The 72,089-nt window shown below is 40.6% G+C and overlaps 1 protein-coding gene across 2 annotated transcripts; it reads left to right on the top strand.

The window, feature by feature from the left end:
• The first annotated feature begins 13,445 nt into the window (after nucleotides 1–13,445).
• Nucleotides 13,446–65,698, top strand: LOC124285257 (single-minded homolog 2-like). 2 transcript variants are annotated; one of them, XM_046721455.1, is made up of 11 exons: nucleotides 13,446–13,496; nucleotides 19,606–19,671; nucleotides 23,345–23,529; nucleotides 51,752–51,831; nucleotides 54,932–55,021; nucleotides 55,449–55,557; nucleotides 58,952–59,037; nucleotides 60,010–60,209; nucleotides 60,459–60,565; nucleotides 62,717–62,864; nucleotides 63,752–65,698. In XM_046721455.1, the coding sequence occupies exons 3-11, from the start codon at nucleotides 23,355–23,357 to the stop codon at nucleotides 65,058–65,060; spliced, it is 2,304 nt and encodes a 767-aa protein (XP_046577411.1). In that variant the 5' UTR covers nucleotides 13,446–13,496; nucleotides 19,606–19,671; nucleotides 23,345–23,354; the 3' UTR covers nucleotides 65,061–65,698. The 2 variants fall into 2 exon arrangements, with proteins under 2 accessions (XP_046577411.1, XP_046577410.1); XM_046721454.1 differs by lacking the exon at nucleotides 13,446–13,496 and adding an exon at nucleotides 18,658–19,260.
• The last annotated feature ends 6,391 nt before the right edge of the window (nucleotides 65,699–72,089 follow it).

Raw genomic sequence — 72,089 nt, 5'->3', positions numbered from 1 at the left:
GAAACATATAAAGCATTATGGAATCGTGTAGTGTAGTAGGGCAACAAGTATTGTTGTAAGTGGGAAGAAACATATGAAGCATTATGGAAACATGTGGTGTAGTGGGACAACAAGTATTGCTGTAAGTGGGAAGAAACAAGTATTGTAGTTGGGGAACAAGTATTGTTGTAAGTGGGAAGAAACATATGAAGCATTATGGAATCATGTTGTGTAGTGGGGCAACAAGTATTGTTTGACGAACATGTTGGGTAGTGTAAGGAGTGTAATCTTGTTTTGGAATGTACTTTTACAGCTGAATACACAGTGTAATCTCCAGAAGTCTGTGTACACAGTGTAGTGTACAGTTGTCGAAATGCGGAATGTAATTTTATACGAGGATAACAGTTCTTAAAGCTGTCTTTTATACACAGTGTAATCTTTGCACAAAATGTAATTTTGAATGTGAATATGCCACTTTTTAGAGCTGCATATACAATGGAATCTTCCAAAAACTGTCTATATGCACATTACAAAACTTTGTCGAAGTATACGGGTTCTTATTGCTGCCTTTTCATTAACGAAGCTATAACACACATTTGACCCTTTTCAAATCAAAACATATTATTCGTATGTAACTAAGAATATAAATATATAGCCACAATTCTGATGACAGTATTTAAAAAATAATCTTTAAGTTATGTTGCTGTAAACTTGTTTATCTTCTCAGTATTTGTCAGTGACAAATTTGTGTCCAATCAAAAACTGAGCTTCATGGCAAATTAGTCCAGCCGCAAATAGAAAAAAATCTTATGTTGCGAATACCAACTGTGCCGTGCTTTATAGTGGCCGGCTCAATCAACACTCAATCAAACGAGAACCGAGACAATATTATTACAGGGTGCTCTTTTAATCATGGGTCGATATTTTATGGAAAGCAGAAAGAAATTTGTCTTGCCGGGACTGGTGCTGGTATTTAAACAAAGGGGAAATTATTTCGGAGCCCTTTTTGTATTTTCTGAGTGAGCTCGATCGACCGTTGGACGATCAAGCTACTAGCGTCTCATTCACAATCAATTCCTCACTATAACCCTCATATTTACATATTTTTCAAAATGTATATCTTATTGATTGTTTCGGGAAGTAAGTGTCGTAATTACGATTTAAAGCGAGAACATTTCCAGTTAGCATTTTCCACCTCAGCAAATGTTTGCGCATCTTTCTAGGGGCGATCTATGTAAATATATCATATCGTCAGGTTAATATGGCGGCTCGTACATGAACGAGTAAACAAGCCACACCAAAATATTTCTTTTAAAATAAACACTACGGATTTTTCAACGTTGTTCTGATAAACGCAATTATAGATGAACATCCTCAGCAAACAGTAAACGTTAGAGGCGCGTGATAAAACATTGCCTCAATTATATACATGGAAGAAGGAACTTGAATGCCAATTCTGCGAAGGCATTAGTTAAACGTGGGTGCCATCGGGTGTCACATCCACGGGGACAAACCATTTAATCAGCCCTGTGCTGTCGTATGAAGACTACGAAGCATACTACATTTGGCTAAATCTGATCGTGGTAAACAAGTGGGGCTTACAATGAGCACCCTGGCGCATCCTACACTTGTGTTCAAAGTGTGTTCAAGCGGGGTGGGTTATGGAAAAGGGGGAAAAGTGGAGGTGTGTGTGTGTGTTTGTGTCTGTCTGTGTCTGTCTGTACCAGAAGGTTGCGAAACTGATAGTAGTTCCTTCTTCACTGTCGTTCGCAGACCTTTTCAATACGTTAGTAAAGTTATGCGTTTCTTGGAATGTAATATATTCACAACCTGCTCTCAGACTGCTGTATTTGAGTGAGGCGGGGATGCCTCCTAAAGACCAAATGGGTCATTGCGAGACGGGCATAGTTAGCGGTCGATAGGACACTGATGAGGACTACATTTATATAACTCTCGTGTCTCGGCAAGCACACTGCAAGTTTGTATTGAAAACAGCGTTCACATCGGAGGACTAGAGAAGACACCGAAACGCTATTAATCATATAGTTGTAGTGCTGAGTGGACGGACAACTCACAAATAGCGCAATAATTGCTTTCCTTACCTGACAAAAATAACAGGCTGGTTAAAATTATTCATTTGTAAATTGATGTGTACATTTAAACCATGTACCCATCCGACTATACGTAATATTTCTCATGATAGCATATCAACAAATATATTAGTACTAATGAAAATACAGTAATGTACTGTAACATGAGTGAGTGAGTGAGTTAAAATGTTAAGTCACATCGGCAATATTTCAGCCATATCGTGACTAAACACTAACATGACGGAGAAACATATATTTAGTGCACCATGTATCATCAGTAACAAGTATGTCATACTAACGTAAGACAGGCAATAGACTTGTCTTTAAATCATCAGCCTTTCAACATTAATAGGTCACTATCCTTCACGTAGATTATACGTTATTCTAACGAAAAATAATATTCTCAGCTGAATATATAATACTATTGTCGATATAAGTGTTTAATTATAAAATAATTCTTAGAAAATGTACACCTGCTTCATCCGTTAGATGCAGTAAGACTGCTAAATATGCTAAATTATTACAGGTTTCATTTGATAAGGATCTAAATGTGTGCCATGCCAGAAAGACGATGTTTTCACATATCTTGACGTATTTGTGTCTGGGTGTTTGTGTCACACTTTTCTCGCCATTATTTCCACCCAAAATTATCCTTGCACATCAGCATTATAATCAAACAGTCAAGGCGGTTGAAGTAGAAGATCACCATATATACACCAATAGAAAGATAAAATACATTAAAGTTAACATGTTGGGTGTCTGATAGACTAATGCTTAGTCTCTTTACATATAATTTGATAGAAACAAATCATTTCATTTAAATTGAGAAGGAGCCACAGCGAGATAGGAGACTCGGGACCTGAGGAAAATATTATCTTACTTCATTGAGGGATTTAGCAGTTTTGCACATTGCAGAAAAGGTTGGGCGGAAGGGGAAATAACACATGGTTCAGTGGGCAATATCACATAATATAAAGTAATTTTGACAGCAAAGTTTCACCCGATTTAGGGCATATCACAGGAAAAAATTGTCACTTTTTCATTCAATTTAGTGTGAACGATCTAGCTAAAATATATTTTATAGAATACGTTTGTGGTAGGCCATATGAGTTACCTTACACACTTGAGATGGATAAAAAATAGCTCACTAATTCCTCCTATCCAGCACCGCGATCATCTAACGAGTAAATGAATATATACTAAAGGTTCTTCTTTGAAACATGTCCACTTATGAACATCATGACATGCTTAATATCTGGACTACTTTTGGAACAGCTGTGCATAATTCATAGGAACCAGTTTCAACAGATGAAGTTGACTGTTGGATGTTTAATATAGGCTTCCAAGCCAACCCTCTCCTAACTCGTGTACATTCCTCATAGAGACACAAGGGTCGTTGTTGGATGCTTCATCAAGCAATCGGCAACATCAAAGGAGAGTTAAGTTTATGTGTTAGGTAGATACTGTAACAAAGGCTCGTGCCCGAAACCCGGAACCGTAAATTCCAGCTACCCATCCTCCGCCTAATGTTCATTAAATGGAAAGATGGTTGACTTTGCTCTCGCCGGATTTAGACAAAGGTCAAATAAAACACTGGGCTACATTTTCAAATTATACTTGTAAAAGAGCGGCATAATGCGCGTTCCTCGGCCGGCGTGAGATACTGTTTCACCTGGCCGTGCTTCACCAACGTGGGCTAGCAATTATCTCAAATTGAAACTCATTTTCTTCGTCCACTATTTTCGACGAAAGATTGAGTGTTTCCTGTAGCGACCTCAGTTGGTTTTTGTCGGGTCCACTCCGGTTTTATATAGTTTTCTGTCAACAAATGAGCTCTGTTTTTACGGAACAAAGTCCGTGAGGAAAAATGGTTTGGAATATTTTTTTTGTTTTCATTACATGTCTCGTTTTTAAGAAAATATGTCTTGCTCCAAGCTTCATGAACCTGAAACAATATGATTGTTTTGGCGAAATGTATCTTTCTTACATAAGGTTTTTGTAGATACATTTGCGCTCAGTTTGCATATTTGTCTTCTTATGATACGAAAGCGTTAGTTTGAATGCACAATGATGTTACGTGCTATCGCCAATACAGCGCGACGTTATCAGCATCGTGTAGTAAGTAAATTATACCAACCTATACATACATTTTACAATAAAGTTCAATATGCTACACATAATTGTGGGACCATTTCCGCATATATGTTATCGTGCGATACATTGTTAACATGTATTTAGTGACGTGGCTAGTCTGTACAGTATCAACCAATTGTTCTGGGCCTAGTTGTCTTGCGTTCGAATATTGTATATTGACATATGATAATGTAATTTTCTAGCAATCATCTAAGGGTCTCGCAGCCGAAGGGAATCATATTTCGCTCTCCCGCTCGTCTAATCTCATGTCAAACAAAACTAACAGGCAGAAAATTAACTGAAAACTTAGAGAATGCTAGCGATTTGGACCGAAAAATGGAAATTCGATGGACTCACATGTCACTTACACCATGCACGATACATTATACAATGCTCGGGACCACGGCAGACGCTCGTGGTCACGTGATCTGTTAGCGTAATCTGTGAGCACTGGGGTTGCATTTGTCGGGTACTGGCGGCAAGTAATAAATCCGTGTCTTGAGTAGACGTTGTGATTAAGGCGATTCATGATACACGACTGGTATGAAGGTAGTTGTGGGCGATTCATGATACACAACTGGTATGAAGGTAGTTGTGGGCGATTTATGATACACGACTGGTATGAAGGTAGTTATGGGCGATTTATGATACACGACTGGTATGAAGGTAGTTAAAGGCGATACATGACACACGACTGGTATGAAGGTAGTTAGAGACGATTCATGATACACGACTGGTATGAAGGTAGTTGAAGGCGATTCATGATACACGACTGGTATAAAGGCAGTTGAAGGCGATTCATGATACACGACTGGTATGAAGGCAGTTGAAGGCGATTCATGATACACGACTGGTATGAAGGTAGTTGTGGGCTATTCATGATACACGACTGGTATGAAGGTAGTTGAAGGCGATTCATGATACACGACTGGTATGAAGATAGTTGAAGACGATTCATGATACACGACTGGTATGACGGTAGTTGAAGGCGATTCATGATACACGACTGGTATGAAGGTAGTTGAAGGCAATTCATGATACACGACTGGTATGAAGGTAGTTGAAGGCGATTCATGATACACGACTGGTATGAAGGTAGTTGAAGGCATGTCATGATACACTACTGGTATGAAAGTAGTTGAAGGCGATTCATGATACACGACTGGTATGAAGATAGTTGAAGGCGATTCATGATACACTACTGGTATGAAGGTAGTTGTGGGCTATTCATGATACACGACTGGTATGAAGGTAGTTGAAGGCGATTCATGATACACGACTGGTATGAAGGTAGTTGTGGGCGATTCATGATACACGACTGGTATGAAGGTAGTTGTGGGCGATTCATGATACACGACTGGTATGAAGGTAATTGTGGGCTATTCGTGATACACGACTGGTATGAAGGTAGTTGTGGGCAATTCATGATACACGACTGGTATGAAGGTAGTTAAAGGCGATTCATGATACACGACAGGTATGAAGGTAGTTGTTGGCGATTCATGATACACGACTGGTATGAAGGTAGTTAGAGGCGATTCGTGATACACGACTGGTATGAAAGTAGTTGTAGGCGATTCATGATACACGACTGGTATGAAGGTAATTGTGGGCGATTCCTGATACACGACTGGTATGAAGGTAGTTGTTGGCGATTCATGATACAAGACTGGTATTAAAAGGTAGTTGTGGGCGATTCGTGATACACGACTGGTATGAAGGTAATTGTGGGCTATTCGTGATACACGACTGGTATGAAGGTAGTTGTGGGCGATTCATGATACACGACTGGTATGAAGGTAAATGTGGGCTATTCATGATACACGACTGGTATGAAGGTAGTTGTTGGCGATTCATGATACAAGACTGGCATGAAGGTAGTTAGAGGCGATTCGTGATACACGACTGGTATGAAGGTAGTTGAAGGCGATTCATGATACACGACTGGTATGAAGGTAATTGTGGGCGATTCATGATACACGACTGGTATGAAGGCAGTTGAATGCGATTCATGATACACGGCAGGTATGAAGGCAGTTGAAGGCGATTCATGATACACGACTGGTATGCAGGTAGTTGTGGGCGATTCATGATACACGACTGGTATGAAGGTAGGTGCGGGCGATTCATGATACACGACTGGTATGAAGGTAGTTGAAGGCGATTCATGATACACGACTGGTATGAAGGTAATTGTGGGCGATTCGTGATACACGACTGGTATGAAGGTAGTTAGAGGCAATTCATGATACACGACTGGTATGAAGGTTATTGTTGACGATTCCTGATACACGACTGGTATGAAGGTAGTTGAAAGCGATTCATGATACACGACAGGTATGAAGGTAGTTGTGGACGATTCATGATACACGACTGGTATGAAGGTAGTTAGAGGCGATTCATGATACACGACTGGTATGAAGGTAGTTGAAGGCAATTCATGATACACGACTGGTATGAAGGTAGTTGAAGGCGATTCATGATACACGACTGGTATGAAGGTAGTTGAAGGCATGTCATGATACACTACTGGTATGAAAGTAGTTGAAGGCGATTCATGATACACGACTGGTATGAAGATAGTTGAAGGCGATTCATGATACACGACTGGTATGAAGGTAGTTGTGGGCGATTCATGATACACGACTGGTATGAACGTAGTTGTGGGCGATTCATGATACACGACTGGTATGAAGGTAGTTGTGGGTGATTCATGATACACGACTGGTATGAAGGTAGTTGTGGGCGATTCATGATACACGACTGGTATGAAGGTAGTTGTGGGCTATTCGTGATACACGACTGGTATGAAGGTAGTTGTGGGCGATTCATGATACACGACTGGTATGAAGGTAGTTAGAGGCGATTCGTGATACACGACTGGTATGAAGGTAGTTGTAGGCGATTCATGATACACGACTGGTATGAAGGTAGTTGTAGGCGATTCCTGATACACGACAGGTATCAAGGGAGTTGAAGGCGATTCATGATACACGGCAGGTATGAAGGCAGTTGAAGGCGATTCATGATACACGACTGGTATGAAGGTAGTTGTGGGCGATTCATGATACACGACTGGTATGAAGGTAGTTAAAGGCGATTCATGATACACGACTGGTATGAAGGTAATAGTGGGCGATTCATGATACACGACTGGTATGAAGGTAGTTAGAGGCGATTCATGATACACGACTGGTATGAAGGTAATTGTGGGCGATTCGTGATACACGACTGGTATGACGGTAGTTAGAGGCAATTCATGATACACGACTGGTATGAAGGTAGTTGTGGACGATTCATGATACACGACTGGTATGAAAGTAGTTAGAGGCGATTCATGATACACGACTGGTATGAAGGTAGTTGAAGGCGATTCATGATACACGACTGGTATGAAGGTAGTTAGAGGCGATTCATGATACACGACTGGTATGAAGGTAGTTGAAGGCGATTCATGATACACTACTGGTATGAAGGTAGTTGAAGGCATGTCATGATACACTACTGGTATGAAAGTAGTTGAAGGCGATTCATGATACACGACTGGTATGAAGATAGTTGAAGGCGATTCATGATACACGACTGGTATGAAGGTAGTTGTGGGCGATTCATGATACACGACTGGTATGAAGGTAGTTGAGGGCGATTCATGATACACGACTGGTATGAAGGTAGTTGAAGGCGATTCATGATACACGACTGGTATGAAGGTAGTTGTGGGCGATTCATGATACACGCCTGGTATGAAGGTTATTGTTGGCGATTCATGATACACGACAGGTATGAAGGTAGTTGAAGGCGATTCATGATACACGACTGGTATGAAGGTAGTTGAAGGCGATTCCTGATACACGACTGGTATGAAGGTAGTTGTGGGCGATTCATGATACACGACAGGTATGAAGGTAGTTAGAGGCGATTCATGATACACGACTGGTATGAGGGTTATTGTGGGCGATTCATGATACACGACAGGTATGAAGGTAGTTGTGGGTGATTCATGATACACGACTGGTATGAAGGTAGTTGTGGGCTATTCATGATACACGACTGGTATAAGGTAGTTGTGGACGATTCATGATACACGACTGGTATGAAGGTAGTTGAAGGCGATTCATGATACACGACTGGTATGAAGGTAGTTAGAGGCGATTCATGATACACGACTGGTATGAAGGTAGTTGAAGGCGATTCATGATACACGACTGGTATGAAGGTAGTTGTGGGCGATTCATGATACACGACTGGTATGAAGGTAGTTGAGGGCGATTCATGATACACGACTGGTATGAAGGTAGTTGAAGGCGATTCATGATACACGACTGGTATGAAGGTAGTTGTGGGTGATTCATGATACACGCCTGGTATGAAGGTTATTGTTGGCGATTCATGATACACGACAGGTATGAAGGTAGTTGAAGGCGATTCATGATACACGACTGGTATGAAGGTAGTTGAAGGCGATTCCTGATACACGACTGGTATGAAGGTAATTGTGGGCGATTCATGATACACGACTGGTATGAAGGTAGTTAGAGGCGATTCATGATACACGACTGGTATGAGGGTTATTGTGGGCGATTCATGATACACGACTGGTATGAAGGTAGTTGTGGGCGATTCATGATACACGACTGGTATGAAGGTAGTTGTGGGCTATTCATGATACACGACTGGTATAAGGTAGTTGTGGACGATTCATGATACACGACTGGTATGAAGGTAGTTGAAGGCGATTCCTGATACACGACTGGTATGAAAGTAGTTAGAGGCGATTCATGATACACGACTGGTATGAAGGTAGTTGAAGGCGATTCATGATACACGACTGGTATGAAGGTAGTTGAAGGCGATTCCTGATACACGACTAGTATGAAGGTAATTGTTGGCGATTCATGATACACGACAGGTATGAAGGTAGTTAGAGGCGATTCATGATACACGACTGGTATGGGGGTTATTGTGGGCGATTCATGATACACGACAGGTATGAAGGTAGTTGTGAGGCGATTCATGATACACGACTGGTATGAGGGTTATTGTGGGCGATTCATGATACACGACAGGTATGAAGGTAGTTGTGGGTGATTCATGATACACGACTGGTATGAAGGTAGTTGTGGGCTATTCATGATACACGACTGGTATAAGGTAGTTGTGGACGATTCATGATACACGACTGGTATGAAGGTAGTTGAAGGCGATTCATGATACACGACTGGTATGAAGGTAGTTGAAGGCGATTCCTGATACACGACTGGTATGAAAGTAGTTAGAGGCGATTCATGATACACGACTGGTATGAAGGTAGTTAGAGGCGATTCATGATACACTACTGGTATGAAGGTAGTTGTGGGCGATTCATGATACACGACTGGTATGAAGGTAGTTGAAGGCGATTCATGATACACGACTGGTATGAAGGTAATTGTGGGCTATTCATGATACACGACTGGTATGAAGGTAATTGTGGGCGATTCATGATACACAACTGGTATGAAGGTAGTTAGAGGCGACTCATGATACACGACTGGTATGAAGGTAGTTGAAGGCGATTCATGATACACGACTGGTATGAAGGTAGTTGAAGGCGATTCATGATACACGACTGGTATGAAGGTAGTTGTTGGCGATTCATGATACACGACTGGTATGAAGGTAGTTGTGGGCGATTCATGATACACGACTGGTATGAAGGTAGTTGTGGGCGATTCATGATACACGACTGGTATGAAGGTAGTTGAAGGCTATTCATGATACACGACAGGTATGAAGGTAGTTGTGGGTGATTCATGATACACGACTGGTATGAAGGTAGTTGTGGGCTATTCATGATACACGACTGGTATAAGGTAGTTGTGGACGATTCATGATACACGACTGGTATGAAGGTAGTTGAAGGCGATTCATGATACACGACTGGTATGAAAGTAGTTAGAGGCGATTCATGATACACGACTGGTATGAAGGTAGTTAGAGGCGATTTATGATACACTACTGGTATGAAGGTAGTTGTGGGCGATTCATGATACACGACTGGTATGAAGGTAGTTGAAGGCGATTCATGATACACGACTGGTATGAAGGTAATTGTGGGCTATTCATGATACACGACTGGTATGAAGGTAATTGTGGGCGATTCATGATACACAACTGGTATGAAGGTAGTTAGAGGCGACTCATGATACACGACTGGTATGAAGGTAGTTGAAGGCGATTCATGATACACGACTGGTATGAAGGTAGTTGAAGGCGATTCATGATACACGACTGGTATGAAGGTAGTTGTGGGCGATTCATGATACACGACTGGTATGAAGGTAGTTGAAGGCGATTCATGATACACGACTGGTATGAAGGTAGTTGTGGGCGATTCGTGATACACGACAGGTATGAAGGTAGTTGAAGGCGATTCCTGATACACGACAGGTATGAAGGTAGTTAGAGGCGATTCGTGATACACGACTGGTATGAAGGTAGTTGTTGGCGATTCATGATACACGACTGGTATGAAGGTAGTTGTGGGCGATTCATGATACACGACTGGTATGAAGGTAGTTGTGGGCGATTCATGATACACGACTGGTATGAAGGTAGTTGAAGGCTATTCATGATACACGACAGGTATGAAGGCAGTTGAAGGCGATTCATGATACACGACTGGTATGAAGGTAGTTGTGGGCTATTCATGATACACGACTGGTATGAAGGTTATTGTGGGCGATTCATGATACACGACTGGTATGAAGGTAGTGGTAGACAATACAGGTAAGGTAGGAAGTCAGTTTTCACAAGTGGTACGTATGTAAGCAGTTGTAAGTAATGCAAGATACACATCTATGAAGGCAGTTGTGGGCGATTCATGATATTTTACGGACAGAAAGGTGGATTATGACGATCCTACATAAATATGATTCTTTGGGACGGTTCTTTGCGACGTATCGTTTGTAATGTATCTGTGAGTAGCCGGTTCTAATTGATGCAGCCTAAACTACCCGTGGGAAGGTAGTTCTTGGTGATGCTGCATAAATCACCTTTAGGAAACTACTTACACTACTCTTGAAATTGCATAACCCGATTTTACATCAGAATTACCCGATATATAAACTGAAGGAAGTCAGAAGCTCATCAGTATTTATCACATGACGCATATGATCCATACACTGAGGGTAATTACGGTGCAACTTCTGTATCTATTGAAGTACAGTCTGTTTATAATAGTCAGCAGTAGTGCTTGATATTTGTCCTGACTTGCTTGAAATGGTCAGTGTACACTATGCGGTGGCCAGCTTGACGACAACTGACCAGTGAGAATGACACTCACGTACGACAAATGATTCTTGCAACATAGCAAACGCCACTCACTCAAAAATCTGCAAATGTTGGGCTTGCCAGGGGCAATTTTCCGCGGCCATTCGAGCCACAATAGTTTGTATAGTCAATAAAGCCATGTCAAAGTATTTACACAAGCTAGGGATCCTAGGCTAAAAGGTTTAAACAAAAATAAAAATTAAAAGACCCTTCGCGAATTTAAACTCAATATTTAAAAGAGGTCGAGAGTATTTGATCTGGGCTAAGTCGCCCATTACAAAAGGTGCAATAGCCTATTAATACTTGTGTAAATGTTGATAAACTGACAGTAATTATAATCTATCTACCACGTTGGTCTACATCAATCTGCATAACCCTTGGTGTCTAATGTCGTTCTTTCTGTATTTACTGATTCTCTGGTGTTTATGTTGGGTTTTTTTCCTTTTTGTAAGTACGTGTCCCCAGGTATGTATGTTCATCTTTCTGTATGTGTCGGTCCTTCGGTGTTTTGTTCATCCCGCTGTATTTGTTGGTCCTTCGGTGTTTTGTTCATCCCTCTGTTTTTGTTGGTCCTTCAGTGTTTTGTTCATCCCTCTGTATTTGTTGGTCCTTCAGTGTTTAGTTCATTCCTCTGTATGTGTTGGTCCTTCAGTGTTTAGTTCATCCCTCTGTATTTGTTGGTCCTTCAGTGTTTTGTTCATCTCTCTGTATTCGTTGGTCATTAAGTGTTCATGTTCATCCTTCCTATATCACGAACCTATATCAATGTTTGTATGCTTTGATAATTGTTTGGTGAGCTCATAGTGTCTGTGTTCCACATTTTGTATCCGGTATTGTTCTAGTTTATATAAGTATCTAAGCTGTATCTTCCGTGGTAACCGCGAGTCTCAAGAACAATTACCAGAGATTTTGTATGCACCCTGCTATCTGAATGAAACCACACTCTTACATACTGCTTACTTTGGCGGCTATTATGACTATATATGAACAGTTCGCCGTCGGTTGCTGTTGCCATAAAAAAAATGGTCTATTTGATATTTTCAGTTCTTCCATGGCCTTTTCACTTTCTGGAACTGAGATCTAGTAAAAGCTTCTTGGAATGCAAATAAATATAACAGTGGAGTTCAGATGTGAATGTTTTGTCTTAAAGTTCAAATTTACTTACTTTTTCAGTTCAGATCACTTTCATTTTGACTGGAATATATTTCCACACTGCCAACTAATGAATAAAACAGTTGGTGAATGTCAATGTCAATGTGTCAACAATATCGGAGTAGAAATAAGTAGTTATTCCACATGACAGTTATGTAAGTAACAAGCTTTAGGATACTGTGTTTAGTTAAGGCTACAACATCAAGGTGAAGACAAACCAGTCATCTACCTTTACATTTCGCCGTTTATGTACAAAGGGAAATATTGTCCAAGACAAAAGCTAAAGTCAAAATATACGCTAAACAACATGAATTTATTGCTTTCTTTACGTGTGAAAGCTGATTAGGGGTATGTTATTGATATGATTTCATATTAAATTGGAACATTAAAGCTTCAATTTCCGTGTTTTTGACACCGAATGTGTGCAGCTGTGCCGTATCTCCTTGTCGATCCTGGCCACACGAGAATGCATGAAATTATGAAAGTGTATTCCTTCCCAGCTCCGCATCAAATTGTGGGCGATCTTTGCTCCAGCCTCCCTGACTGAAGATGATCATGTGATGTCCTTACAATTTCCATTTATTTCACCCTCCATTTTGGGAAGTGACTTTGCACATTTTAAACTAATTTACAAATCTCATTAGTGGAAATGAGAAAACATTATACAGTATTTGGTCAACAAATTCATTAGATTTCCATAGCTATGCTAATAAGCTTGCTTGGCATTTGCGTGATAAGAGGTGAGGATTACGCGATGTCTTCCATTGGTTGTCAGTGAGGGGAAGCTATAGAAAGGGTAGGAAGTAGGGGACAGACAGGAAAGGGGGACTGGTGAGTGGCTACGTCAATGTGTGTCGGGCAGTTTGTTTTACATTCAGTTACGTATATTAAATGATTGCTCTACAACAGTGTAAATGTTATATGATATATTTCTAATCTCCTGAATGATCAACACATCATAAGGCCGTATAGATATTCTCTTGTGGCGGGACATGTGTATATATGATCTATGTAAGATATAAAGAGTGCTTTATTTTCATTAATGATACAAATACTATTCATTCAGGAATCGTACAAATGTTATGCACGTATAATTAGAATCAATATTTAAGATACATGAATGATACAAATATTCTACACAGTTGAATGATATCAACATTTGATATTCATGAATGGTTCCAATATTCTGCATAGTTGAATAGTGTCAATATTCGACATGATATAAAATACTGATATTCTACATCGGTGAATAATATTTTTTTTTTATCTGTATTCTACTCATTGGAATAATTCAAATATTCTGCATGCATGCAATGTACGAATGCTAAACATTAATTATGTGTTCTACGTTCAAGAATAGTACAGATCTGATAATTTCAACAATGACAACAAAACCAGTCACATTGTATTTTAGGAAAGTCGTTAATTTCAGGATTTTCACAGTAGAAAGGGGGGCCTATTTTTATTCACAACTGAAATTCGTTTGTACATTACAACTGATTTGCGTGGTTTTCTATTTGAATAGGCATTCCAGCAAAGCGCCTTAATAACGTGTTATTGTATGATCCAATGTATGTACCGTAGACAAACAATGACGCATGCTCATTTGGATGGTGTTTAGTCATTATGCGGTTTATTTCACGTGCATTCTCTTCATCGGTGCTGGTCACGTCTTCCGTCAAGTGTTTATGGTCCGTTCCTTTGATGCCCCCTTTTCTCCCTGCCAATCATAGAAAGAACAAATTGAACACTCCACTAATTCACCTAAGGTACGCCGAGTTGTAATATTTTTCCTCAGTGTGATCACAGAGATAAAAACAATAGAAGAAACATGTAGATGCAGATGTTTATGCAAGTTTACACTAAAGATTAAAGAAAACTGTATGGTACAATTTACCTGATCTGAATGTCGTATAGTTCAAATGACTGAGAGTGTAGCTGATATTCACTATCAAACTCGTTCAAATGATTTACTTTAGAAAAAGGCAACACATCTTATTGTTCCAGACTGCGACTTTCATCAAAATTAATGCCCGGTGACCGTCAGTTTTAAGACCTTTTGGGGAACGTGGATTAAGTAACGTTCATAGTGAGTATTTTAGTGGTGTAATCAACGCCGCCATACTCATACAGCCTAGTCGGGGAAACTAGGAATAGGCATATCAACTAAGACTTACAATGTCCTACGGTAGTAAAATGCAAATGTGTAACAAAATCATGTACATGGCATCAATGTGTCTCCTCTATCGTTATTGTACAGATGTCTCGCCGACATTGTTCGGTTCCTGGTATCGATATAGTGCAGACGTGTCTCCGGTTTCGATATTGTACCGATTTGTCTCTGCTATCGATATAGTGCAGACGTGTCTCCGGTTTCGATATTGTACCGATTTGTCTCTGCTATCGATATAGTGCAGATCTCTCCGGTTTCGATATTGTACCGATTTGTCTCTGCTATCGATATGGTGCAGATGTCTCCGGTTCCTGGATTTGTCTCTGCTATCGATATAGTGCAGATGTCTCCGGTTTCGATACTGTACCGATTTGTCTCTGCTATCGATATAGTGCAGATGTCTCCGGTTTCGATACTGTACCGATTTGTCTCTGCTATCGATATAGTGCAGATGTCTCCGGTTTCGATATTGTACCGATTTGTCTCTGCTATCGATATAGTGCAGATCTCTCCGGTTTCGATATTGTACCGATTTGTCTCTGCTATCGATATAGTGCAGATATAGTGCAGATCCGGTTTCGATATTGTACCGATTTGTCTCTGCTATCGATATAGTGCAGATCTCTCGGTTTCGAGTGCAGATGTGTCTCCGGTTTCGATATTGTACCGATTTGTCTCTGCTATCGATATAGTGCAGATGTGTCTCCGGTTTCGATATTGTACCGATTTGTCTCTGCTATCGATACAGTGCAGATGTGTCTCCGGTTTCGATATTGTACCGATTTGTCTCTGCTATCGATATAGTGCAGATGTGTCTCCGGTTTCGATATTGTACCGATTTGTCTCTGCTATCGATACAGTGCAGATGTGTCTCCGGTTTCGATATTGTACCGATTTGTCTCTGCTATCGATATAGTGCAGATGTCTCCGGTTTCGATATTCTGAAGACTGAACAAGCTTGGTTAATGTAATCATCCGGGCAAACACGACTTGTCCGTGGTATATTTTTGTGTATATTTTGAGTACGCAGTGGGTTGTTTTTATACAATGTAATGTGTACATATATATGAAACATACCCAGCAGACGTTCACTGGGAACAATATGTCAATATCTCGCTTGGGTGTACACATTTAGGTTAAATAACGTAATGGTAATCATTCAGCAACTTGAGATAAGACTGTCGACCAATGAATCACGTGACTGGTGTCCTATCGTAAAGCAAAAGTCAGAGTGAACAACAGGTAAAACTGACAATGTTCTCTAAATAACCGACAAGAAATACCGGCATTATCATTTCCCTGTTCGGGTACGAGGTGTCTACTTTATGGTATTTCTAATAAATCTGAGGAAACCGTGAGCCAAATAGTTCGCCTGGCCCAAGTAAACACACAGTCACACCTGCGCTCCGAGGCTTTCAATGACATGATTACCCCCGTCCGACTCCAACCTAGCAACCCTCGCGATCCCCTCCTGGGCTTTGTATTGCCCAGATCGCAGGTGGCTGCTCTCTCCTTTACTAGTGCACTGAATAACGACAGAGCCGCTCTACCGCTCGCTTCAACCTTCTACCCATCCAGCATGCGAGACCCCTTATGCTATCTCCCAGCAAACGGATTTGCCCAATTCGTTTCCATTCTCAAGAGACTGGTTGTATGTTTTGTAGGCTGCAGTTCTGGGTTATTTTTGGTTTGATTGTGTGTTTCTTGTTGTCTTTTTTGCTTTGTTGTTGCAAGGGCGATGTGGTGGGGGCCTGTTTTCTGTTTGGAACATACCCTTACAAAGTACATAAGTATAAAAATGGTGCTTTGAGAGTATGCAGAAAATAGTTACATATGTTTTGACACATTGAATAGTTTCACAAGAAGGAAAACAAATTAGTATATTATGTCCTTGGTGCTCTTGAATTGACGCACTGGCACCCTTGCGGTTAAACGAAGTTGTGTGTAACATCTAACGCTGGGCTTTCTTAAGTACGCCATAAACTATTGTCAATAACAGACTCTCGAATCTCCATTGTCAGATGGCACGGCAATACTGATCAACTTAACTGTCCCTCAGTAGGATTCCATAGATATAAAGGAATAGGGGTGGGATTAAGGTTTTCGGATAGATATTTGTTTTCTCTGACAAGGACCCAAAAAGAAAGCTTCGATAGCCATATACTACACCAAAGATGACGTGAGAAGGCGTTAATGGTGTTTAAGAGTTATGAAAGTAGCTGAAAGCGTTACCGAGAAAGCACTACCTCTAGATCCATAAAAATGAACAGGACTGTTGGACATTTTTATTTGCTAAGTTCCCAGCTATGTGCTGTGAAATTCAGCTCTTCTGTTGAGTTCGTGGGGAGGTTCCGTGGTCAATTTCATGACCAAAACAGGTGTCAGAAATCTATTTGATCAAGGGACTTTCGCAGTGATAAAATTCCCAGAATTAGGACAGGATTTGCTTAAGATAAAGCCTATCTTACAACAGGGGCCAAGTGTAATATCCAACTACACGGCCCTTCTAATCTGATTATCTTAATAGGCTGAAGGTTGGGAAATCCACCGGTTTGTCACTCTTTGGCGATACTGAAACGTTAGCAACAATAATGTGCAAGTCTCGGTTGGTTTACAACAATCTTTACTTGCACTAATTTGTAATAATAGCTTATTCGTTATATTTGTTGAGATGGCAGCTGATGACGTATGTCCCAGTGGGTGTGCTCTGAGGGAATCGTCAGTCTGCAAGAGGAAGTGATGGCCCTAAACAAGTCATAGCGGGGGCTGCAGACACTATGTTATATTATTGTTTTCATTCATTCAGCTTGTCAAAGGACAAAGCTATCGGTCTAAATTCTTATACGTATGAATTATACAAGTGAGGGATATAGTATATTCCTGTGGCACTTTCAACAACATTGCCCCCAACTGATGACGACAGGGGATTAAGCGACATATGACAGTGTGAAAAATGCATATCCACCAACGCGCGTAACGCCGGGTGGTTTCAGTGCTTAGTTTTACTGTGTTACTACCATTATCATCCATCCCCACAACAACAGTGTCATCTATAGGTGTTTTCTGCCCCATAACAACAGTGTCATCTGTAGGTGTTTTCTGCTTTGTAAGTGTGTCGCCGGGTGCAGTAGTATGATGACGGTCGTATGTGAGAGAGCTGGCACTTCAAAAAGAGCATAACGACATGTTGGAGTTAGCTAACACGCTTTGTAGGTGTGAAATGAGGCATGGGGTATATTCATTGACGCCATACAATGTGCAGAGGTATGGGTTAAGCCTTGCCAGTAACGATCAGCTTGGAGTAGATCTTGAGAACATCAGAAGTCATCACTCACTGTGTTTGTTAAATGACTCAAGAACAGGGGTCGCTATCAGCTATTGAATGAACGGGTAGAGCACTCAGCACACGGGATGCCCATTGACTCTGGTCTGCTCATAGCAAGTGATATTCAATAGTAACATAGGCACACAATTTGTGATAACGTCGGACGTACTGATCATCCTCTCCTATTTACATCTCCAGCCGACTCAGACAATGAGGGCAGCGCTTGTGTGATACGTCAGCCCCGCCCCTTTTATGCCTGCCTCTCAGCTAACGACCACAAGGCAATACGTAAACCAATGAGAACACTGGACGTGACTCCCACGTATGCAGATTGATCGATGATTTGTCAGCTATTGACACAAGATCAGCCTCCTGTCAGCGGCGAGTTGAGATTGACATTACCACTAGAGCGATAAGCAAACCTCCTCAAAAATTAGCAATACGAATTGGTAAAATATCATTTCAAGTCGACAGGTTTGAATTGATAAACCGAACACGTTTTGTGTATGCGTAGCTTTAGTAGGTGCTTCTGTGTCGGTTCTCTTCTGCTGGAAGTGATCACGTGCTCTCAACTTGACATCAACATAAGAATTAATTATTATAACAGTGGTGACTCCTCTCAGTGTCTGGCTGAGATCCCTAGCTTGTCGGTGACACACTGTCAGCCCTGGCTACTCTATCTCAAATGGCGAGGAGTGACCACTAGAAACCTCGATAACGTCACAGACACGGGAAAGGAAGCGCGTGGCTAGCAATGTAATGGCCTGGGAGGTGACACCTATGATACCATGTGGTCAGCATAGCAAGGATCTACTGTAACAGCTATCAGGACCTATTGAACTCAGTACTGTGGACCACACGTGTCCGCCTCACACAGCTCAAGACGACAACATCGAACCACACAACGTAGCTTGTCGGATACTCAGTTCCAGCAGTATTGAAACTGACAACTTTGAAAGTGGCTGTTGTCCTGTGTGCACGTAGCTGGCGTTGCTGCTGCACCTTTGTTGGTGTTGACATTTCACACGGAAATACTGTCTGCGTTTCCCCACGCCACGAGGAGCGAGTCTACCATGTAGGCAGTAGCTGTCACAAGTGTATGTTGTTTGTGTTGATATAGACAATATCCATGTTCTCAACAACTCTGTGCAATTGGTGTTGAAAGAACCAGATGTCCACGCAGCATCACCTAGTTTATTACAATTCATATCAATTCCAAAACATGAGTTTCACCACGACGCATAATGCTGATGTAAATCATTCGTAATTGTCTCATAACAATCTGTTTTCATTTTGTTGAAATTTCGCCGAAAATTCAATTTAGCAAATGCTCACGTACATAGTATTGACAATATTGTCCGTGGATTTTAAACAGTCATAACAGAGTATTTTGCAGGGTTAAAAATAAACATTGTAATATCTGTTTGTTGGTGATGTTTCAGATCAGGCAGCGGGGAGGGAGGTAGCGCCTCTAACGATTTAGAAGCGTGCACGGAAAAACATGAGAGGTAAGTGACGCTCACATAGACGCATATAAATAACTCCATTTTTTTTTTTTTTTTGTGTACTTAAATATTTCATCATTTTTATATTTAGGAAATATTGTGAAGACATGTGAATCAAACAGAGTGGACAGGTGCGCGCTATTTATGTTGCCATTAACCTTCGCGTATAGTAAATAAGAACCTTTCGAAGATTAGGTCAGACAGTTTGAAATGACTGGTCGGCGGTCTGACTGACGTCCGGAGGTATCGTGTCAATTCCCGCAATATACAAGAAAGCCACATGCATTTACATATTAGCCGCTGTCAGCTGTAGGTCGTGGTATTGTCCACCTCACTCAAGCTTTCGGTGACATGTGTAAACAGCAAATTGTTATTCACGGTTTTATTGTGCTGATATGTTGTTGATTTCTTTTCATTTCAAAATTGATAAATCAATTTTGTAATTTGCTGCACCATTCCTGAGAATTTCCTTCGTTGGTATTGTCCCAATTGAGCTGTAACTGCCTGTAACAGCAAGGAACAACGGTCTCGTGCACAAGATATAGCTGCTGAAGCGAGATTTTAAAGTATTACTTAAAAATGTCATGAAATCTTTTTTGAAAGTGGAAAGTGACAAGATTAAGCTTACAGTATGAACAGCCTGTTGGGGACATATTCATGTACGTAGAGTTGAGGCGGTCTGCGCTATCTACATACACCCGCCGCCGATAAACACATTCACATCCACAAAGCTGTCCACACCTTATACAAAACATGAAAGGGGCATATTTCACTGGAGTCTAAGACTTTATCACGAACAAATAAGTTTATCTTGAGACGATAGTTGAGGCCGACTGAAGCTGCGGAAGACACATGTAATCCGTATTTCAGTCTCCCAAATTGATCTTTTCAAGATGGCTTTTTGGAAGTGATTTCATCGTTCCAGCTTTATGTAACTGAGCACACAAAGCTTGTGTGATATTCTAGATAACAATACACCTACTATATAAGGGTGCCAAAATAATAAGCTTGGCAAACGTAAGGTTAACAGGCCAGTCGAGACATCAAAGAGAACCCCTAGTTAAAATTCAAGTCCCTTGTGTGCAAATTATCACTCTTGCAATTTACATGAGCTGGGATAATTGATTGCATCTCTCAGATAACGCCCGACCTTTTCCTCATATCTTATACCACAAGAAATACGTACTATCACGCATACGCTCTGTGAGAATCCAATCACATCGTTTGGCTATTCTCTGAAATCAGGATTTTGAATTATTTAGTGTTTAATTTTGTGCATCATAAACCTAATGATGTCATTTCAGTGGTGAATATTTAGTTTTCAAAAGTTCTTTGTTTTGAAATATACTGACTTACAACACGTCTAGACGGTGTTGGCAAATGCATTTAGATATTCATCTCGACATTTGAATACGAATAATGCTTTTTTCCCGAAACTTGCAACGTAAGTGTACGAGTAGTGGAGTTTGCCTCATTTCGGTGCATGTACTACTGACAAGAGTCCCCGTGTCGGGGAGGAGCGGGGATGGGCGCATAGGATGGCGTCCGTAACAGTGTATTGGCCGACGTATACACGGCGTCGCTACAGGTTAATGGTGAGCTTTGAAGCCCTACCGCAAATTGTGTTTTACACAGGCCAATTTGTGTGAACTGGGGACAAGAGATGTTTACATACGGAGATTGAGTATGTAGGAAGAGCAGTAGGAGACGGGGCGGGGGTGGGCACTGGGGACAGTGGGGGAGGTGCAGAAGAGAGACGAACAAGTACCATCAACACACAAAACCTCTCCATATAAATCTAAATATAAAAGTCCACAAGTCCCTAATTGAACTCAAGTCAATATTGCGCAATGCAGAATTATATTATATTATATTATATTATATTATATTATATTATATTATATTATATTATATTATATTATATTATATTATATTATATTATATTATATTATATTATATTATATTATTCTGAAACGACAATATATTTGCAATGCATACATACATGTGTGTATATGATATTACAAAGTGTCAATTCACAGACGGCGTGCGCTATCAAATCTATTCAGAATATTATGAAAATTACATAACAGATTCCCTTCAAATAGTTCCATTGATGTTCTTAAGTTATGGTGTATTTGAACCCCGAGGGTATTTCACTTGGAGGTTACGCACTTTTTCCATCACTTGTATTTTACCAGAGTTCGCCAAAATGTGTTCCTTGCAGTACTGGAAGACTGACTGCATGTGTTCCTCACATCACGCATAGACAATCTGACAATAATCATTAGTGCTATCCCAACACACATGTAGTGTGTGAGCTTCTGTTCTCACACACGCAGTGTGACATGTATGCAAAACGTGCGTTTGTATGTGCTGTACGAGCTTACTTAAAAATCACATAATCTAATCGTATATATAAAATGAAAACTGCAAGAGCGCTAACAGTTATTTTGTATTAATAAATCAAATATTAATCAGCGTAGGCTATCGTCACTTTGAATTTCATCTGGCGGATTACCGACGACATGCATTGCCCTTTAACTATCTGCTTTCCATTGTAACATTAGAATACGATCCTTACGCATTGATGAATTCCGGTAAATTCCACTATCCGAACTCGCATTTAACTAGTCTACCTATGCCACAATCTACCGAGGGCAATTGTATATTCGTGTGTCCCTGAACGGCAATCTGGGTAAATACACATGGAAACTGCAAGTCAAACGCTGCACCTACGTGAAAGCTATTGTTCCCGGGATTGAAAGTAATTAGATGCTCTTCACAATTCCATCTACCAGCTTGCTGACAGTATGTGTTTCCATACAACGAGAATAACTGAGATTTTTAAGGATGTGTTTTTGGAATGACTGGGATAGAGTATGATTGTGGTAAGGAATTGTGGATAGATAGTAAAAGAACACAGAAAAATGTAATCTATGAGATGAGAATATTACGAAAGAATGTTATGAGTAAGAACAAATCTTAATTAAAGAAAGAATCACGACTCCGAACGTGTGGAACAAATTATACCCACACGGCACCTCCCAAATATTGCGTTACTATGAACATCAGCGCCACACCGGGAATTATGCGCTCCATATCAATCACAGTTTTTTTTCTGGAATATACTTCATATCTAAGAAAATGTAATGTAGTCAGAATGCCTTAATTAGAAATGTTTTTACACATATAATCAAAGTTTCTAATCAAATATTTGTATGAATAAATAAATAAATAAATAAATAAATAAATAAAATAAATAAATAAATAAATAAATAAATAAATAAATAAATAAATAAATAAATAACCACGCCTTCTATTTTTCTATGTATTACTTCTGTTTCTTCCGTTATTCTGACTATGAAAATTGTAATTTCTGTTTGAAATATACATTTATAGCAAAGTTATAAACGATTGGCGTTATGTTTTTCTAAATAAGTTAAAGGTAAACTCGGCATCTCATTTTGTAACGAAATATATTGAGAGACGGGAAATGGAAGCACATCACAATGAAAGGAAGATAATTGAAGTTAGCTATAAAATGACGATTACAATCAAGTTTATTTTCCACCAGTGGTTAATATACGTTGTTTGAGGATATTTGTGTATAATATTGTATTATTTTAATGTCATTTTCTGTAATATATATTTAATATCATGTTCTACGTATTATCAGGGTTGAAGCGATGAAGGAAAAATCAAAGAATGCAGCACGCACGCGGCGCGAGAAGGAGAATGCGGAGTTTTACGAGTTGGCCAAGATGTTGCCACTCCCGTCCGCCATCACTAGCCAGCTGGACAAGGCGTCCATCATCAGACTGTCCACAAGCTACCTGAAGATGAGGACGGTGTTCCCAGATGGTAGGCCCAACATATATCTTAATACCCCTCTCTGTCACTTACCATATACTTGTGGAAACTTACACTGCACGATAGGCATACACTCGCCAGCCTCATACTTATACACGGGCAGCTTTTTATCTCACCATGAACGGTCACACTGGACCTTTGTCTTATATGCAATACCCTGTGATCTTAAATTAAACTGACTATATTAAATCATCAAAGCGCGTCGTCGCCTTGGACGCAAAATATGTAATTTTACGCTCTTTCTCATTACGGGTGTTGTTACAATGAACAATAGTCTTGTCTACTCTTCTGAAAATACAAATCGGTCGTCATGTTGCCCTCATCTCTCACAACTAATTCGTATGACTGCAGTCAACAGTGTTACCCTATTTGTTCTGAACGATGAATACATAAAATTAATATGTGACTGTGTCTTTAGTATATGAAACAGACGATATTCTTCGTTCCTACAAATAACATATCGATATGTATTTTTCGTTTTCGCCGGAAGTCCACAGATGGGAAACATTCCTAATAGCTAAACTAATCGGTTGATGAAAACCAACTGTCAGAATTCAAATACAGCATATTCTGTTGCATTTTTGTCAAGAACTTGGAGAGAATCGTACGACATATTACCGTGTTAAGTCCTATTTACTTGTTGATATTTGGTGTAATATTTCACTCATAAATCAATTTCCGATTAAGCATGTAGCGTGAAACTTGTTTCTTAGATAAACCGGAGTTGCACTTTATTGGATTGGCAATAAATGTGTTTAGTTTGACATAGAATAAATAAAGTAACAAATGTGTGAAATAATGTTTATTATCTGGCCCACTTGAGCCTGAAATTTATGATATTCAATTGTTGCTGGGACAATATGATTTATACATTATACCGCCAGCGGTTAGACACTACCACGCCTCAAGTGACATGAAATGCATCCATTGATACTCAAACTAGTTTTATTGAACAATAAAATGTCTCCAATATTTGTATGAATCCAGAAATTCCACAAATTGTACAGATTTAGTTACTGTGCGCAATTGCTTGTCTCTTATATAGAACTTAGTTATTGATATGGAACTGTAACGAAGGCGACTTCCCTTCGTTATTTGTGTGGCTGTGAATGGTGTTAATAATATTCCCATTAATCATTGTATGATAACCTCAAATTTGCAGGTGCAACATTTGGGTAAATTGTTCAAAATAATTGTTCAAGGTTAAAGTATTTTTTTAAAGTTTAAAACAAATGTCTGTTCATTAATCAGTCCAAATGATCAGTATGATGTCCAGTGTTTAATCATTGATCACGACAAATATATTTGGCTCTGTCTGTCGAGTACCAGGATAATCAGCCTCGTTTGCAATTTCTTTTTTCCGCCTCGCTCGCAACAAGTCCTACATGGCGGTGCGCGCGTGTCCAGCACAGCGGGGACCTGCCTGGAGTGTTATTATAATTGCTAAATGCTTGGGGGACAATTAATTTGAAGATGCTGCCATGCGGGAAAGGATAGGGCCTATGGCAAGATGTGGATCTTTTCTAGTACTGTAAGATCTGCCTATGCTCCCATGTTTTAGGCTAGCACAGTCCTGGTAACGTGTAGATAATATAAAAAAGCACCTCGACCAACTTCATAAATAGGCATTAACTTACACTATATAGTTTACATTTTTCTTTCAGATATAAATTTCAAAATTATTTCAGTGACACAGTGTTAGGCGTCTACCATGGATTTTTTTTATTTCCATGAAAACTATTTGGGGAATAATAATAACATGCTAGTAAATGATGAATTTGGAAAGCTTTTACTACTATTAATATCCCTGCAGAAAAGCTGAAACAAAAAAACTGATGTTATTTGTTTTTCCCAAGCGGTGTACTTTTATTTACTCAATATTGTCTTCAACTAAATGCTGACTTCCAATTATAGGCACTAAGTAATGGTTATTTCATGTGGACGCCGTCATCCTGATATCTCCAATTTAAATAGATTGGCGTTTTATTAGGCTACAGTCTTAAAACAACCACAAGCAGTACATTTCCTCTTTAATTCAGCAACAATAAATTTCACAATAACTTTTGAGATATCATCTCAGTTTGGCACCCAAGGCGCAACAACACGTGCTATCATCGCAGGGGTTAATTACTCAGCCTGTTAACCGCCATTTACAATGATGTACTGCTGCGCCGTGAACTATAGTGCCATTAAACAATCTCATCATTAGGCGAGAGTAACCAGTGCATCAACTGATACGCAAACGTAACTATCTTGACGTTGTTTCAAGAAATTTCACGATTGCCGAGAAAGGCGCTAGAGCGATGAATATTCTGTATACACAAACCCCTTGTTCTTTGTAGATTTGAGTATAATAAATAAGCATAAATGTACTGACACATTGACACATAGTCCAATACTTAGTTTTACATGTGTACATTGTTACATAAATACTGGTATCTGCCAGATTAGTATTTAGTTAGGAATGTCCCACGGTGCCGTAAAGTCAGACACATGTCCTACAGTGCCGTAAAGTCAGACACATGTCCTACAGTGCCGTAAAGTCAGACACATGTCCTACATTGCCGTAAAGTCAGACACATGTCCTACATTGCCGTAAAGTCAGACACATGTTCTACATTGCCGTAGAGTCAGACACATGTCCAACAGTGATGTAAATTCAGACCTCAGAGGTATTTAGTCGGACTATCGTCTACTAGTATTATGTAGACCGACTCATGTCCCGCAGAAGCATAGCATACAACCAGACGCATGTCCTACTGTAGCATGTATGAATACACTTAGTCCTACAGTGCCATGTTGTCAGACTCGTATCCTACAGTGATATACAGCCAAATATATGACTTGACGAAACAAACCAAGTCCTTTACTGTCAGTTTTGAACAATTCATCCAAATGCGCGTACGCAGCTTTGCACCAGGCCCTTTGTATACGAAGGTTGTAAAGAAAGCGGTATTGTATACGCAGACAAAAGGTTAATTTCTCCTCTGGCCACAGCCGGACATTAGAGTTTGTTACTATCGAATGCTAATTCTTTTTCACTTACTCTTGGTTTTCAGTGTGTCTTATTGGCAACAATGTCAATCGTTGTTTGGTTAAGGTTGAAATAATTTCTCGCTTTATTCCGTTCTCTAGCGATTATATCTGAGAATAGGAGTCATTACACACTAGAATCAAGTATGTTCTTGACCCCTACAGATATGTGCACCTGACTCTTCTGTTATGGGGGACCCTTAATTACCTCACACAGTAAAACAGAATTTGTGACTCTAGGATCAAAAGCACAGTTATCAAAGTCTCATAATCACTTACTGTCACAATTGGTGACTGTGACATTGTATCATCTGACTGTGCCATAAGTCTAGGAGTTACATTTCAGAGTAACCACGGAACAACGTGTCAATCAAATGTCAAATCACAACATCAGTCGAATATGATATCTTCTCAAAACAGAAACAGTCAAACTCTGTTTGCAAACGTTTGCGTCAATAGCCCAGCTTCTCTACTATCTAGAACTTCAGAGAATTCAAAAGTCTGCATCACCCCTCATTACTCGTTCCCGACGCAATCCCTCCACTAGGTACCCATGGAGTGCATTGAGTGCAAAATTATTATTGTAAGTACTTCTATGACAATGACGCCTGTTTCTCACAAGCCCTGCCAATCTCTTCGTTATGTGGGCTGGTTCTCCTTAACTCTCTCTGGAACAATCTTCCAATATCTCTCAGATCTTCGAAACAGCTCATCTCTTTCTGTTTCAAAGTATGGTTGTTATGCTGCAGCTGTATGGTACTGACTGTATATCCCACAGGACGTCTGTTTGTTATGCTGCAGCTGTATGGTACTGACTGTATATCCCACATGACGTCTGTTTGTTATGCTGCAGCTGTATGGTACTGACTGTATATCCCACAGGACGTCTGTTTGTTATGCTGCAGCTGTATGGTACTGACTGTATATCCCACAGGACGTCTGTTTGTTATGCTGCAGCTGTATGGTACTGACTGTATATCCCACAGGACGTCTGTTTGTTATGCTGCAGCTGTATGGTACTGACTGTATATCCCACAGGACGTCTGTTTGTTATGCAGCTATATGGTACTGACTGTATATCCCACAGGACGTCTGTTTGTTATGCTGCAGCTGTATGGTACTGACTGTATATCCCACATGACGTCTGTTTGTTATGATGCAGCTATATGGTACTGACTGTATATCCCACAGGACGTCTGTTTGTTATGATGCAGCTGTATGGTACTGACTGTATATCCCACAGGACGTCTGTTTGTTATGCTGCAGCTGTATGGTACTGACTGTATATCCCACAGGACGTCTGTTTGTTATGATGCAGCTATATGGTACTGACTGTATATCCCACAGGACGTCTGTTTGTTATGCTGCAGCTATATGGTACTGACTGTATATCCCACAGGACGTCTGTTTGTTATGATGCAGCTGTATGGTACTGACTGTATATCCCACAGGACGTCTGTTTGTTATGCTGCAGCTGTATGGTACTTACTGTATATCCCACAGGACGTCTGTTTGTTATGATGCAGCTGTATGGTACTGACTGTATATCCCACATGACGTCTGTTTGTTATGATGCAGCTGTATGGTACTGACTGTATATCCCACATGACGTCTGTTTGTTATGCTGCAGCTGTATGGTACTGACTGTATATCCCACATGACGTCTGTTTGTTATGATGCAGCTATATGGTACTGACTGTATATCCCACAGGACGTCTGTTTGTTATGCTGCAGCTGTATGGTACTGACTGTATATCCCACAGGACGTCTGTTTGTTATGCTGCAGCTATATGGTACTGACTGTATATCCCACAGGACGTCTGTTTGTTATGATGCAGCTGTATGGTACTTGACTGTATATCCCACAGGACGTCTGTTTGTTATGATGCAGCTGTATGGTACTGACTGTATATCCCACAGGACGTCTGTTTGTTATGATGCAGCTATATGGTACTGACTGTATATCCCACAGGACGTCTGTTTGTTATGCTGCAGCTATATGGTACTGACTGTATATCCCATAGGACGTCTGTTTGTTATGCTGCAGCTATATGGTACTGACTGTATATCTCATAGGACGTCTGTTTGTTATGCTGCAGCTATATTGTATTGACTGTTTATCCCACAGGACGTCTGTTTGTTATGCTGCAGCTATATGGTACTGACTGTATATCCCATAGGACGTTTGTTTGTTATGATGCAGCTGTATGGTACTTACTGTATATCCCATAAGACGTCTGTTTGTGATGCTGCAGCTATATGGTACTGATTGAAATCAGCGGTATATGTTGCCGTCTACTCCAGGCAGTGTACCCAATGTGTGTGCCTTGTATGAATTTCCTTACCGTGTACTCCAGACAGCGTACCCAATCTGTGTGCCTTGTATGAATTTCCTTACCGTGTACTCCAGGCAGCGTACCCAATCTGTGTGCCTTGTATGAATCTCCTTACCGTGTACTCCAGACAGTGTACCCAATCTGTGTACCTTGTATGAATCTCCTTACCGTGTACTCCAGACAGCGTAGCCAGTGCGTGTCCTTTGTATGAATCATATTGTGTGTCCGACATGTGAGTCTCCTTACCTACCTCCACACACCTTGACCCTATGTGTGTGCATATGTGAGTCTCCTTACCTACCTCCAAACACTTTTACCCTATGTGTGTGCATATGTGAGTCTCCTTACCTACCTCCACACACCTTTGCCCTATGTGGGTCCATATGTGAATCTCCTTACCTACCTCCACACACCTTGACCCTATGTGTGTGAATATGTGAGTCTCCTTACCTACCTCCACACACCTTGACCCTATGTGTGTGCATATGTGAGTCTCCTTACCTACCTCCACACACCCTTACCCTATGTGTGTCCATATGTGAGTCTCCTTACCTACCTCCACACACCCTTACCCTATGTGTGTGCATATGTGAGTCTCCTTACCTACCTCTACACACACTTATCCTATATGTGTCCATATGTGAGTCTCCTTACCTACCTCCACACACCCTTACCCTATGTTTGTCCATATGTGAGTCTCCTTACCTACCTCCACACACCCTTACCCTATGTGTGTCCATATGTTAGTCTCCGTTCCTACCCTCACACACCCTTATCCTATATGTGTCCATGTGTGAGGTTTCTCACCAACCTAAACACAACCTTACTTTGCGTATGTCCCATATGTAAATTCCCTTACTGTCTGCTCCACTGAACTGGGGTGCTATCCAGTGTGTGAATCTGTTTACCGCCTACTACACACAACCTATCCTGTGAGTGTCCATATTTGAATCTGTTCACTGTCTCAATGCGTGAATCTGCCTACTCCGAACAACCTACCCTGTATGCGTCCTATGTTTGATTTTCCCTATTATTATTTGAGATAATATCAACAACCATGTCTCTAAAGTCATACTTTGTGGTATGAACCATGTGACACATATTAAATTTCAAGAAAGTGAAATTTTCGGACGAAAACAAAATCCCGGTTACGTTTTTGATATACAGTAGTGGCAAGATATATTAGCCAGGAGGCCACAGATACCTACTTCCATGATGTCTTCTATGTGTACATCGATATTATTAATATACGTCAACTCTCTCTGTCGCCGCGGTCAATCAAGAATAATATCAGTTTATTATATAACATATGTGTTTCCCACGGCATTCATTTCAGCTGTGTAGAAAAGACGAAAATTGATATTAAATCCGTAGAGCGAAGTCCGTCATGTCGACACTGTTATGAATGGATAAGCTTAAAATGCGAGGGTTTGTGTATGAATTGACACAATAACATAGAGATTAGAAGCAGTGTTTTGTTGACAATGTAACCCTGTATCCACGCCGATCACAGTATTAGAATAAACATGTTCCGTCTGTTCTAGCGCTACAGGCTACAGAGAGTGCTAGTGTAAAATGGAACATACTTTAATGCCAATCTCTTTGTTGAACATGTTATTGTGACACTGATCTCGACAACCGAGAATACTTGCATGTTATCCGGTTTTTGTGTTTGACGTTTCTTTAGTCAGTGTTTGGTATCAATCCGTATATATTTATATGCTATATATGCCGGCGAATACTCGTAATAGTTCCTATTTCACCTATACTTCCTATGGTGCTCACAATGTGTGTCGTGTATAGTTTCTACTAGCTAATCACATGACATGAAGGGGTTGGCTATAGTTATGACAAGCGCAACATTTTCCTTGTTCTAATGCGTGTTACATATACATGCATCACTACATTTTTGAGTACACTGAAATTTGAGATAGCTTTTGAAACTGTACGTGTGCCATTAAACTAAGTTATATACGACTTTTCCTCCTATTAAACGTGAATCCAGAAATGTTTCTGCGAAGGAATAGACAAAGTATTCATTTGTGGCTAGACAGGCAGATTTGGCGGCACAACAGCCAAGCAGTCACCTCAAGGCCTTTGTTGTAGAATAACATGGGAAATGAATTTTTAATGATATTTAAATGTTCATTTACATAATTTGTAATGAAAATTAAATCAGAGCTAAAGCAAGGAGAATGTGATGACTGCGTGTGTATTTACCCAGAGCTGACGTCACCGCACTCCTTATCGTTAATGAGCGCAAAAAGGGACAGCTGGGCCGGATTTCCTAGCTTGTCAATACTTAAGGGGGTCGAGGTAAAGGGTGGGGACACACATACACTGTTGACTGGTTAGCTGGTTTGTTGGGTGGAAGGGGTGAGACTGTGACATCCTCCATGTAGTACACGATGAAGACAAGAAAGGGGTACAGTGGGCCTTCATAACCCTGCGACTCCACGCTGGGAGCAATCTCCCTTGTGGTTTAGCAGCGGCTTACACGTCCTCGCTGGCACTTGCCGCGCATATCTCTGTTGACTTTCTTCTTCACTCACTGAGGATGATCTCTTAAAAAGATTTGCCCTAAGGACCAAAGAGCAGTACTCCACCTCTATAGTTGTCAGCACTCTGAGGCTGCTTCAAACATTGACACATGCTTGTAGGACTTACACACTAGGGCACACATCTCCAGTCTCACTACACATGTTTGAACATTTGTGAATAATATTATGAATATTCATATTGTCCATGAAGCAGCATCTGTCCTCTAGGCTCGACACCGAACACGGGTCCCGTCACATGCTGACATGGTGCATACAACATCCCACAATAACCCCTGGTCAGCCATTTGGCGCATAGTGAGTCAGAATAATCTGTCGGGAAACTTATATCATACTGAACCACGACACCTATTTTCAGTCGTATCCAGCTCAGCGGCTCTAGCTGTTATCCTTACCAGCATTTCACAAACTTCCAGATAATATCTGGAAGGCAAGCTGTTGCAACGAAGAAACAGAACTGAGGCTATATGTGTGTGTGACTATACCTATGTCCAGGCAAATTTGCGGAGTGGACTCCATGATAGGAATTCCGTTTAAATAACAACAACATCAAAAATATCAACACATTACACTTAACCTGACCAAACATATTTACCACTATGCAAGATGGCTCCACATACTTTGAACCGTATTGAAAAACAAATGTGCATCAAAGGGTTAACATGCGCGGAAGGTGTAAAGTAAAATGAATTGAACATAGTTCAAAATTACATTAAAAACTATCCAATGCGTTATCTGTGTAGTTACGATAAAGCATACTTACAGGTGGAAGGAAATCTGCCTCTATCTTAGTACAGTAGCAGCCACTGATATCATGAAGTATCCTGTCGAGGTACTGCAAAACAACTATAATTTATCATGTCAGTTTCAGGAGGATCATTAGTAAATGCGATACGTTTTGTTTCAGTTGGTCGTGTTTCCTTAAAGAGAATATTGTCATGCGCAGCGAAGGAATAGACTGTTTTCGCTCTTGGTAACTGGGAACATGTGACCGGTGAAACATATCACTATCCCAGATACCCTCGGTAATACGCTTCGAGGTCCAATGCATTCGGTATGGGAGTTTCAAGTTGGCAACCTGAAGAAGGTCAATCAGTTTCCAAGATATGTTTGATCTTGCTCATGCTCAGAAACAAGATGTCTTTTACAGATAGGGATTCTAATATAAGACTGAAGTCACCTACTGACGCCTTCAACATTTGACAGATTTTCTTGACATAAAAGCAATGTTAGTTATAATTGACTCTCAATCCCCAATTTTGATAAGTTAACTGGTTCACACAGTAATACTGTCTTATGTCCACTGGACTGATGCCTTATATTATTTGTAAAACTCTGCCTAGCACTTTATCATTCAATGTCAGGATTCTGTGGAGGGTTTCTGAGAAGGGTCGTTGTTTCATCATCATACCTTACTACGCGATATTCAGATTGCCATAGCAATGGGCGATGAGAGGAAGGAAAATTGTGATGAAGCAGTGCAATGAGCCTCTTATTGCGTTTTCGTAATATCGAAATATTACATTATCGTAATACAGTGATATTGATATATGTCTTTATATTAAGAAGTACTCGCACTGGAACATGATTTGAATAGTTGGATTTTATGTGTACTTGCAAAGGTTTTTTTATCTATTAATGGACTCGTAGTTGAGAACTAGATATCCGGACATGTGTTCACACATATGTACAATGATATATGGCGCGTATTGATGACGACTAGATATCCGGACATGTGTTCACACATATGTACAATGATATATGGCGCGTATTGATGACGACTAGATATCCGGGCATGTGTTCACACATATGTACAATGATATATGGCGCGTATTGATGACGACTAGATATCCGGACATGTGTTCACACATATGTATAATGATATATGGCGCGTATTGATGACGACTAGTTATCCGGACATATGTTCACACATATGTATAATGATATATGGCGCGTATTGATGACGACTAGCTATCCGGACATATGTTCACACATATGTACAATGATATATGGCGCGTATTGATGATGACTAGATATCCGGACATGTGTTCACACATATGTACAATGATATATGGCGCGTATTGATGACGACTAGCTATCCGGACATGTGTTCACACATATGTATAATGATATATGGCGCGTATTGATGACGACTAGATATCCGGACATGTGTTCACACATATGTACAATGATATATGGCGCGTATTGATGACGACTAGATATCCGGACATGTGTTCACACATATGTACAATGATATATGGCGCGTATTGATGACGACTAGCTATCCGGACATATGTTCACACATATGTATAATGATATATGGCGCGTATTGATGACGACTAGCTATCCGGACATATGTTCACACATATGTACAATGATATATGGCGCGTATTGATGATGACTAGATATCCGGACATGTGTTCACACATATGTACAATGATATATGGCGCGTATTGATGACGACTAGCTATCCGGACATGTGTTCACACATATGTATAATGATATATGGCGCGTATTGATGACGACTAGATATCCGGGCATGTGTTCACACATATGTACAATGATATATGGCGCGTATTGATGACGACTAGATATCCGGACATGTGTTCACACATATGTATAATGATATACGGCGCGTATTGATGACGACTATAGTTTGCTGTGTCTGTTTTGTAATACAGAATAATTCTTTTGAAGAATCTGACACACGATTAAAATATATATAACCTTTCGTTTGTTTCCTGCTTTTGACCTTAGTAACTGGCATTTCGACAGTTTGTACATATCTAAAGTAAACTATCGACATGTATTATAATTTTAAGTGCACGATGAGACGCATTTCAGTGTTTCAGATTTTCAGTTGTGATGTATATAAAGGTGTGATAATTGCCTATTTCTGTTGGAAGCCTGTTTCAATAAACCTTATTTGTAATATCTAATTAAACCCCAGCAGATGGTTTATGATATTTCATTTTGCGCGAATTTAGCTGATGTTCAATAATGAATTAGACGAAATGAAGCTAAAATCTTTGAACAGTTCATGATATAATATAATATTGTTTTTCAATAGTACATAGGAATCGAAATGTTACCGTACTCTGCTCAGTCCAAACTGATAGGCGATTGCAGTATTGAAGAACTAAGCCTTTGTTCAATCAATCAAGCCTAGTTATATAATGGCGGTTACATGACAAGCAGGAGCATGCTTGTCCCTTTTCGAGGGCACAAGTATGCATTTCCACATGGTAGTATGCTGTACAATATGCTATACAATATGCTGTACAATATGCTGTACAATATGCTGTACAGTATGCTATACAATATGCTGTACAGTATGCTATACAATATGCTATACAATATGCTATACAATATGTTATACAGTATGCTGTACAGTATGATATACAATATGCTATACAATATGCTATACAATATGCGCACTCCATTCAGTTATTGTAACATTGAAGTTGATTATGGGAGACTTTCTTCCTGACCTCTCCCCAACCCCCACACCCATCGAAGTAACAAATGACTATAGCTGTAGCTGATATGAGAAATATTTGCACACAGTTCATTCATGGTATATATCGGACAACAATTATGTACTAAATAGGTCACTAAATAAGCAGTTGTCTGTAGACCATCGATCACTACATATTTTCTGGAAATAGTTGGTGACGGAGCTTTGTCATACTGTTCCGCCGTCACATGGGTGTTAAATTATCATCTGCTTCGTCTCCATAGGAAATGAAAACCATCGCATGTGGTTCAGCCCGTTCAGTTATCGAATGACGTTGCGGACTTGTTTGTATATTTAGTAACGCCTCTAACCCTTCTTGCATGAATATAGCTTTTTACTACCCAACAAGTGATGCTCTTGTTTTCTGGTCCTCCACCAGAATACCCTGACTGAGTTTGGTTTTACGCCGCTTTTAGCAATATTCCAGCAACATCACGGCGGGGGACACCAGAAATGGGCTTCACACATTGCACCCATGTGTGGATTCGACCACCAGAATACAATATATGTTTACCCTGTAATTGTAAAACATAATTGTATCTGTATAATTTCTCTAAAGCTGGTCAAAGTGAGCTGCAACCCTTGATTTAGCTCGATTTTTGTAAAAGCATAATAGGTTGTATTTCAGGGAGGGCGTGAATTCTGTAAATTGGCTGTTGTCTCAATCCTCCCCCGTCGCTGTCCCTGCTATCCTGCGATTTATCTCCGCTAATCGCTACTCTCGGCTGACACTCACCGCAACAATTACCCTCCGCCCCACGAGACTCGTTATCGCTGTAACCACAGGTGGAAAATAAGAATGGCAGACAATCTGCTTTATCGAGGATTGAATTATGTTGCTTATTGGAATCGAATCAGTTGAGCGTGTCACAAAATAGACGAAAGTTACTGAGCTGAAACGTCCGAAGTGATAATTTTGTCGTATGTTTGTAAATGTCGTTCCGATTGGTTACATTTGACGTCTGCCATGTCGCTAGCAGACGATAAAACTTTCTGACAGACAGTTCCCTTCCCACAATACACTAGGGGTCTGTTCGTGTAAATATTGGATAATTACAACTGACGGGACCTTGGCATGCAGAGTTGAATTTGAATTTCACGGATGACTAACTGCTTTATCGGAGGTGTTAAGCTCAGCCCAAGTCAAGTGACTGTGACACACGTCATTCACATGTAATGACTGTAAGTGTGTAACAGTCCTGTAGGTGTAGACACTAGACTCAGCGCGTCAGCCTCACGGAAACGGTGGAAGGGCTCTAGCGGTAAATATGAATGCGTTATTCGCAACCCGCCAATCTTCGACTCATTAAGCGGCAATGGCATTTATAATATCATCGTACCCAGTCCACAACCACAACCCAGTCCACGTCCACTAGAACAAGTAAAATACCGCAAAACCCAACTAGTTTCTCTTGTTTTAACCACTGACTCCAGAAATAAACTACAGACAATATAACACCACCCAAACAACAGTGAACGAGGCGCCGACAACTTCATGGCCGTGAAGGTAGGCCAGCTGAATGTGGTCTCTCTGAAGAATAGCACAGGGACACTGTCAATATTTACTGTGGATCACTTACGTTGTGATCAGGGTACTGACAAGCACAGGCGAATAAAGGGACACAGGATGTCAACAGTAGCCGCATACAGGGCAGAGGCGATGCCAGATATCGGGGTAGGGTAGGGCAAGACCCGACGCGGAGGGTATTTCACTTTGGAATGAAGCAAGAGAGTTAACGAATGGGGAGGACAGTAAATCGGTGGGGTAAATGGAAGGGTAGGGAAGTGTGTGGAGAAGGCTTGGGATCTGCGGTATGTGAGAATTTTGTTGGGATGTAGCGGATATTCATTCGGGATAAGGAGTGACGAATCCGTGGTGGATAAGGCATGGTCCAGTGAGAGTTGGGATGGCTTGAGTCAAGTTGAGTGAGAGGTGGATGGAATGATCCAGAGTGCAAATTGGATGAGCAGGTTCAGATCGAGTAAAGGTGGAAAGTGGGTGGGAGTTAGATGGGGTGGTCTGGATTGAGTTTAGGTGGAAAGTGGGTGAGAATTGGATGGAGTGGTCTGGAGTGAGTTTAGGTGGAAAGTGGATGAGAGTTGGATGGAGTGGTCTGGAGTGAGTTTAGGTGGAAAGTGGGTGAGAGTTGGATGGGGTGGTCTGGAGTGAGTTTAGGTGGAAAGTGGGTGAGAGTTGGATGGGGTGGTCTGGAGTGAGTTTAGGTGGAAAGTGGGTGAGAGTTGGATGGAGTGGTCTGGAGTGAGTTTAGGTGGAAAGTGGGTGAGAGTTGGATGGGGTGGTCTGGAGTGAGTTTAGGTGGAAAGTGGTTGAGAGTTGGATGGGGTGGTCTGGAGTGAGTTTAGGTGGAAAGTGGAGTTTAGGTGGAAAGTGGGTGAGAATTGGATGGAGTGGTCTGGAGTGAGTTTAGGTGGAAAGTGGGTGAGAGTTGGATGGGGTGGCCTGGAGTGAGTTTAAGTGGAAAGTGGGTGAGAATTGGATGGGGTGGCCTGGAGTGAGTTTAAGTGGAAAGTGGGTGAGAATTGGATGGAGTGGTCTGGAGTGAGTTTAGGTGGAAAGTGGGTGAGAGTTGGATGGGGTGGTCTGGAGTGACTTTAAGTGGAAAGTGGGTGAGAATTGGATGGGGTGGTCTGGAGTGAGTTTAGGTGGAAAGTGGATGAGAGTTGGATGGAGTGGTCTGGAGTGAGTTTAGGTCGAAAGTGGGTGAGAGTTGGATGGGGTGGTCTGGAGTGAGTTTAGGTGGAAAGTGGGTGAAGAAGGTTGGATGGGGTGGTCTGGAGTGAGTTTAGGTGGAAAGTGGGTGAGAGTTGGGTGGGGTGGTCTGGAGTGAGTTTAGGTGGAAAGTGGGTGAGAGTTGGATGGGGTGGCCTGGAGTGAGTTTAGGTGGAAAGTGGGTGAGAGTTGGATGGGGTGGTCTGGAGTGAGTTTAGGTGGAAAGTGGGTGAGAGTTGGATGGAGTGGTCTGGAGTGAGTTTAGGTGGAAAGTGGGTGAGAGTTGGATGGGGTGGCCTGGAGTGAGTTTAGGTGGAAAGTGGGTATGAGTTGGATGGAGTGGTCTGGAGTGAGTTTAGGTGGAAAGTGGGTGAGAGTTGTATGGGACGGTCTGGAATGAGTTTAGGTGGAAAGTGGGTGAGAGTTGGATGGGGTGGTCTGGAGTGAGTTTAGGTGGAAAGTGGGTGAGAATTGGATGGAGTGGTCTGGAGTGAGTTTAGGTGGAAAGTGGGTGAGAGTTGGATGGGGTGGCCTGGAGTGAGTTTAGGTGGAAAGTGGGTGAGAATTGGATGGGGTGGCCTGGAGTGAGTTTAAGTGGAAAGTGGGTGAGAATTGGATGGAGTGGTCTGGAGTGAGTTTAGGTGGAAAGTGGGTGAGAATTGGATGGAGTGGTCTGGAGTGAGTTTAGGTGGAAAGTGGGTGAGAGTTGGATGGGGTGGCCTGGAGTGAGTTTAGGTGGAAAGTGGGTGAGAGTTGGATGGAGTGGTCTGGAGTGAATTTAGGTGGAAAGTGGGTGAAAGTTGGATGGAGTGGTCTGGAGTGAGTTCAGGTGGAAAGTGGGTGAGAGTTGGATGGAGTGGTCTGGAATGAGTTTAGGTGGAAAGTGGGTGAGAGTTGTATGGGACGGTCTGGAATGAGTTTAGGTGGAAAGTGGGTGAGAGTTGTATGGGAAGGTCTGGAGTGAGTTTAGGTGGAAAGTGGGTGAAAGTTGGATGGAGTGGTCTGGAGTTAGTTTAGGTGGAAAGTGGTTGAGAGTTGGATGGGGTGGTCTGAGGTGACCTAAAATGGAAGGTGGGTGAGAGGTGGTTGGGTTCCGTTCAACAACCAAGCTGGGGTGGACTAAATTGATTTGAATCCATGTTCAGTGTTTCCCCGTACAACTCTGCGCTCCTAATCGATGTAGTGATGAAATAAGGTCACTCAGTATTTCATTTGTTTTGAATTTTACATATATGAAGTTTTATACTATATTATGCTTTGTGAAAAGATGTGAAATGATTCGTTAAATTACTTCGCTAACAGCTTTATGAAGGTACATAGACCTGCATTTAATGCGGCACCATAAACATACAAAGATACAAAGGTTTACTTACCACAAACTTAATGTAGCAGCATGAAGACACATGGACATACTTACCACACATTTACTGCAGCAGCATAAAGACACATGGACCTACTTACCACACATTTACTGCAGCAGCATAAGGACACATGGACCTACTTACCACACATTTACTGCAGCAGCATAAAGACACATGGACCTACTTACCACACATTTACTGCAGCAGCATAAGGACACATGGACCTACTTACACATGGACCTACTTACCATGGACCTACACCGCATTTTACTGCAGCAGCATAAGGACACATGGACCTACTTACCACATATTTACTGCAGCAGCAAAGGACGGCATGGACACATGGACATAAGGGACACATGGACCTACTTACCACACATTTACTGCAGCAGCATACAGACACATGGACCTACCACATTTTACTGCAGCAGCATAAGGACACATGGACCCACTTACCACATTTTACTGCAGCAGCATAAAGACACATGGACCCACTTACCACACATTTACTGCAGCAGCATAAAGACACATGGACCTACTTACCACACATTTACTGCAGCAGCATAAAGACACATGGACCAACTTACCACACATTTACTGCAGCAGCATAAGGACACATGGACCAACTTACCACACACTGCAGCAGCATAAAGGACACATGGACCTACTTACCACACATTTTACTGCAGCAGCATAAAGACACGTGGACCTACTTACCACACATTTACTGCAGCAGCGTAAGGACACATGGACCTGCTTTACCACACACATTTACTGCAGCAGCATAAAGACACATGGACCTACTTATCACACATTTACTGCAGCAGCATAAAGACACATGGACCTACTTACCACACATTTACTGCAGCAGCATAAAGACACGTGGACCTACTTACCACACATTTACTGCAGCAGCGTAAAACACATGGACCTACTTACCACACATTTACTGCAGCAGCATAAGAACACATGGACCTACTTATCACACATTTACTGCAGCACCATAAAGACACATGGACCTACTTACCACACATTTACTGCAGCAGCATAAGGACACACGGACCTACTTACCACACACATTTACTGCAGCAGCATAAAGACACATGGACCTACTTACCACACATTTACTGCAGCAGCATACAGCCACATGGACCTACTTACCACAAGGACAGCAGCATAAAGACACATGGACCTACCACACATTTACTGCAGCAGCATAAAGACACATGGATCTACTTACCACACATTTACTGCAGCAGCATAAGGACACATGGACCTACTTACCACACATTTACTGCAGCAGCATAAGGACACATGGACCTACTTATCACACATTTACTGCAGCAGCATAAAGACATATGGACCTACTTACCACACTGACATGGACCTACTTACCACACATTTACTGCAGCAGCATAAAGACACATGGATCTACTTACCACACATTTACTGCAGCAGTATACGAACACATGGACCTACTTACCACACATTTTATTGCAGCAGCATAAAGACACATGGACCTACTTACCACACACTTATGTAACAACCTAAAGACACATGGTCCAACTTAGTACACATTTAATATGGCTACATAGAGACCCTCAAACCCACCATAAACTACCCCACTTGGCACTATTTCATGTAATTACAGGGAATATATCACATTATGTCTCATGGTTGCCTTCCTTCATATCAACAGATGAACCGCAACTACAGGAAATAAGGCCGTCTTTCGACAAATAGTGAACCAGCTTCTTTATCTGTTGTAAGGGGAGGCAAGAAACTTAGATGATGGACGCATATGAAACCATATCAACGGCACGCGCAAACATAGAGGCTGCAAGTCCAAACTGATTGGATGAACTAACCAAGAGGCCTTGCAACAATTCCTGTACAATAGCACGTGCCAGGGATTGCTACTAGCGAAGCGTTTTCCACCATTTTACTTTGTCTGCGCAACTTCCAAGTGATTTCTATTCCGCCTTGGTATCAATATTTTGTTTCGGGCCGACATGTTTTATCGCATGTGATTCAGGGAATCTTTCTTCAAGCGCAGCAGCATTTATAGTGGTTGCATGTACGTGTATTGGAGATTTTTTATTGCTGTTAGGTAGGAATGATTTTATGATCTAACATTTGTGTAAATACTGAACCATTTGCAATGGCTCTAATAATGAATGGTGGTGGTGGGATAGCCAAGTGGTTAAAGCGTTCACTCGTAGCACTGAGGGCTCGGGGTCCATTGAACACAATATGTGTGAAGATCATTCTCACACACTAACCCAGTCACTGATAATGAATGAATAACTTGTTCATGGTCTGTTGTGACGTGGCAAGTCAGTCTAACTAATCATGAAGAAGTATTGTCATACACATGGATTGGATGACGTTATGTTCAGAATACGTCTGTAATTCTTTGTATTAAATAGAACGCGGTTGTATTAAGTCCACACAACGGAGGTGACTGATTTAGAAATACAGCTTTATAGAACAGATAGTATCCAGGCATTTTAGGATAGTTCTATCCATCTTAGCTACAATAAACATTTATTGCGTTTACACGTCTGATTCATACAGTGAAACGTCGTTATCTCAAACAGCCTGATCTGTCACTAACAACCATGCAACATTCTACTCGAAGCACAATTCCTTCTGGCACTATTTGTTAGGATAAAATATATACCACTGAATGACCATATTTGTGTATCAATGGCAAGTTTAAAAGCATTAAAATCTTCACTTAAATACAACTCTATACACCTTCATTCTTTACACATTTGCAAAATGAGTAATATATCTTTAATCGCCTGCATAGAAGCGACAGCTACATCGAGCAAACGACCCTGGGAAAATATACAGTGGGCAATCACTGTGAAAACTGGCGGCGTCTTTGAGGAAAAGTGGATCGAAAATGAAAGAGCAATTATGGACACACTTTTTCTGGCAAGTTTGACTTTAACGGACACGAGCAAACATGAGACGTTACATGTCCCTTTACTCGGAACATAGTCTTAGATTGATCGGAATCTTGGGTTGTATATATCAAACATCGGGGACAATGCCATGACCAAACATCACCATGAATTAAGGGTAGTGTCAACATGGTCCCGGACAGGCTTTTCTACGACCGGACAATCACTAGCTCGTAGACTTGACTGGCTGTTTGAAGCCCCGTTCAGTCCTTGTTTGAAGCAGACAGTGTGTCCTCACTATAGGGGAAGGTAAACATCAGTATTTAGACTGTTTCCTACTCTGGACCTCAGCACTACTGCTCACTAAGAGTACCTTAATAATTATAAGTGACAGCTTTCATGATCTGAAGTAACACAATGACAATTTCCTCATTAACAAAAGTTCATAATTATAGCGCGTAACTTGAAAGGATATATAGATATAGTCAATTTCACAATATTTCTGAATATCCTCCCTGTCTCCCCTGCCACTTCTCCCTCACCAATGAGTTTCCCCAGTTCCAATGGACCCGCCAGATTCCGTCCGATCTATATCTATTTCCCCTCCAATGCAGCTTAAAGGTCACATGCAACCAAAAAATCAAACATAATTAAAACACAATTATCACTTGTTCATGACATATAATATACATTGCTGGTTATGAAAAAACATATAAACAAAATTATAAGCGTACAATCGCAAATCAAAAGTGCAATATTGTGTACTTGGGTTTACTTCCCAAGAAACGAAGCAGCCGGGATACCAAACCCAGTCAGAGCGGGTGGGTGTGCACTCAAGTGTAACGGCTGGTTCATTTGCAGATGCCCTCAAGGCTCATTGTGTGTGTATATATAGAGATGTTGGGTTTTGTAAATACATGCTCATTTTTTGTGTATAACATTTTGCAATCAACAGACATCATAACATGTCATGTGTTCAAGTATCACACCTGCCTGTCTGTGTAATTACATAATGTGACAGAGACCGAACTCGGGCCATAAATCAATGCGTTTTGTTTATGGTGTATAGCCTGATTGGTGTTAAGTTCAAATTGCATGTGGTCAGTGATCGCAGTTGTGTATTGAATATTGTCATTAGCAGACAGGCAGGCAGACACACAGGTGTCAATAAAACAAGACATTGAGTTTTGTCTGTGACAACGACATATCTATATCACAGTTAGAAATTTTGTCAACGCTAAATATTGACATTGCTTTTAAGTATCGAACTGAGAAAGTGACTCGGTAAGAAGAACGTGTGGTGAAATAGACAAATGAAATTATATAAACAGTTTATTTACTGTCATAACATATAAAAAGCTCGCGCCTGTGAGATATCAACAAAACATTAGGAAAATAGCTCACACCAAAGCCTTCACCGAGTATTCACCGGACAGCCCGCTTCCAAGTTGCGCGAACCTATTTCACTGCGCACGTGCTATGAACGCAGCCCAGCTGTTGAAACCAGTTTTCCCCAGAAAAGTCGGGGGAAAATTAGTGAATCGTTTGAACTCCGATTTCGCGCTTTTTTTTCATCGCGTTATTTTTCAACTTTATAAGTTGAATTTGCATTTTGGTGATTTGTTTCGGTAAGTCCATACCGAAAGGTATCAGAATCTGCAAAGTTGTGTTTTACGTTGCATGTGACCATTAAGTTTTTCTGTGTTAGCCTCCCATTTACCCTTAGCTCAGCTCATCTTGCAATATACTCCTAGCTTCACCTGTTCATCTTACCATATACTCCTAGCTCCACCCTGTTCATCTTAACATATACTCCTAGCTCCACCCTGTGCATCTTAACATATACTCCTAGCTCGACCCTGTGCATATTGCCATATACTCCTAGCTCCACCCTGTGCATATTGCCATATACTCCTAGCTCCACCCTGTGCATATTGCCATATACTCCTAGCTCCACCCTGTGCATATTGCCATATACTCCTAGCGCCACCCTGTGCATCTTGCCATTTACTTCTAGCTCCACCCTGTGCATCTTACCATATACTTCCAGCTCCACCCTGTGCATATTGCCATATACTCCTAGCTCCACCCTGTGCATATTGCCATATACTCCTAGCTCCACCCTGTGCATGTTGCCATATACTCCTAGCGCCAACCTGTGCATCTTGCCATATACTCCTAGCTCCACCCTGTGCATCTAACCATATACTCCCAGCTCCACCCTGTGCATATTGCCATATAATCCTGGCTCCACCCTGTGCATATTGCCATATACTCCTAGCGCCACCCTGTGCATGTTGCCATATACTCCTAGCTCCACCCTGTGCATCTTGCCATATACTCCTAGCGCCACCCTGTGCATCTTACCATATACTCCTAGCTCCACCCTGTGCATCTTACCATATACTCCTAGCTCCACCCTGTGCATCTTACCATATACTCCTAGCTCCACCCTGTCCATGTTGCCATATACTCCTAGCTTCCCTCTGTGAAGCTTTTCATATTCTCCTAGCTTGCCTCTGCGCAGTTTTTTTCATATATACTTCCAGCATTCCTGTGTGTAGCCTACCATATACTCTAAGCTTCCAAAGGCAGCTACCTATATACTCTTACTTCTCCCCTTGTAGCCTTCAATGTACTTTAGCTTTTCTCTATACATGTTCCCATATACTCTTTGCTTTCCCCAAATCATGTTTTCATATACTCTTAGTTTTTCCCATTCAGCTTCCCATACACTCTTGACTTTCCTTATTCAGTTCACCTCGTACAACTTTCCTGATACCCTCCAAGCACTCTATATGTTCCAACGCTGTTTAAGCTATCCTCTGTGCAGGTCCCTATATACCCTGAGCTTCCCCATGCAGGTTCAGTTATTCTCCTAGCTATCATCCCTCCCGTCATGGGCTTCACATATACTCGAATCTGTCCTTATGTAGCTTTCTATAAACGCTTATCCCTTACCTTAACACCGCGCGAAGTATTCTATATATCTATAATCTAGATTCTGCCTAACGTGGAACTTGTCATATGCTTCCAGTGTCTGCATCCTCTTCAGATGCGGCTTCAAATATTTCCTAGCTTCCCCTCCCGTGCACCTTCCCATATGTTCCTCGCTGGTCGCCTTCCCATGTACCCCAGCTTCCCCCTCAAAAGCACCTCCTTCGCTTGCACCTCCCCCTCTCTTTCTTCGCGTGTAGATGAAGTGGGCGGCCGTCGGGCAGGACATCATTTCTTTTATGGCGTAATGATTTCCCAATAATATCCCGTGGGCATAAACTACTTCTCCAAGGATTACTTCATTTCTCTGCATAATTAACAAATTATTAGCTCACCTTAATCGATAGTTTGTGTTAACTTATGCCATGTTATACAGTCGTTCTGCATACAACTTTACATTTTCAGATATAATATTTTTATCAGTTTATCTTCTGAATGTCAGGTTTGGTTAGTATAGACTGTGTTAGGTTAGTACCTCAAATATACCACGACGTGACAACTAAGCAAGGCAGGAAGCCTAATGTAGCGCAAGCCATAGACGCTAACCACGTTCGTGAAATTAGCAAGATCGTGTGTTTTGCTAACAACCCTGAGCCTAATAGAATCGTGAATCGAACTCGCGTTCAGCAGATCCTGGCAAAACACAAGTTAGTAACGAACTTCTGCATTTTAGACAATTGCCCCACGGTGCAGCTTCAAGGGCGATGAAGTTGACGCCGAGAACGACCCGTCACAGTTAAAGTAATTTAAACTGGTTTAGCGAACCCTTCCCGCCAAGGTCACTCGGCGGCAGGTGAACTGGAAACGACTTTTGGTCATTAAAATTCATTGCAGTACAATATAACAGTTTTCCTCCCTATTGTAACTATTGTCTGTTACTGTACTGCAAAGTTCACACCTCAGAAACATCTCTCTTTCATATCTACCTGATTGTGTTATATCCTGAAAGTTTTGCGCGTCTTATGTGTACACGCCTAGAATCTGAACATGGTCTACGGCTGGGATGTCAGTTCATAACCACAACATGCCCGAATCCATCTTAAGTGTATTAAGTTCTGAACACATATAGATTTGATCATGAAAATGTTTAGGTCCTACATAATCTTGTTCAGTGTGGGTACCGTGTACATACTCACATACCATTTGTTTTCACACATAGAAGTACGTGGTAAATAAGCCGTTACCATGGCTGTAAATACAGAAGGGTTTGTTCTGGCTTTATCTGGAATGTGCAGGGATACTGGAAGGGCATCCTTTGGACTCACACGTTTGATCGTCAGTTCAGAACGCATTTATCGCGTTATGTTAGGGAAATACTAGTCTGTCGTACAGACCCTCAAGCAAATATATCCAAGAAAGCCCACGCAAGTCTAGAAAATGTGGCAAGTCTAGATTTCAGCAGCCTCCTTACCTTTGTACATGTTGTGAAATTCCAAAAAATTATCCCTCTGCTGATTTGTTTAGTCTCTGAAAATGAAGAAAGTCTTCATTGCTCCTTTTCATTATATATAGATATATATTTTTTACTATGAACTTTTTTCAGTAAAATATGTTCATTTCAGAGACTAGTTGTTAGTCTAGGGAAATACCTCAGCAGTGGACTGTGCTCATAATTACGAAAGTGTAATGACAAACCACACAAAGTGCAGGGTGAGGCGAGCCAGGCATGTCTGCAGGTCTAATTGGTGCTAATAAGTGGGTAATAAATTACATCACACACACGTGCAACTGTTACGTCATCCTCGTTCGTCGACAGCGAATTATCTTATAATGTGTGTGTGCACACACACACATCTACCAATACATGTATACACATACACACACACACACACACACACACGGTGGGTATAACAGATTTGATGCATTGGATGTTGAAGAAAAGGGGACATTTTAGCAGGTGAGAGGCGTCGTGTGAGAACAATAGCTCGTTAACTAAGACCAAGACAGCGCGGTGCTGACGAGATCCTCACATTACTGTGTTAATACAGCATGTGGCACAGATTTGGATATGGAAAGAACTGCACCATAGTATCACAGCATGAAGACTGTGTATGGGTTGGTGCTAGAGTGCGCTTGGAAACGGAACAAAAATTGTCATTCATAGGACAGTTAATACCACAACAGTAATTATTTAATTCCTGATAATCCGACGACAACAAGCACAGGTGGAACGGATTCGACTGGGTCACTGTTTCTTTAATGCAATTTCGCGAATAAAGCGTTCTGTAATGAAAGCATCTACCAACTTAACGCCGCATGGGTATGTCAGTCCAGACTGGAAGGTGTTGTAATGGTAGATATTAGGTACTTGATAATAGTTGCATTTCATAAGTGTACCAAGTTAGTGAAATAACGGGTGTATATAATACTGACTGGTCATAGTGGAGCAGTTGTATGTACTAAATGATACACAAGCCTTAAGTTAAACAGTGTTATAAGACAAACACTTTAAATGATATACAAACGTATTGTCGAGGAGTGACATGTACTAAAAGATATACTAACCCTATTGTCGGTGTATCGAATGTAAGGCTACTCTTCAGAAGTGCTATGCACTGCAGGAAATATACGGCAACGAAATTGGGTGTATAGAATATAAGACTACGCTTAAGCTGCTGTGTTTGCCTGGAATACTGACATGCAACGTTAGCGGAGCAGTCGCAGATGGAACGTTATTGCCGTGAAAGACACTTTTATCACATAAGGAACGTTACTGACAATTTGCAACTGAAAGGTGAGAAACATGCATAGACTATACCTGAACAATATCCGGTCATCGTAGACTATGGTGCCTCATCCGTAACAAACATTTAAGGTCTCTGGACAGTGATAAAACTACGACGTGACAGGCGTATTGGGAAATGGTAAGTATTTCAGGACGTTGTAGACATCGCTACCGGCTACAGACATTTTTAAAGATAATGAAACACAGAAAATGTGGGGACATGGGATCTTGATACACGCAAACTGCGGCAAGCATCAAACACCATTAAATACTTGAAGACAAGCACATTATAAACCGTCCATCTTATTTTTGATTCTATTATTCCATATGCTTTTTCTGATGACATTAAGCCTAGTTCGCAAGAGTAACGGGGTAATTTCCTCGATAGTTTGCGTTAATAGTTTGGACGGCCTTTCTTACGCTCCTCATTAGTGCGTTGGGAGCGCGATTAACCGATCCTCCTTTCTTTTAGGGTGGTTAGGCAAGTGTGAAATGTTCCGTCAAACCAAACGATACGGGGGAAATTTATAAACGGTTGCACGAGTTGAAGCCGTCCATTAATAGTGACAAATCGTCCCGAGGCCATTTGCAAATTACACAGCCCTAGGTATGGGGTAATATGGGGCTGATTAATCTTCCGACAGGGATATCGTCTGCTTTGACTTCTTTTATCCCAGGATTTGTATCGATTGAAAGAATGACCCCTCAGGAGTAAAAGCCTAAACTTCCTTCTCTTTTCGTCACTTAGAGAAAGGTTCTTTTGATGTGATTTTAGTAGAAAAAATGTGACAATCACTTCGTAGCGAGGATAACGTTGGGTGCATTAGTTCCAGGTCAGGTTGTGAAGTCGGCAGTTACACTACACGCGAGCATCTTTCACAGTAAAATACAACGTGTCAAAGTCTCTATAAGCGTTACATTCTCACAAAATTCATATTTCTTTTGCATTGATAATATTTATTGACAAAAAGGGAAGACGATTTCTTTTGCAACCAGGGACATATTTCCCAATGGCGTGGGTAAAGTTGATGATCCAGCACATTTAGTAGTATATACAGTGTGCTGCTCCAATGACATTTACACACAATGTGGAGATATGATATATGCATCATACACAATGAGGAGATATGATATATATATCACACACATGTGGAGATATGATATATACATCACACACAATGTGGAGATATGATATATACATCACACACAATGTGCAGCTATGATATATACATCACACACAATGTGCAGATGTGATATACACATCACACACAATGTGCAGATCTGATGTACACATCACACAATGTGGAGATATGATATATACATCACACACAAAGTGGACATATGATATATACATCACACACAATGTGCAGATATGATATATGCATCACACACAATGAGGAGATATGATATATACATCACACACATGTGGAGATATGATATAAACATCACACACAATGTGCAGATATGATATACACATCACACAATGTGCAGATATGATATATACATCACACACAATGTGCAGATATGATATATACATCACACACAATGTGGACATATGATATATACATCACACAATGTGGAGATATGATATATACATCACACACAATGTGGAGATATGATATATACATCACACACAATGTGGAGATATGATATATACATTACACACAATGTGCAGATATGATATATACATCACACACAATGTGGAGATATGATATATACATCACACACAATGTGGAGATATGATATACACATCACACAATGTGGAGATATGATATATACATCACACACAATGTGGACATATGATATATACATCACACACAATTTGGAGATATGATATATACATCACACACAATGAGGAGATATGATATATACATCACACACAATGTGCAGATATGATGTACACATCACACAATGTGGAGATATGATATATACATCACACACAATGTGGAGATATGATATATACATCACACACAATGTGCAGATATGATATATACATCACACACAAAGTGGACATATGATATATACATCACACATAATTTGTGGATGGGATATATACATCACACAGAATTAAGGGATATGATGCATGCATATAATTGAGTTATGGTATTGAACTGCACACAATATATAGGAATGTGATAGTGAAGACAAATTGGTTGGGGGCTGAAACACACTTTCCCGATCATCCACATGTACAAACGTGAAAAAGGCGGTTTATTACACCAAGTAAAGTAAATAGATAAAAAGAATGACACATACAACTCTCTGTAGCTATTATCTGAAGAATTATACGGACGCACCGCGACATATTTATTGAATAAGATCTCCAGTGATCTCCCGTTTCCACCCTTTATCATTTAAAACAACAACGTATCTTCATATACATATGTATATCCAATGACTGCAGTCGACTGGCGTGTGGTATCTGGGGCCATATCTGTAACTGGTTCCCTTTTCTCAAAGAGAAAGCATCTCCTCCCCCGCCCTTTAGCCATGTACAGATGACAGATACGACAGCCACGGCTACACGGCCCCCCTCAAAATGAGATGGAATCTAAGCAGCTACCCCAGGTTTTCCACTATCCTTCCTATAAGACAATAGAACAGATGGACAGACGATAACCTTCAACAACCGAACGATAAATCGTTTTGCGAATTTCAGGGTGTCGTTTGATCGATAACGCCATCTTTCAGCGACTCGACCGATATCGTATGGATTTGAAGCATTATCTCGTTTGTGTCGAGACGTTAAAATACGTCAATCTGTACAAAAAGGTTTTTGTAGTCATACAATGTCCAGTGAATAGGCCAACCTTTATCTATATATTCTCTTGAATAAGGCAATTATTTTAGCATGATAAGTGTGAGAGTATAATTATCCTTGGTCATACATGCATTTTAGTCTGACAGAATGAGTACCATCATCACGACTATATGTAGTTTCGACAGTTATGTGTAGTACAGGACTCTTCTAGTCTTTCATATACAGCTTACTTGTTGTGGAGTTTACACACTTTGTATAGTGTGACACTAACTACTTTCCGCAGAACTTAGTACAGGATAACAGGTGGAAGTTAGGCAATAACTGATATAACAGTTTCAGATGAAGCAATACTTAAGAAAGCGGTATATTACTAACGCTCACGTAAGTACGTGGCGGACAAATATGCAGGAAGTGGGACATTCATTCGTTTAAGATAGCCTGCCGCTGGTGACCCGATGTGTTCACGGTGGTGGTTATCTCCATTTACCCACATCTCCGATGTGATCGGCTCAGCAACAAAAGTGATTTATTGCACTTTTTGTTAGTTTGTGTATACATATTGTAATGAAATCTGTTTGAATCCAACAACGCTATCAGAATGAAATCTGGTAACTCCACTGTCATCTAAGAAGCTACAGTCTAGTGTAAACTGTGGGATAACATAGCGATCATAACTCACCGTTGAGTTGCAACGGTCTCACCCAAATTTGTCAACAGTTTGTAGTAATCTGTACCGAGATAGTGGGGTTATTTCACTGTCGTGTAGGGGCAGTATGCACTGGAGAACTACATCAGCACCTGGCTTTGACTCTGTGGGAGTTAATAGGAGAACAATCAGGGAGTTAGAGCTAAACTCCGGTTGTTACTCTGCTCGGACTCAAGTGAAAATACTCAAGGTATATTTGTTGACATTTTGTTTCAAGGAATATGTCAACGCAATCTGTTATTAGCTTGCAGTTTCTTAATAACCCACATCCTCCTGTCGGATTACATTCTTAAAGGCGCCATGAAATGTTGCTGTACGCTTCTTTTGGGTTTCTTCTTCTGACTGATCATGGGGCAGGCATCCCATCTCGGAACATAGAGTCAGAAACAATTCCTCTGCAAAAGATACTGTTTTATTTCTGTGTACATTTCCTCAGTTATATCTATCTCCACACATACTTAATGACATAGTCTCATACACATCAGTGCGGATATGAAGGTTATGGTTGATGAAATAGAATGAATGTAAAGATCGTGTAAATCTTCGTGTAACAGCTTGTTACGGTTTTCTTTGCAGGGCTTGGGGATGCCTGGGGCATGCGGTCGCCCCCTCACCGGACAGCACTGGAGAAGGAGCTTGGATCCCATCTCCTTCAGGTAATACACGTTACCTTAATTTGTACCCATACATATTACTAATACCTACACCATCCATGTGATACACCTTAGTCGTGACGTATACCTATACATACTAACGGAAAAAAGTAACTGTGCATAACATACAATTGCATAAAATAATCATTTGAAATATAACCCTGAATAAACAGGTAGCAAAGCATTTTGCATGAAATTTGATTTCACGTATCGTGCGGGGCACGTGCTTTTTGTGCTCAATGAACTTAACCACTTTTTTACGTCTGACATTGAATATTCACTGTTACAGAATTCCCGCTTATCAAACATGCATCCCCTGTTTTCACTGTTACAGAATTCCCGCTTATCAAACATGCATCCCCTGTTTTCACTGTTACAGAATTCCCGCTTATCAAACATGCATCCCCTGTTTTCACTGTTACAGAATCCCCTCTCATCACACATGCATCCCCTGTTTCCACTGTTACAGAATCCCGTCTTGTCAGACATGCATCCCCTGTTTTCACTGTTACAGAATTCCCACTTATCAAACATTCATCCCCTGTTTTCACTGTTACAGAATCCCCACTTATCAAACATGCATCCCCTGTTTTCACTGTTACAGAATCCCCTCTCATCAAACATGCATCCCCTGTTTTCACTGTTACAGAATTCCCGCTTATCAAACATGCATCCCCTGTTTTCACTGTTACAGAATTCCCGCTTATCAAACATGCATCCCCTGTTTTCACTGTTACAGAATTCCCGCTTATCAAACATGCATCCCCTGTTTTCCTGTTACAGAATTCCCGCTTATCAAACATGCATCCCCTGTTTTCACTGTTACAAATTCCCGCTTATCAAACATGCATCCCCTGTTTTCACTGTTACAGAATCCCTCTCATCACACATGCATCCCCTGTTTCCACTGTGTTACAGAATCCCGTCTTGTCAGACATGCATCCCCTGTTTTCACTGTTACAGAATTCCCACTTATCAAACATTCATCCCCTGTTTTCACTGTTACAGAATCCCCACTTATCAAACATCATCCCCTGTTTTCAAGAATCATGCATCCCCTGTTTTCACTGTTACAGAATTCCCGCTCATCAAACATGCATCCCCTGTTTTCACTGTTACAGAATCCCCGCTTATCAAACATGCATCCCATGTTTTCACTGTTACAGAATTCCCGCTCATCACACATGCATCCCCTGTTTTCACTGTTACTGAATCCCCTCTCATCAAACATGCATCCCCTGTTTTCACTGTTACTGAATCCCCTCTCATCAAACATGCATCCCCTGTTTTCACTGTTACAGAATTCCCACTTATCAAACATGCATCCCCAGTTTTCACTGTTACAGAATCCCCTCTCATCACACATGCATCCCCTGTTTCCACTGTTACAGAATCCCCTCTCATCACACATACATCCCCTGTTTTCACTGTTACAGAATCTCCTGTGATCACACATACATCCCCTGTTTTCACTGTTGCAGAATCCTCTCTCATCACACATGCATACCCTATTTTCACTGGTACTACATACCTCGTCACCCTACATTCAATCCTAATGTTGTCACTGAATCCCCGGTCTCCAGACATACATGGTGGATGAGTGATGTTTAGATAGAAGTCACTGGCAGTCAATACTGACATCACATAACGAGAAACAGTTACTACTACATTATGTACATTTAGAGAAAACTGTAGGCTTTTGTCCTACCACATCGTAAGTTCAATGTACCTGAGATGGATTATTTGTGTTGTTTTGTAAGAAAAAAAAGTGTTCAACGTCTTCCAGGGTAAGAAATTCAAAGCATCATTTCGATTTGATTAACAATACTGTCTGAGCTATTTGTGAAATTGGTTTAAACTTCTTTTGAAGCTTAAACGAAAGGCTGAATTTCCCTCGACAAATATTGACAGTGGTCCCACACTTATTTTATTCAATTTAAATCATATCTGTCGACTGGCACTTGCCGTTTTTGTATCAAACCCCGTTACCGCTAATAACTTTTAAAATGAATTTGATGAACTGTCGTGCTCGGAAAAGCCATGGCATAGAGAGAGATGACAACTTTAAAATTCCGATTAACTATAAACAGCAACGTTAAACCAGTAATTTTATGCACGGACACGCCATGGATGTCGCTGTTAAACATGCCCACTTTTTTCTCTTTGCCTCCGGCAAAATTACACGGGCGGGAGAGCGGATTTGTAGAATATCCTTTATATGTGTACATTAAGATAAAGAATTGTAGGGACCCATATAGTTGATAACTGAACAGACGATAGCAGGACTGTCTGTCAAAGTGAAGGATTATTTTGCCTAGCGCATCAACATTTACGGTAATTCGGCCCTAGACGTTTCAAATGTAGGAAAATTCGCGGGAGAGTCTGTTTGTTTTCCTCTTTCTCTCTGATAACATTAATCACTGTCGGATGAGGAATTCCGACTTTTGTAATGACCCCTGGTTGAGCTACAACAAGATCGCCTCTCAATACGTCACCCGGTTTTATCGTCTGCTCCCAAACCTCTAGCGCGCGTGACTCGGCATACTTCTCACTTGTACAATGGCAAATTACCGACATTTCAAATTATGTATTCATGAGAGCCTAGCTCAGTATTTGTTGTTCCACACTGCCGGGATCCTGCCATCGATCTCCCCGCACCGTGCGCTCAGCTGTAGTCCCCGTGTCTTCAGTCAGCACTGGGCGGGGCATGAGGCACTCTAACTTTCTCCCTCACACGCAGAACCAGTCACACGTGAATCGTAAATAAACAAATACGAAACACATAGTAAACCTAAATATTAGTGACTTCCTGAATGTTTTTACTTGATAATTAACGATATTTCAGATATATCTCTGCGTCATGTAAAACAGTCGAGTCTGAAAAACCAGTGACTGATTACACGAGCAAAGATCCACTGTTGAGTGCGTTGGCACAGAATAAGATTAAACATTGAGACTCCTTACTTTTGGCAAATCGTAAAAGGCATGCCATGCTACATGACAAGTATAACACGAGTAATTCATGATTGGGGTAAAAGATATGCTGTTATGTTGACAAGCTATAGTTCTTCTTCTACTTATTGTTGCTGGTAATTGTTATCAGACGCTGGATGGGTTCATATTTGTGGTGGCGCCGGACGGAAAGATCATGTACATTTCGGAGACGGCATCGGTGCACCTCGGACTCTCCCAGGTAGGTTGAATTTTGAGACCATTTGCTTGCAAGCAATACCAGTAAATCTACACAAACGCTAATTCCACTACACACTATTTTCTGTATCTTTGGTGTATTGCACCAAGACATCTGTAGATGCGTGAACAGCCCGGGATAACAGAACAGCTATCCATGGTCTTAAGATACCTGGACAACGGTCAGTTTTAATGCGTTTAAACATGTAATGCTGGGCTAATTCATGAACGACGCTATACATGCATATGTGATCTATGTATTGTGACCCAACGTAAAACATGATTTGGGGTATTTCTGTTTTTTGTTATTATTTTAGGATCTGGGTGCTGACACGTACTGTTTGTTGGACAATGTTATATTTTTGAAACAAATCCTTCTCTTAACCTAAGCATGGCAATGACGATTACACTCTTTGTTTTTATCTGTCTAGGTAGAACTGACGGGCAACAGTATATATGAATACATTCACCCTGCGGACCATGATGAGATGACTGCCCTCCTTACCGTCCACCACCCGTACCACACACATATACTGCAAGGTAGGTATAGGCCGCAACAGTAGGTGGATATCGTTTGCAAAACTTCTTTTCACGTACGTAAGGTTAAATTTAGTTTCGAATGGATTTGTTTTCACAATCAAACAAAATGAATTATTTTTCATTTTGATGTAATGCTGCGACGCCAAGACTCACGACAAAAACTGGCATCTCGAAACGGTAATATTTTGCTTCTGTCAATACACATCAGTGGTTACGACACTTCGCTCTGAGCTTACTCTTTACTGTAGTCCTTACAGCGTTAGCCCCTTTAGAGATCAGACATCAACGTTAAAGGTTGGTTTCGCATTTGTTGGTCGAGAAAAGCACAAGGCCAGTTATTCTTGTGAAACCATGTTTGTGTTGTCAGTACATACAAACTATGTACATCCCTATATATTATTTCCGATCCAGGGAACTATGCTGGTGATCAGCAATTGCGAGCCTTGTTCTGGCCTTTTAACATATATGCGGAATGTGTCTATTAAAACAGTATACATGCATATGAGAATATTATGAGTCTTTTATGCAGTGTTTGTCAACGGAAAGTAGTTATTACAATAATCTCTTAATGACACTTCAGACAATGTCCTATTTTGAACAATTCATGCACTGGACTGTGCATAACGGGTGTGTTATATTTATGTGGGGTGTGTCGGCTTTGTCACGATTTTGAAAAATCTAAGGGTATAAAATATTCAAACTATCTTGAGGTATATTCTGCAAGGATTGATTCTAGAAGGGTCATTTGTCAACTACTAAAAGAAGTCGTTCTTGTCGCCACACAAAAGCTTCAAAGAAAATATAGCGTTTGAGTGAATCTAGATGAAAAAAGATGCATGCTGTAAACAGTAAAAATATTCACATGTAATGTCAAAGGCCAAGCAAACCCTATAATCTATGACTGGCCTGACCACAATCTTGTTGGCTTACCGTACAGGACACAAGAGATGACATGTGAGAGCTAAATATTGTTTTGTAGAGTGGACTATTTAGAGGCGTTAGACAAGTATTTGTAGTCATTAATGACAACTGTGAATAAGGTAAATATCTTCTCCACAACGTTCGGGAATATTGGAAATAGAATAGCTGGATTTATCAAACTCACAAGGACCGCAGGTAAGCGAGCTATGGACGTCCGTCTGTCTTTCCGTAAACTGCGCTTAGCGAGTCGTGATATTTAGCCTCATAGGTTTACTGCCATTTTGTCGTCAAAAACGTCCCACGTTTTAGTTGTATTTTAATTAAATCATTTGAATTGTGAAAAACCGTTTAGGACGTATATCCTGGAAATCATCTCACACTGATGTGAAGTCAAGCGACGTAAACAAAACTAGATTTGTTCTATGGTATAGAACACGTTAACCTTAAATCAGAATTAACTGTTTATGTGATTCTGCGACTTGCAGTGTTTATGTTATACTTGAGAGAGCAGTCAGCATCTTTAATTACGACACTGTAACCTTATGTCCACGATGCCAATACAGTGATGTTACCACCACATGTTAACAATTGTTCGGAGTGGGATGTCGTAGCCAGATGTTGCCAACTTAAGTCTTCAATCCACTACACATTCTTGAATTTGTTTTGTAAATAAGTACGCTTCTGCTACCAGACAGAACTAGAGAATATAATAGCGTCCACGTTACCTAGGTTCTGATAAACCTCACAGTTCTCATGTATTTAACGGCATTACCTGGTTTGGATGGTTCACACTTATGCATATTGATCTAATGCTTTCAAGAGAATTCGTTAAACTTTTCAACAGAATCTTTTCATTAATTAGACAGATATATGGTTTTAGTTCACCATGACCGGAAGTGCGATTGAGCTAATCGTCTTCATCTAAACAGCTGATGAAATTAGGCAGATACGTCTATCTCCCTGTCTGTCCTTTCTAACACACACACATTCATTCTACGTAACTGTCTTGTATATATACACGATGATTTTTTCCCGTTTCTCATATAATATCATCCTTAAAATAGGCGATAGTTTAAGCTTACGTCTGTAGATCTTGTCATGTTTTCGAATTTAAAATGTTTCCAATGTATGTTAATTTTATGGCATTGGTGAAGATTCTTACAGATTATAATAGACTAATGAAGTAGATATCAACAAACAATGTTCCTTTAGGTCACAATAGTAGTCAGACAGAGTGTCTCTCTGATACTATCAGTCGTTGATGAAAAAACGTAAACTACCCCTTTCATCAAAACTGGTGAGGCACAGTAGTTGAGAAGGTTGTATGTGCCTTTTGTAATAAGCCGTCTTTGTTTATGTTTACAGCTATGTGACCATGCAGGTTTGCAATGTTCTAAATTAAATACAAATTATTTTAGCATCTCTGTAGTTCCTCGAAGGATAGTTCTATTTAATGACTGCAATACATGAACAAAGCTGAACCTTCAGTGTATGATTTCTGCATCCAGATGGAAGTGTGGATGTAGATTATGCAATTCATCTGATGAAATGTCACGAGTGTATTCCTCACTGTATCAGGCACTTTAGGCTTGATATCTCCCAATCAGTTCACTGAAATCCACTCAAGGATCTTTCCGCGACCAACATAACTCGTTGTTCACATGACCATCTACCACCATGTCTACTGGCCTGTACACAGGACCATCTACCGCCATGTCTACTGGCCTGTACACTGAACCACAAACCTCCATGTCTACTGGCCTGTACACTGGACCGCAAACCGTCATGTCTACTGGCATGCACCCTGGACCGCAAACCTCCATGTCTACTGGCCTGTACACTGGACCGCAAACCGCCATGTCTACTGGCCTGTACACTGGGCCGCAAACCGCCATGTCTACTGGCCTGTACCCTGGACCGCAAACCTCCATGTCTACTGGCCTGTACACTGGACCGCAAACCGTCATGTCTACTGGCCTGTACACTGGACCGCAAACCACCATGTCTACTGGCCTGTACACTGGACCGCAAACCACCATGTCTACTGGCCTGTACACTGGACCGCAAACCGTCATGTCTACTGGCCTGTACCCTGGACCGCAAACCACCATGTCTACTGGCCTGTACACTGGGCCGCAAACCGCCATGTCTACTGGCCTGTACACTGGACCGCAAACCGTCATGTCTACTGGCCTGTACACTGGACCGCAAACCGTCATGTCTACTGGCCTGTACACTGGACCGCAAACCACCATGTCTACTGGCCTGTACCCTGGACCGCAAACCACCATGTCTACTGGCCTGTACACTGGGCCGCAAACCGCCATGTCTACTGGCCTGTACACTGGACCGCAAACCGTCATGTCTACTGGCCTGTACACTGAACCGCAAACCTCCGTGACTATTTGCCGCCGTGTCGGCTCATGGCATCCATCATTAACTGTTGTCAAGTGACACATGATCTTTATTGCAGATATTGAAGTGGAGAGGTCATTCTTTTTGAGGATGAAATGTGTTCTTGCCAAGAGAAACGCTGGTCTCACATCAGGTGGCTATAAGGTAAGAAATCATTACCGTCATTTACTGTCATATTATATATACAGGCATCTCTGACATCTGTGCTAATTCAATACTTTTAATGCTCGTCAATTCGAGTGCTTTAAACGCGAATTTCAAATGTCTGCAAAAGTTGCAAATATGTGTTTTACTAGTGAAGCTAATTGAACCGGACATACAGTAGTACATGTGTATTTGACCAGCAAATTAAATCTTCATGAAACCTATCTACACAGCATTTTTATGTGAATATGTCAGTTGAATATATTATGTCTGGTGAACATATGCGTAGGATAGAATGCCATGTGTTTAGTATGGTGTTTAGTATTAGTTTGCAACATATACTACATCCGGGAACTGATCAGTAGAATGGATTACCATATGTTTGTTTACCATAGGGATAAGTCCGTAGAATATCTATGTGTATAATGTCTGAAAACCTATCAGTAGGATAGATTTCCAGATGTTTAGAAAGAGAGTTAGAAACATAGAAAAACAGTACCCATGCCTTCAGTCTGAAGAACATACATGGTATCGCTTTGAAGATACGTCACACATCACTTGAAAGTTGACCCTTGAAGAGAATAGGTCTTCCACAACTCATGCTTGTTGTAAGAGGCTACTGACTGGATCGGGTTGTCATTCACGCTGGCTGGCATGATATATGTAATTGTATCCACATTGACCAGATCGATGTTCATAATGTCAGTCAGTGGATTGTCTGTACAGACAGACGTCATATAGCTGGAACATTGCTGAGGGCGGAGTTAAATAACAAACGTAACAGTGGTTCGAAATTCTCAGTCAGTAGTTCTGTGAATGTATATTCACCATGTCAATTTGTTTGTGATGTGAGGCATACAGTCGTTGTATTTATGGGAGAAGCGGCTATCTGGATGCTACATATCAATCACCTGGTACTCTTTCCTCCCCTGTAGTGAAGAGGTCATGTGAAATCTGACTGTTGTGTTTCAGGTGATACATTGCAGCGGCTACTTGAAGATCAAACAGTACACGATGGACATCGCCCCGTATGATGGTTGTTACCAGAACGTGGGACTTGTGGCTGTCGGACATTCCTTGCCACCGAGCGCTGTCACTGAAATCAAAATGTTCAACAACATGTTTATGTTCAGGGCCAGTCTTGACCTCAAACTCATCTTTCTAGATGCTAGGTAAGTTGAGACGGTTACAACAGTTTCAACCTTTTTGTCATCTGCACAATTTAGTGTGATGATGATTTGTCGTTTTACTTAATTAATATTCCATTATGAAATGATTTACAATTTTTCTAAAGGGCTTTTGAATTATTTGAAATGCTAAATATTTGGTTTATATCTAAGAAGGTGTGTTGATGTGCAGTATGCCTCATTTATCGATATTCCATATTTGGACGGAACTACACATGTCGAACGCCATTTCAGAGTTGCTGCTCTAACTGGATATGAACCTCAAGACCTCATAGAGAAGACGCTGTATCACTACATACACGCATGTGACATTCTACATATGAGATATGCTCACCACACCCGTAAGTAGCTGACAAGGAGGACCTAACCTGTTAGCGTTAGGTGATACTATTCCATTACGTTCCATGCTACATTACATCTATAAACTGTACGTATAGGGCAGCCTACTCAGAAATCATGAGTGAGCGAGCGAGTGAGTTTAGTTTTACGCCGCTGTCAGCAATATTCCAGCAATGTCATGGTGGGGGACACATGAAATGGGCTTCGCACACTGTACCCATGTGGGGAACCCGGTTCTTCGGCGTGTCGAGCGAACGCTTTAACCACTCTGCTACCAAAACACCCCTAGAAATTAGGCAATTTGATCAATCTGCAAGAACATTATGCCGAGTGAATGTATCGGGGTGACGTGATTGCTACTTCTGGAAAAGACGAATCAGATTGCTGCAGGTGGAAGCAATGACCACGGGAAAACCAGGCTGGGAAACCAGGCTAGTCTCCCAATAAGTAACGTAGGCGGGACTCCCATGGCCATACCATAGCTAGTGGCCATAGCTAGGGAAGAAAAGTATGGAGAGCAATCGCGACAATCCTTCGTGTCATGAATAATAATTCTGACATGGGGACTACGGTATTAATCAAGAATACTCTCAATGTAAATGCCTAGGTCACTGGCGTAATAATACTGGAATAGCATTGGCCGAAGTGCGAGATTTTCAGTTATACAGAACCGAGCACGTAAAACTACAATTAAAGGTCAAGTGTCCCACGAAGCACCCTACACCTGGGTTCGAGTCGGTTTATTGAACAGAGGGGACCACACCAGCTGTTATTCCTGACGCAGTTGCGAGCGAATTAGGATATCGACATTGGACAGTCCCGTAGACTATTCGAAAGCTTTCATGGAGTACATGATTTTAAGTGAAATTGATATTTTTGTGTTGTTTCATAGACTGTGTGTCCGAAGTGGGGATGAACAAGCTGTTGACATATATTAATATGCAATAACATATGCTTGCACAACACAAACCAGGTTATTTGAAGAATTATCAGTATATAATTTAGACAAATAGTTTTAATCGTACATGTATATCAAATTTATCTGGATCGAATTTAATGCCAGATAACCCATTAGGGCTTTTGTTTAGGTATCATTGCGTTATCGGACATGCATTAAACATTACAAGGAAAAAAACAGTGCAGCGTTTGATGTACTTATCATGTCGGTGATAGGTCCTTTTACAACCACGGGTCACTTGTTCCGTATGTCAAAGCTTAGGAGTACACGTAGGTAAAATGGTAGGTTACTTGTTCTAGAACTCTTGAATAAATTATACGGTGTCGGTACTTATTTTATTTTGCCATTAAAAGTTTGGGCTAAGAAAGTAGTTGTGGGTTGTTCAAGGTATCTTCATCGTAAAACACATACATCCGACGGCGGCTAGTGTGTCTGCATTCCTTAGCATTGTTTTTGCCTTGTTTTGAGTCAGATAGAAATAACTTGTAATGCACTAAGCAAAGTTACTTCTCAATGAGTCATGGACTATGGGCCATAACTACTGACGATGCCTTTTATCCCCTGTTCAAGTAAATATCAATCAAACGTGATACTAACTGTATATTAATTTAGTATGTCAGCAACTCTGATTTATTTGCCACCGTTGATGGTAATGTATGCATTGAAACTACATGAAGCAACCGTGCATCTTACTTTCTTTTGGCGCTGCATTTTCTGTTGAATAGATTTACCTATTGGGTCATCTGGCTGTTTTATTACGTACAGCTACAACCCAATCAGTTAATTGGATCACGCACTTGTAAACTATCTAATTTGTCAGTGTCTATATGCGTTTACAATACTACTTGTCTGCTTTTGGTGGTTCCAACAAACATTAACTGAACTTTATCAAGCATATCAAGCATAATTTAGGAAGTGAGGTCAACATTTCTGTTTCGATAAGCTACTTGTACAGTTGCCTGACTGCAGAATACTTCAACCGCTTATCAATATGGTTTCATTTAGCCAAGATGTCTAATGCTGCTAACTGTAAAAAGGATAATCAACAACGATGGCAAACAGTTTTATTTGTCACCAAATACATGACGAACAAGATCCAATGTCATCCCCCTATATGTGTAAATATCTGGCATACATATACGTATTTGCTGAAATATTAAAGTACTGTTGAAGCATTTCTTTTCACCACTTGCAGTGTTGCTAAAGGGTCAAGTGACTACCAAGTACTACAGGTTTCTGGCCAAGGATGGCGGCTGGGTGTGGATGCAGAGTTACGCCACTATTGTGCACAACAGCCGCTCCTCCCGACCACACTGCATAGTCAGCGTCAACTACGTCCTCAGGTTGGGATCATTTTTCAAACTTGCTTGAAATATAGAATAGTAATATAATGTTTGCTGTAAACAAGTAAACTGTATCATTTTACCCATCTGGAATGTCAGAAAATATAGATTAGTAATATAATGTTTGCTGTAAACAAGTAAACTGTATCATGTTACCCATCTGGAATGTCAGAAAATATAGATTAGTAATATAATGTTTGCTGTAAACAAGTAAACTGTATCATTTTACCCATCTGGAATGTCAGAAAATATAGATTAGTAATATAATGTTTGCTGTAAACAAGTAAACTGTATCATGTTACCCATCTGGAATGTCAGAAAATATAGAATAGTAATATAATGTTTGCTGTAAACAAGTAAACTGTATCATGTTACCCATCTGGAATGTCAGAAAATATAGAATAGTAATATAATTGTTTGCTGTAAACAAGTAAATTGTATCATGTTACCCATCTGGAATGTCAGAAAATATGCCTATGCCAAATCTATTTCTAAACTCTCTTGGAGAAAGTAAGAAACGGGGCCTTTATTACACACGCATAAGTTATTCAAAGACAAAGTGACATGGTTTGCTTGTGAAGGAATGCCTATTTGAAGTTAACTACAGAATGTAACGCGTGATGGGAATTAAGATTGGAGTGACATGAATTACATCACCGAATGAAAATCGACGTTATCATTAATGGCTCTTGTTGATCCGTTTATATCCGAAGTCATACGCGAGATTTGCGTAGCAGTGCTTAGAATTACAATGAAGTTTAGACAGGGTATTCTCATCAAATCCAGCATTAAATGACAAACTCGTTGTAATGAGTGCCGAGGACGTTTCCCAATATTCAATATCAACCAAAGATGGACAATATTGATCATCTCCCTTTCTATTTCAGCGACGTTGTTGCCAAAGATTGGCAAATACAGTTGGAACAAACTTTGTCCACAAAAGAGGTGTCTCCGTATTCTGCCATCACCGATCGATCACGCAGCAAAGTGCGTCCCTCACGCAAGTCTCGCCGATCTCCTTATCCTCAAGTTACCGAGACGCAAGATTTCTCTTCTGACTACCCAGAAAGAACGTTTGATTTCGCACCAGATGCTTCCGTCCCAGTGCAGAACTACCCCGGAGTGATGTACCAACACCCCCATGAAGGTGTGGACCGCTATAGTGCACTTTACACAGCTCCATATGCACACCCTAGTATGACCGTGTATAGAGATGCGGCCTGTGTTTACCCGTATCAGACTCATCAACGGTACATAGACGAGCGCAATCCTTATCGGGGTTATGAGGAAAGATACTATCCTGCTAGAGACCCTGCTAACTATCCAGGTTATCTTTCGTCCACCCCGTCATCCATGCAGACAATGTCACGGTTGACGCATAACGAGTCAAGCCGAGATAGCTCGCAAAGCACTGGACAACAAACGACTCAATCGCAGTCTCAGCAGTTTGATTACCGTTCTCCTGGACACGGCTCCAGAAGCAGTTCAAGAGACGCTACATTCAACCAGTCAGCCGCTCACTACACAGCTCCGTACAGCAATAGGTCCGAATCATCAGCATCAGAAGTTGATGTGGGGAGTGAAGAATATGAAAAACGCCATTCGAGTTCACAGTCTCATCGAACAGATCGACCTAACAGCTCCAAGTTTGACTCCTTGATGGATACCACGAATCAGATTGTGAAAGAAGAGTCATACAAACCTCAGGATCAGTCCAATGGTCCTTTGCAAACATTATCACCCCCTCAGAGAGAGTCTGTGCAGCAATCAGTTATCATTCGCAGATCTTCAAATCAACCTTACTCCTCTAGTGAGGTGCGTACAAATGCAAACTCGAGTGATACCTACAATAATACGTCCTACAAGTCTCACACTTCCGGTACCGGGGCGATGCAATCTAAACGTTCTACTTCCGGAGCGGAAAGCACTCAATCAAATCTGTTGAACAGTTCTACTACAACTGATTCTCCTTCCGGGGATAAGCTATTGAATATGAGGTTATTACAGGATAAGTCTATAACCGCCCCGGACTACACTCACTGTTTGAAAGCGGCTGCATGTAGCTATGATAATTACACTCAAGCCAGTATGTATCAAAGTGCTCAGAGACCGTACCCGGTTGTGCCCCAGGCTGGGTACACCAGTGTTATTGTAGAACCACAACAGTACCATATGGCCAATGGATATGTGCATTGATGACTCACCGAGGTGATCGCACCAGCGTTCCCTTCGGGCTTCCTATTCAGTATTTAAGGCACTAGAAGGCTCACGTAAAAGCAAACTTGCAATTATTTCATGATTCAGGGAATATGTCTATAAGCAGAGACTTATCTGAATGTGATTATCGTACTGTATTATGTATTTGACTGACATTGCACACAGCTACAATCATAGGACATACATATACAGCAAACACAGCGTATGTCTCATTAATGCTCCATCACCAGTAATTCATGGGCAGCCAACTATCAGCAGTAAACGGAAACGTAAAATCTCAACTTGAAAAGGTGCTATGACTTCATAGTATGTGCTTAATATCACACGTAGAAACCTTTCTATATGAAGTTAACATATATTCAACTTAAGTTATTTGGTGCCTTGTTTTTGACAATTGGTTGACACGTTAGATGTACGTGCAGGTGTAGACGATGCGGATGTGCCTGTGAGTGTCGTTACATATGAACCGTCTCTGATATTTCTCATCAATGTTCTTTATTCATTTGCATAATGTCAGAAACATTGTCTGATCTTTGTCATGTTTGAATACAATTGTAAACATGTGTCCCATTAAAAACCTCTAGGTTTTTTGTCAAATAAATATGTGTTATTGTTGAGATATGGTCGATTTCTATATTGATTATAACGTCATCACGAAAAGTGGTTGGGTCTTTCGTGCATGTCTGGTTCAAACAAAATCACTAACACTAAGCACTACAAATGACATTTTGTGTGAAGTAAAAATCTAGTATGGTATTGTGAAATCTTTTGAGAAATTCAATGAGGGCAAAATTGTATTTTTATGATAAAATGCATCACAAACCATCCATTTGGCAAACTATGATCATTCCTCATTCCTACCTGTGAGCCCACTCAGACGAAATTCTACTATCAGACGACAATTACCTAAGAGATCCGACTATCTGACGAGAGCCCACTGGATGAATAGTGGGGACCCCACTATCCGACTAGGACCCAGTGTATCAGGGGAATTCACTATCTGATGAGAACCCACTGTAAGAGGGGACCACCCTATCCGACTAGAACACACTGTATGAGGAGATGAACCCATTGTATGAGTATGCTCCACTATCCGACAAGGACCCAGTAAAAGAGGAAAATTCACTATCTGACTATAACCCACTGTGTGAGGAGATCCAATTATCTGATGATACCTCGCTATCTGACCAGATTCCTATCTATGTAATGAACCTTATGACTTAACGTCTTTGATTAGTTATCAATTTTAGAAACTAGATAAAAGTGAATGCATAGTATGTACAATGTATTTCAAAATGAAAATCTTATATTGATGTTTACTTGAAAGAGCCACTGTCTTTCATCGTAAGTGGGACCGCGGGTACCAGGAGAGCGGAAGGTGTCCCTGCCTGGTGTTCAGCATGAAACAAGGTTGCGTCCAACCCATATCAACCACCCCAATCCCATCCCCACCAACACCCACTCAACCAACTTCACCCACTATTTATGCACGTATTCCGAAGTAATGACGAGAATGTGCGCGCCAATATTCCTTCTCCACGTTTTGGAATACACAGTTAAACGACAACCACTACTTGAAATCATACTATCACTGTCTGTGAAGATCCGGGTTAGAATTGATCTTCAATAACCCTGCTATCGTTAGAGGCTATGTATATAATCGTATCGCAATTGCGTAGATAAATGCTCACGATGTCGGTTACAGGATTGTCTGATAAACTGCTGACTGTGGCGCTAAACAACAACCAAACATTCACATACCTAGTTAGGTATAGTTATCAGCTTAGTCATCACCCAACCGGTCTGGGTAACGTGTTAACAAAAGACGCTCAAATTAAACTACGAAGGAACTACTGCTCAAATGTAAAATTCTTCGATGGCTGAAAGAAAAGTAGCTTTTAAGAGTAGCTTGAGTTAGGAATATAGTTTCATGCTGCAATCAATAATCGTCACGCTATATCAAGAGGGGATCAGAAAAAAAATCGTCAAGCTATATCAAGACGGCCGGTAAATAATCGTCACGCTATTTCAAGACGGCCAGTCAATAATCGTCAAGGTATATCAAGATGACCGGTAAATGTTCGTCAAGCTATGTCAAGACGGCCGGTAAATAATCGTCAAGCTATATCAAGACGGCCAGTAAATAATCGTCAAGCTATATCAAGATGGCAGGTAAATAATCGAATCTAGTTCAGGATGACCAGTGATTAGAAACATGGCCAACGACCACGTTCTCAGTCCCTTTCTATGAAATAATGGGTTCATATCAGGAATGAGCGACCGTGTCATTCACTCCAATGGACTGGTGTAATTTATCCTCTTTCGTGAGGAGAGCGTGCTTTGGGTCAAATAACAATAGTTGGGAAATTATTTAATAGAATTAAATGTTTCATAACCGTCGTTCTTAGTGCTTCAAATATGCGGTAACACTCTTTTCTGTTCTGTTATTACGAGATAATGTAAGATTGTGTATTAATTTCATTTGCTATATGTATTCATACTCGTCATTTACTGTGGGGGATCCAACACTTTCGATGTACAAGAGGGAAACGTTAAAGGGAAAATGATAAAGCAAACTCGCATTTAGTGTTATTTTTGCATGGAAATAAGATAAGATATGAAATCGTCAACAATGATTAAAGTCGAGTGGTGGCAAAACCAAAACTAAACATTCCTATAATTGTCGACGGATATCTGTTTTCATACATTTTCGAACGGCAGTGTTTATTCCAGCAACAGCGAGGCGGGTTGCATGACGCAGACATTGTAACGAGGGTTTGTGTTTAAGATATAGTTGTCTTTATAAGGTTAGTCACATGTTTTACAATCGTTCATAAGCGTCCCATAACAGGAGGATATAACAATCTACACACAGTTGAGATGGATTTGTGGGACATAAAAATAGACAAAGCTTTCTATCCATTCAGTCGTTTTGCTTTAAAAGTAGATGGAATTAAGAGAAAAACTGAGACTCGCGGTTTTGTTAGATAACATGCACACACATTTCCTAGACTTTCATAATTTCATTTTCATCCAAGTGTTATGGTGAGTTAAACATGAATGTAATCAAACTTAAACGTATAAGACATTTCAAACTAAACAAGGATTAAAATAGGTACAAATAACAAGCATATAATGTGCAAAACATGCGGTCCGCTGTGTTCACCTTATATTTTGGCATTGTTGTGAGCATGTGTGGGGAGTAAATGTCATGTTGTTACTCTGGTCACTGGCGAGGCCGAGGACAGTAACAGCTCAACAACCCTTGACTCTATGCTAAAACGGTAGACATCCGTCTCAAGCAATTCAATTAAAGAATGCAAATAGACAGATACCCCGATATTGAAGTGTCTAGAAAGGTTAGCTGGGAAATAGAAAGCAACTAAGAATAGAACCGGAAGTTAGACAAGATGGCCTCCTCATTTCGCACTCTCGCTGCAGAAAAGGATATCGGATGCTTCTGGCGAATGAAGGACAGAAAATTGAATTCTCGTGTTCCATGAACATCAAGTTGAAATGATCTCGTTAAGCTCTTGACTTAAAGTGCAAGTTTTTAATTCTTTCTGTTTAACTGTCGTTTAGAACGGTTGGTCCATTCACTGGTTAGGACAGCAAAGGAACATCATGAGATCCGCTTTTTTGCTAATATCTGTAATTACAAGATCTTGCAATGGACGGGTTAGGACACAAGAGCAAAGATTTGTAAAAGTAATGGACTTCTAGGACACTGTCAAAAGAATTTTGAGAATATGCTAAATTGAAAAATCGAGGGAAAAAGAGCAATACCTCCTTTGATCTAAATGTCACAGGGTTTTTTATGATATTCACGTGTATTTTCGCTGCCACATTATGTGTATCCCCTAATCCGAATAATCGCTCAAATGTTGCTTTTGAAATTTTCCATCCTAATGGCTAACAGAGTGCGCAAGGTTGTGCAACAGGATGGTCAGCTTCTCGTCAGTTTTCTTCCGTCGGGGTGAGTGTATGTAGGAGAATTCTTCCACCAAAATAATAATAATCTCAACTTATCATAAATATATTAGCATGCAAAGATATGATTCTCTGTAATAGTCACCCTTTAGGCGTATGGGTGTCCCAGATTACCGAAAAGCAGCCTGCTGAGAAGGAAACTTGCTATTTTGAGGGACATTAACATTTCGTGCGGTTCGGACGATACAATTATAAGAACTAAACATTTGCCAAGTCCCTGTTCGAGTGTTGCTGACAATAAAGGTCTTGGTCTATCACAAAATGAACTGTCGAAGTGACCATTTTCTCCTGCAATGTGTTTTAGAGGGATGTGCTGTTACACTAACTGTAGTAACTTAACAAACGTGGTTCACGGGTAAAACTCACAAGTTATGTCCTCTAAGAAGTCATTCCTTTTTTTCCACCTTGAATTCACTGTCACTAACAAATTCACTGTCACTAACAATTATACATTTTAAGTAAATTGTATCATATCTCTTCTTTATCTTCTTTAAATCATCCAGGGCGAAGAGATTACAGAGTCAAGATTTGATAACAGCTCACATAAATAATTTTTTAGATCGATTGTGTATCGTGTTTGTTTGAGCGCTAATTACAGCATCTATTGGGCTCGACACAGAGAGACACAAAACGCTCGATGCTGACTCGGTAAACACGCATATGCATGACGTCACTATTCACCTAACGCTAAATGAAAACAATGTACAACTACTTATTAAGCATGTTAGAGCACATGGGGTTTCAATTACGCCACGTTGCTTCAAATATTTCTTCTGGGATTGCCAGTAGAAGCATATAAGAATATATTTACCATTTTCAGCTTGCTATCACCTGAATTATTGAGGCTGTCATATATCACAATAATGTCTTTTGAAATCTTTTTACGTCCTTATCGTTGTAACACCTAGAGCCGTTTTGAGATGTTTTGTTTTCTCTATATGGCCAGGAAATGCAATGCTAATGCGTGCAGTTGACGATGCCCGAGAGAAAGTTTACATTTCTTAGTCATGTTCACACAGTATGATTAATAGAAACTTCTACCAGTTGTTTAGAATAAAACTAACTTTGCTATATATTTTTTTGCTCTTTGTTTTTTGCCTTTTTATTACGAGGTGCTACATATCTTACAAAATATCAGCTCTACTGGTTTTCTGGTTTTAAAAAATCCGATCTTCTTAACCGCGTTTTACAGTTTCAATGTAAATTCAATTAAGAACCCAAACAAGCTTTAGGAATGTTTCTTAACGGATAAAATGTTGCTTAAAGCGTCATGATTAGTTAGATACATGAACGTTATAAGTATACTTTACTGAAAACTTCCCAATATACATGAACGTTATAAGTATACTTTACTGTAAACTTCCCAATATACATGAACGTTATAAGTATACTTAATGTAAACTTCCCAATATACATGAACGTTATAAGTATGCTTTACTGTAAACTTCCCAATATACATGAACGTTATAAGTATACTTAATGTAAACGTCCCAATATACATGAACGTTATAAGTATACTTTACTGAAAACTTCCCAATATACATGAATGTTACAAGTATACTTTACTGAAAACTTCCCAATATACATGAACGTTATAAGTATACTTTACTTAAAACTTCCCAATATTGGCTGAAGTAGTTACTGACACAGACAGCTGAATGACAACGCGCCGTTTCAAAAGCTATGGCGGTCCCAGTGAATTAGTAAAAGACGTGTGTGTGTTGATGACCTCATGCTACAGCATATGTTCCAGTTTCCTCAGATAGCCACTTTAGAAACACTGAACTGAGGTTTCACAAAAACACAGGGGCATAGCTGAAATAGGTTTATGCTGTACTCTTTCGTATGCATTTAATCCCTGTAGTTCTCAACAAAATTACACTGCTTTAACAGTTCTTTCGTTCTCTGATTTCTGCTATTGATTATTGTTACATGTTGATGAAGTTCCATTTCATAAGATATCTTTAAAGGGACTTTCGTCCCATGTATTCTGTCGCTGTTTTGTTTATTTCTTTGAGAATTTTAGGCAAGATTTCTTTTCGATGTTTTGTGAAAAAGCAGTCGACCTGAACATATTTAGTACGCAGGATACGCTTCATATTTCACAGACATCTGGACATCATCTCTTCTCATAGCTGAAGTCTTACTCCGATTTGGATGCATGACCATGTGGAAGAATCCCACAATATGTTAAATGTAATATTTTTTATCCAAAAAATATTACAAGCAGTTAGCTAAAGTGATTTTTCAATTCTAAATTATATCTTTGCAGTTATTGAAAGAGTCTTGCGTTTGGGTTAAGTTGTTATCCTGAATCCTTCGTGCATAACCAAAAGCAGTTTGATTGAAGTCTATTCAGTTTAACTAACCATGAATGTTAAATTGCGTGAGTGGTTATTACGTAAACGTGGCATCACTTATTTAGCAGTAGTCGGCAGTGAGTTAGAACACATGGAGTTGCTTCCCTTTGTTCATACTTGAGTAGAGCTCACATATTTTCACACTCGTCTCTGTCCGCCTCTGTACAAAAAGGCTCGTTCAGATTTCAATGGCGGCCATGAGTGGAAACAGCACAAACTATTTAGACTGTGCAGCAGGAGTGGGGTAAATGTATTGTAATTCGTCCATTTCAGTTGATATTTACATATTGTTTAAAAAAATAATGCCAAAGTAAAACCACTGAAAAATTCGTTCTTTACATTTGGACAAAATATTGATGATGCAGACATATTGGACTTTGTTTAGTGGACATATAACTATTGAAAGACGCGAAATTCTAACACGGTTTTCTCAGATGTTATCACAATTGCAACAGAGAAGTCGGCTGGTCGTAAATGTGAAATATAGTCTTTTTCGTTGCTGCCCAAGACCAGTCAATTCCCAATCGCAATCGCCTAAAGAATATCTTAAAAAGACATGATGGCATGGACTCGGTGTTTCTACTATTGTCTTCGCCATGCCTGTAGTCATGACACTTTCCGAGTAAAGTGCAGATTCTAGTACTTTTGTTGGGTTGAG

Source organism: Haliotis rubra, unplaced genomic scaffold (genome assembly GCF_003918875.1).
Source record: "Haliotis rubra isolate DU_JTF1 unplaced genomic scaffold, ASM391887v1 Scf356, whole genome shotgun sequence".
Classification (NCBI taxonomy): Eukaryota; Metazoa; Mollusca; class Gastropoda; order Lepetellida; family Haliotidae; genus Haliotis; species Haliotis rubra.
This window is presented reverse-complemented; position numbering and strand designations above follow the sequence as displayed.

Bases quoted from the DNA above. Each gene is read 5' to 3' on its own strand.
- LOC124285257 (XM_046721455.1), top strand. From the start codon at position 23,355: ATGAAGGAAAAATCAAAGAATGCAGCACGCACGCGGCGCGAGAAGGAG. The intron at 51,832-54,931 runs GTAATACACGTT...AATTGTTATCAG, and splicing joins TTGGATCCCATCTCCTTCAG to ACGCTGGATGGGTTCATATT. The intron at 55,558-58,951 runs GTAGGTATAGGC...TCTTTATTGCAG, and splicing joins CCACACACATATACTGCAAG to ATATTGAAGTGGAGAGGTCA.